Source organism: Silene latifolia, chromosome 1 (genome assembly GCF_048544455.1).
Source record: "Silene latifolia isolate original U9 population chromosome 1, ASM4854445v1, whole genome shotgun sequence".
Taxonomy (NCBI): Eukaryota; Viridiplantae; Streptophyta; class Magnoliopsida; order Caryophyllales; family Caryophyllaceae; genus Silene; species Silene latifolia.
In genome coordinates this window covers 170,752,945-170,825,033 of record NC_133526.1, presented here as the reverse complement: position 1 = coordinate 170,825,033, position 72,089 = coordinate 170,752,945, and the positions used below count along the sequence as shown (strand labels likewise).

At 40.0% G+C, this 72,089-nt stretch overlaps 2 protein-coding genes across 3 annotated transcripts; one reads left to right on the top strand and one right to left on the bottom strand.

Moving 5' to 3' along the window:
- Positions 1–30,404: 30,404 nt before the first annotated feature.
- Positions 30,405–32,363, bottom strand: LOC141587405 (uncharacterized). The gene is made up of 3 exons (XM_074408892.1): positions 31,986–32,363; positions 30,729–31,739; positions 30,405–30,645 (listed from the first exon to the last, which is right to left on the bottom strand). The coding sequence occupies exons 1-3, from the start codon at positions 32,361–32,363 to the stop codon at positions 30,424–30,426; spliced, it is 1,611 nt and encodes a 536-aa protein (XP_074264993.1). The 3' UTR covers positions 30,405–30,423.
- A 17,351-nt stretch (positions 32,364–49,714) lies between these two features.
- Positions 49,715–61,583, top strand: LOC141611550 (uncharacterized). 2 transcript variants are annotated; one of them, XM_074430123.1, is made up of 12 exons: positions 49,715–50,121; positions 50,985–51,448; positions 52,239–52,687; positions 52,861–57,142; positions 57,424–57,481; positions 57,583–57,665; positions 57,754–57,819; positions 58,472–58,561; positions 59,153–59,329; positions 59,798–60,203; positions 60,311–60,413; positions 61,346–61,583. In XM_074430123.1, exons 4-10 carry the CDS (start codon positions 53,765–53,767, stop codon positions 59,831–59,833), a joined length of 3,888 nt encoding a protein of 1,295 aa, XP_074286224.1. In that variant the 5' UTR covers positions 49,715–50,121; positions 50,985–51,448; positions 52,239–52,687; positions 52,861–53,764; the 3' UTR covers positions 59,834–60,203; positions 60,311–60,413; positions 61,346–61,583. The 2 variants fall into 2 exon arrangements, with proteins under 2 accessions (XP_074286224.1, XP_074286232.1); XM_074430131.1 differs by having other exon boundaries at positions 49,730–50,121; positions 61,283–61,583.
- Positions 61,584–72,089: the final 10,506 nt, after the last annotated feature.

Sequence of the window (72,089 nt, the reverse complement as noted above, 5' to 3'; positions counted from 1 at the left end):
TTGAAGTATTTAAATGGAAGATTTCTATTTTGAAGAGTCTCCTCAAAACTAATCAGGCACGGACAGTGATCAAACAACCCTTCAGGGAGGAAGTTTGCATAACTGCCTGGAAAAGTATTCAACCACTCTTCATTAGTGAACACCCTATCAATCCTGCTATACACTTTTCCCCCAACCTCATGCTTGTTTGTCCAAGTGTAAAAGGACCCACAACCCTTAAGCTCATACAACTCACAGTCCTACACCAGCTGTTTTAGGGGTTTGATATCAGTCAGTGTAACTGGAACACCTCCAATTCTCTCATCCACAGCCAGCAAAGCATTAAAATCCCCACAAGTAATCCAGGGCCCCCTAATGCTCTTATGATACTTCCTAAACCTATGCCATAAACTCTCCCTTTCAGCAGGTTTATTCAGGTCATAGATCATAGTTAACCAAAAAGACATATTCCTTCCCCTATCAAGGATCTGAGCATGAATACATTGATTAGTAATCTCCTAAATAGACACCATAAACATGCCAGGATCCCAAATCAGCCATACTCTACCTCCTTTGTGACAACTAGAATTAGTGCAAACAGACCAGTCCTCACATAAACTACTCCTAACTTTATTCCGATTCATAGACTTAACCTTAGTTTCTAACAAACCAAATAAACCTACTTTATTGTGGTTGAGAAACCATTTTATTTCATTCTGCTTACTAGCCTTATTCATACCTCGAACATTCCAAAACCCCAAACTACCCATTATCAGTATGATTATGACTAGATTCTCCTTTATTAGACAGAACTCTTTCCATCAGCCCTACTTTAGACTTTTGAAGGGATAAGGTCAGAGATTCCATAAAAGATAACCCCCCTGGGGTAAAAATCCTCCTTTCACCATTATCTCCCCTCATCAATCTAGTTAAAATTTTCCTGGGCATAGATGGTTCAGTTACAGGACCCTTAGACAACACCACAGGAGGAGCCCTCTGTATCACAGGAGTAACCACTGGAGTGGTGACATTTGGTGTCACAGGCTTTGGTGGAGTTTGTCTCTGTGGCACAGTCTGGTTCTTCTGAGGCTGTGTGTCCTTTCTCTTTTTAGTCACCACCTGTAGCTGTTTCTGCTGAGTAGGTGCCTTAGGTTTCTACACCCTGCGAGTTCCAGCAGCCACTTCCCCCTTCCTGCAAATGTCAGTTGTATGTCCCATTCCTTGACAAGTAGTGCAAGTGGTGGGAAGCCAATCATAGACCAGCCTGGCTTTCTGAACCCTACCCACTTCATCAATAAAAGACAGATCAGAGGGGAACTGTTGACCAATTTGTATTTCTATCATAACCCTAGCGTACCCCAGGAAGGCCCTGGTAGCAGTAGCATCATCACATTTAACACACTGTCCCACAGCTCCACTCAATTTCTTCAAACAGTCAACACCCCAAAACTTTATATCTAAGCCATAAATTTTCATCCATATTGGAACCCTAGATACATCGTGTTTGAGTAACTCTGCATCAGGGGTCCATTCCTTGATAATGACAGGCTTATTATCAAAGATGAGGTGACCATTTTTCAAAACAGCTTGTTGTTGCTCCTTCGTCTTAAATCGGACTAAGAAAATCCCATTAGGAAGGAAACAAACTCTATCTACCCCATTAGACTGCCACACCCTCTTTACAAAACTTTGGTTTACATTTGAAAAGGATTTATTTTACAAAATTTTGTCACGGTTATGTTTAAAAAATGGTGATCACATATGATACAAGCATTCAAACAGGCATTATAACGGTATGCTGAGTACATTTAAAAGGGTTTTGGTTTAAAGGGTGGGTTGCCATACCGAACAATCAAACCCGGGGTCTGTGGAGAGGCTCGTACCAAACAGGAGTAAGGTCGATTCCTAGTCCATTCCCTCGAGTAGTGAAAGCCCTTGATACAAACAGGAGTAAGCATCACGGTATGGTTGACGTCAATCGCTATCCATCCTTAGGCCCAGATAAGAATTTGGACCGTCCAGATGGGACGATTGGTCGAATGGGTTGGGTTGGGCCTAGGAAGGCCGAATAAAACGATCTAAGAAGATCGAGTAATGAAAACCGACAACTGTCTCATATAAACTATTCCCTAACCTTGTTCAAGTTTCACCCTTGGCAACACGTAAGTGTATTACTCCCCAGCGGAGTCGTCAAACTGTGGACACGGGGGGCCCACAGGGTCGCTTGGGAAAACAAGCGTCTGTATTTGTGGAGTCGCCACCAATTTATTGTGGAAAAATGGAAATCGTTCGAATAATTCGCGTCATGTCAAGACACAAAGTAGTGACATGAACACTAAGAACTCGTTACCCTTAGCATTCTATGTCTAGAATGACTCTCGTGGATGCCAATGAACACGGATGTTCACGGAGATCTGGAGTAAGGGGTGAGGGTACGTATTAGGAAGTTCTTTTACTGAACACCTAATCCCGCCCGCCTCGATAGCGGCCTCTACTAATGATTAGGGAAATTATTCATACTTGATATGTTGTCGATTATATGCATGCAATGCAACAAACAATAAATTAATCCTAGCATGTGAAGATTGACTATGTCGGTGAACATGTAATTAGCACTCAATTAATGTCGAATTAGGGTTTAGATTAATTACATGTGAAAACAAAGTAGATAAATCATCCATACAATAAATACAATAATAAATAAATTGGGATAATAAAATTACAATGATTAATTGATTTACGTCAAAAATACATTTAAGACGGATAATTTGAGAAAAAGGAGAAAAAATAAATTAGGTTAGAAAACGGATAGATTAAGAGTAATAATACGGATAATAGTTGATTAATACGTATACTAACGAATTAGGTCAAAGCAAGAACGGAAGTTCAGAGACAGAACTCAATCCGGAACAGGCGCAACAATGCTGCGTCTCTTGGAAGAGGCGCAGTGGTTACTCGTCTGCTCCTGAGGTGAGTTCTGGCTGTGAAGCCGGAACTGCGGTTTGTTAATGTTTATTGGTGATTTTGATGGTTGATTATCGATATTTGACTCGGATGAAAGTGACTTAAACAGATTATTTACATATGAATTTGTCATAAAAGCGATAAAACACAAGTTAAAACATATTATAACTAATTAAAACGAATTAGGTTAAATTAATAAGATGGAAACGACGTGATAAACAATGAAAAAAATATACAAAAGTGAATTCCAGAGACTTGATATGAACAAATCGAATCTCTAAAACCCGGATTTGATTTTAATGACGAAAACTCGCAAATATTGATTATTAGGGATTTAAGTCGGATTTTAATGATAAATTATTAAGAACTATTGAAATAAAACTATGTATTAAAATTATTATACAAACGAAATAAGAAGAAAAGAGAGAAAGACGAAACAAAAAGGACGAATTAACAGAGAACAAAGGAAGAAGAAGAAAAGCAAGAACAGCGGCAGCCTCAGGAAAAGGCGCATCAGATACTGCGACCCTTCGAAGAGGCGCAGCAGTTGCTGCGGTTCTTCTCGACGTCTGTCTTCCATTAATCCGTAAAATAGTTTAACAAAAGGGTTTTTAAAAATCGGTTTTAAACATATTTTGACGTAAATCTTACAATAATTAGTACAAAATAAAATACAATAATAAAAGTGGGATTTACACCCTCAGACTTACATGTTAGCGTCGCGAGATTTAACTAAATCGGCTTTTAGTGGTAACTCGACTCGATCTATGCAAATATGAAAGTGCCCTTGAAAAAGGAATTAAAAACAAATTGATTGATTGATTGTGTAGTGGTCAAATTGGTCGGTCATGCAAAACGAGACTGGTACTCAGAAAGATCTGAGCTTACGCGGTCGAAAGTTCAAGCACGTAGACGCCAATAAGCAAGAGCGTGGTCTTAGAATGCAAAGGGAGAAGAGAAGGGCGGACACTCGCGTGAGAAATATGTGAGGCCAAAGGTCTCTATTTATACTAATCACAGAATTAGGGTTTAGGAAAGGAGAGAAAGATCCGGAAACAACCGACTTAGGTTAAACACGGAAACTTGGACAAAAAGAAAGTTTGGAGAAAAGGCGCAGCAGATGCTGCGTTCCTTGGAAGAGGCGCAGCACTTACTGCGTCCTTTCCCCAGCGGTTTCCTCCTACGCGTAGAAAACGCGTTTGACAGCCTGTCGTATTTTAGGCATAACTTTCTCTACAAGACTCGAAATAACGTTATTTTGGTGGCGTTGGAAAGCTAAGAGAAAGATCTAGAACTTTCTGTGAAATAGGCCTGACCCAAAAAAGTCGTTATGACCTCGTAAAACGGGCCTAAAGGTCGCGTTGTCATTTTAACTAAATGAAATGCACATTTTGTAATGTAAACTTTAAGTTTAGCCTAAAGAAGTGACATGGGACTCAAAATGAGTTATACCCATAAAATTTTATGGCATCCTAACCTTAGGTAGACAAGCATATTGCTTTGACTCGGGATTTGACGGTTTTAGGAAATGAAGACGGTTTTTGACCCGGACTCCAAATGAACTCTAATTACTGCCAAAACGACCGTAATGACACCTAGATGACAACAAAGGGGTAGACACAAGTGTATGAGTTAACTTTTATTAACCGATTTACGAAACGTCATAAAATCGCGACATATGCTAAACATGCGGCCCAATCATCACTGGGTGTTTGGCGGGAGGTGCAGAAACGAGGTGTCTACAGAGCCCCCACTTTGACTGAGGCTTGGACAAGGTGGAAGTCAAAGTATAGCCATCAGGTCAATCAAAGATTACAACCTGACGACTATGGCGGCGCGAGGCGGTTCAAGGGGTCTGAACCAAGGACCTGTCGTCGGGAACATTTTAGAGTCTGTCGACTATCGTGGAGGGTCGTTTAAAGTTCATTAGACTACGTAAGGAAGCTCACCAACCATAAGAAGAAATCATACCTGAGACTTCTTCCTCGAGACGTTTCCGGAGTTATGTAGCTAAGGTTAAGACCTAAAAGATATATAAGGATTGTGCTAGGGTGTGGGAACCTAAAGGAAAACATCAACGGGAAGGAGGCCAAATATAAGTTCAACCTAAGGGGTAACCAAAGTTTGGGTGTAGGAACTCTAAGAAAAAGTGACCCTAAAGGATTATGATCCTAAAGAGGAAAGGTGATCCTAAAGGAATGTGATCCTAAAGGGAAAAGGTGATCCTAAAGGGAAAAGGTGATCCTAAAGGAATATGATCCTAAGGGTAGAAGTGTATGAACTCTAGGGAGTTTGGGAACCTAAAGAGCTAGGTGTATGAACCTGGGTATACGAACCTAAAAAAGACGGCTGGTATGGGAACTTCTGGAGAACGACACCTTTGCCGAACTCCGTGAGGAAACAAAAGTATTGAGGGTAGCAGGACGTCGGTAGAAACTGCTGGGTGGAATCTGCTCGCGTCGGTCTCAAGCGAACTCCGGCAAAAATATTGAACTCCATGTCTCGATAAGTGCAATCGGCTGTCATGAACTCTCGCTGGGAAAATAATTGAGGTGTGTCGAAACACCGTCGAAGAAAACCTGCTCGTTATTGCAAGCGAAGTCTTAGTAAAGTACTGCGACAATTCACAGTCTGCTCGAAGGTAAAGTACTGCTTCTGATACTTACCTGCATGGTTAGTGGCCACACAAGAATGCAATCTAATAGTAAAAAAAATAACGCATTCGCAGCAGGAAACTCATAGGTTTTGCAAAAGTTGTTTCTTTGTAAGAGTTGTTTCTTGCTCAAATAAATTCGTCGTTTGTAATGTGTTATGCATATTCAATGGGCTTTAGACATAGGACTTGACATGACATAGACCTACTAGGACGCAAAATGTAGACTTAGGTTTGACTGACGCGACACCAACTTAGATTTGACGCGACACAAGGATGACCTTGACAGAATTTGCTTAAGCATGCGCAACCCCAGCCAAGTACGGGTGACCACGCGTATCAGTTCCAAAGGTAGAAGAATTGCAAGAATGATGGGGGATATATAAAGGCATGAGCCGTGGATCAGCTGTCTATTTGGACACCTTTTGCTGCCGTTTGCTGTAAAAGAGACCCCTCTTGAGGCACGATGACTTGGAGAATCGATCTAAGACCGTTGTCATTGTCCGGACCAAGCACTAGCTTGACTCAAATGAGAGAGGAATAAAGAAAGGGCGGCATCTCGGAAGAGAAGCCCCCAGGATGAGAAGATAACTCTAGACTTTGGTAAAAAGAAGACTGGGCGACAAGAAGGAGCCCCCAGTAAAGAGGCATAAATGGAAATTGTGGTGAGGATGGTTGAAATTGCGGTTGAAAGTTGATAATTGAGGTTGAAAGTTCGTGGCTGGGATGGTTTTGTCCATGAGGACTGCCTACGTATCCACGTGAAGTGAAATCAAACCAGATCGTAGTTCTGAGGTTTGGTTAATTGTGTTTGGGTGTTGTGGTTGTATCCTTCTTGTGTAAGAAAGGATTGCCTATGTATCCACCTGAAGAGGTGAAATCAAACCATGCTCGTAGTTCAAGTGTGTGCCTAAGCTTGTGTTGTCAGGACCTTAAAGTGCATGGGCCAGGAGAGTATTTTCCTTTAGCGACTCCAAGAATCGGTTTGAGATAACTCCCTCTGATCATAGAACAAAGAGGTTTAATTAATTTTGTAAAAATTTCCTTGTCGTGTGAGCGCACTCGAAAGTGGACCCTAAGGATGAATTGGGTATGTCCCGTTCTGGGTATCAAAGTATTCGAAGACTCCGTGTCTGGGTTAAGGTGAAACTGGATTGGATATTTGGAATGTGGAGCTCGGAAATAAGAGGCTTTGATGAAGAAATCTCTGGAGCCTTATTTTGTGGAGTTGAGGCTTTACGGAGTTATGGCTTGTAATATGGCTTTGAAATGGAGTCTCCTGGCTTGATGTAGCCCGAGCACATAAAGGTAGGTTAATTGATGCGGGATCAAGTTTCCATGTCTTGGCCCTAAAGGATGGGTATATTTGACGAGCTTGAGAGGATTCTCAAAATTCCTAACTATCTCCCCGTAACGGTTTCGAGAAGGACTTAGGGTGTGTGATATGTGAAAGGCTAAGTGAGGGTGCTAGCTGACCATCTTCATCAATGTCTTGATTCTATATGTATTTCAACAGTATTTCGTACTTGATTTCAGGCTTATCCTTGATTCAGACTCGGATTCTCGGTCTAGAATATATCTCGGCTTTTTGCTCAGATTCTTGATTCAGGTTTTTGAAGATAATGTTATCTATGGATATAGACATAGGCTTGCTTGATTGAGCCTTCTTCTTTTAACTCTTTTATCTTGGATATTGATCTTGGTCATTTCTCTTGAATGAGCCTTTGTCTTTGATCATGGCTCGTATCGTCTTGGATTTGCTTACTACCATCGATTTGGGTCAGACTAGCACCTTTGGTGTGAAACGGGTTGGTCTATAGTAACACGGGTTGTTTATTGTGGGGAATGGGTTTGCCTTCCGTCATGGATCGTTAACAAGGAGATGGTCTGGATTTTTCCTAGAATCTCTTGAGATAGGCTCGTCCTAAACTGGGGTATAGCGAGGTTTCTGTTGCCAGACATGGAATAGGTAAGGAAAATGAACACGGAGTTTCAGGTCCTCTACAACATAGAACGGAACATTATTTAAGGGCTGGTGTCCTCTACAGTTAGTGCAATGACATATAAATCTCTAAAAGGATCAAAGGGTATACTTTTGTATTATTATCAGTTGGTCCACGTTTATCAATAACGGTTGGCTTGCTAGATAAGTTTGACGTTATTGTCATACTGATGGCGGTGATCAACTGGTCCCTAAAAGTCACACCTATAGGATACGATTGAGAGATGTAACAGTATGAAAATACAGTCATGTTGATGCCTAATATGACTAAGCAGTTAGTCGGAGTTATTGACTAGTAATTAGTCAAACGCGATGTTGAGATAATTATTTAATACGGATTAAATAATAATGGCTAAGGTGAATTAAGCAGATAATTCATAAATTGAATATAAACGATTATATTTAATGAATGTATATTGAATTAATTAATTATACAATATTGTCATTGTCGGACAAGTATTAATATATCGACTGAGTCATGTTATTAGTTGATATTTTAATAACCGATAACCGATGACGATTTATAATAAAAATCCCGTCATATACATTGTAGCATTTTGAGTCGGACCACGAGTTAAAAATAAGGAGAAAGTGGAAGCCCACTCCCTCCCTTGTGATCTCACGGTGGACCGAATGAACAAAAGGAGAGGGTCTCTCTCCTTTTGACCTAATTCATTCATTTACACAAACAAATTAGGTTTTGGAGGCATTCTCTCTGAAACCTAGATCTCACATCGAAAACCTCACAAAAAACTCTCTCAATAATGCAAGGCAATTAGAGAGTACTTTCTAGCACAAGGGGCATAGTCTCAGACGGTCTTGGGTGCAACGATTAGGAGGAAATCTATATTGATTTCTGTTCTTAGGCCGTATTCACAAAGGACCCGAGGTTGATTCTTATATCTTTATCGTTTCTCTTGTATTTATCGTTTATGACAATAATCACATGTTAAAGATACGTTATAGTCCTAAAATTTAAGGGAATTTTACGGATATTTCCCTACAAGTGGTATCAGAGTGAGGCCACGTATATTTTTCATTGTGATTTTCTTTAAACGATTTGAATCGATAATTTTTTTTTTTGCATAGAAAACCGTGAGGCCGATTGTTTTACACGGCTGCTTCATTTTTTTTTAGCATTGAAAATCGTTACCTGCATAGCTCTCGGCTGTTTTAATTTTTTTTTTGCATTGGAAGCCGTGCCACACGGCTTTATGCTGATCAGACGATAGTCTCGTTTTGCTTTCGTTTTGTCTTTGCATATTGTTTTTGTAATCGATTTTCATTGCAATATGTTAATGTTTTATCAATTGTAGATTCATTTCTATACGGATTAGGTTTGATTTGCAATTGGTTTTATCAAATCGATTTTGTTTGGTTTGTTGATGCTCACGGTTTGAGCTGTTAAAATAAAAAAAATAAAAAATTCAGCTCTCGGTGTGTCCGTGAAAGAAAAAAAAAATTCGTTTTAATTTTTTTTTTCGGCCATATCATGTGCATAATACGGATTTTGTGCATTCGCTTGATAGTGAAACGGTTCACTCACGTACCATTTAGTTATTTTAAAGCGATTTAAAGCAACGGATTATCATGAATTAAAATTAAGTTGATAGAAGCGGTTTTGTCACATAATTTTAATTGTTAAAAGGTGGTTTGGGTAAATTTAACATAATTACGGAATTATGTCACGAATAAATTTTGTTTTAGTTGATGCATTTTAATTTATCGTTATTTTTGAATGCATTGAATGTTTTATTACGTATTTAATTTTACAAACGGTTGTAACTTAGTGTGGCCTTAGTAGAACGTGTTACCGTAATGATGGAACACGGTCTTGGTTGTATTTTGAGATCTCATATCTCCGTTTTGTTTTTTTCTTGTAATTACAGTTTTAATTTAGAATGTAAATAGGTTTATATTTTGTAAATTTTAAATTGTAATTTTGAGAAGACCTAAGATGGAGATCGGATGCTCACTCCCGCTGCATGGACAAAGATGGAACATCAAGACAAGCTTCTCGGGTCCAACGGTGGATTCCAAAGTTGTTTTATGTTCTTTTTACTAGGATAGGCCACACTAGGACTTTTATTTACGTTTTGCATTTATTTTTATGTTTTCATCGTAACGATAGTTTGCATCATATTCCGCCTAAAACCAAACCACCTAATAATTGCATGAAAACTGGCTCATATAGAGGTCACGCGTTAGTTTTCTATGATATACAGATATCACACGTTTTTATAAGCCATCACCTAAATTAATTCATTCACGCAATGCTAGTTTTTCGTTCACTTAAAATGAATTAAAACTAAGTTGATGGGATCTTCCTCGTATAAACAAAAATTGAGAATAGTCTTTATAGGTCAAACTCCAATGAATCCCTTCTTCGTCGGTAGGCATAATATGACCCCTTCTACGTCAGGTAAGTTGGAACTGATTGACCTATTTTATCTCAACACTATGGTCACTCGTACGATCCTGTGATTATGGTGGACTATAGATAGGATTTACGGAAATCTATCGACCAAGAGTTCTGACGGTAGAACTAGCTAAACAGTTGGCTTATCAATTTACGGAAATTGAGTCTTGGGATCATTTGTATAATTCTTGAGGTAGATCGATTATACAAGTGCAATGAGTCTACACGTTAAAAATGAATTTTAAATAGACTTAAATCACCACGATGAGTTGCTTATTTCGTTTTGTTTTTCCCTTTCTTTTTCAGTGTAGATCACGATCACTTAAACTGCTAATAACAAAATGGTTGGCCGTGCTGACGACCCAATGCCAAGTGCCACATTGGACCGTGAGTCCTGGCTTCAGATCTTCATGAATCGGATGAATCGTCTACTCGATCAAGAATGATGGATCAAACTTCGCGGACTGGGAGGCGGCATTACGGAATGCTGCCATTGCCGACGGGAAGCTCAAATATCCGGTTGAGCCCATCCCGTCAAACCCGTGGCCCCACGGCCGGAGCTAACGAGATCGCCACGTATAGCGATTTCGTCATGGAAGCGGGTGCGATTAAAAACGTACTCATTTTTGCAATGGAATCCAATTTGCAGAAACGCTTCATAGCCCAAGGTGCGAACAAGATTTTCACCACGCTCACTAAGAAATTCTCGAAAGCACCGAGAATCGTGACCTATGAGCATACCTGTCGCTTCTTTGAGGCGAAACTCCAGAAGGGCCAACCGGTTAGCCCACACATTCTCAGCATGATTGAGAATGTCGAGAAACTGGAGGCACTTGATTGTAAGATCAGTGAGAACATCGTGATAGACCGCATGCTTCATTCACTCCACGATGGTTTTGCGCTCTTTAGAGCCAATTACTATATGAATGATTTGAAGAAAAGTCCTCATGCACTACACTCCCTTCTCGTACAGACCGAGAAGGACATGAAGTTTAGTGGGAGCCTGAAACAGGATGTTCTCGTTGTGTCAAACAAGGGCAAGGGTAAGGGCAAAGCTCAAGCAGACCTAGCGAGGGTAAACCGAAGTTTAAGAAGTCGGGATCAGGTAAGAGTGGGCCTGGTGAGTCAAGAACCTCATCAGGCGCGACAAAGAGCAAGACTGGTAACATGGAATGCCATCATTGCCACAAGACTGGGCATTGGAGGCGTACATGTCCTGTATACCATGAGGACATAAAAGCAGGTCGCGTTAATCCTGTTGGTATGTCTTCTTCTTCTTCTTCTTCTTTTATTCATATGATTGAGATTAACCACGCAAGTTACGGAACTTGGGTACTAGATACTGGTTGTGGTTCTCATTTGTGCAATCATGTGCAGGGCCTCCGAAACATCGAACCCCTCGTAAAGGGTGAGGTGGACCTGCGTGTCGGGAATGGAGCGCGAGTGGCTGCCGTCTCGAGGGGAACATATGTGATCCAGCTTCCTAGCGGATTTGAGTTATTTTTATATAACTGCTATTATGTACCCAGTCTTTCTAAAAACATTATTTCAGTTTCTGCACTTGACAAACTTGGTTTTTCATTTGTAATAGAGAATAATAGTTGCATTTTCTCATTACACGATATGATTTATGGCAAGGCAGTCTCCATGAACGGAATTTATGTTTTAGATCAGACCACCGAAATATTGCACGTAATGAATAAGAAGTTAAAGGTTGGTGACAAAGATCAAACATATCTATGGCACTGCCGTATGGGACACATTAATGAGAAACGCGTTAAACAGCTCATACAGAATGGAGCTATCTCGGCCTTTGATTTTCAATCATTTGGCACGTGTGAATCATGTCTCATTGGTAAGATGACTCGAATTTCCTTCAAAGGTGTTGGAATGCGCGCTGCTGACCTATTAGGACTCATACATACGGATGTGTGTGGACCTATGTCAATCACCGCACGAGAAGGCTATAGGTACTTCATCACTTTCACGGACGATTTAAGTAGATATGGCTATGTCTACTTAATGAAGCACAAAAGTGAATCTTTTGAGAAATTCAAAGAATACCAGAATCGGGTGCAGAACCAATCGGGTAGAAAGATTAAAACACTACGATCAGACCGTGGTGGCGAGTATCTTTCTCACGAGTTTGATCAACACCTTAAGGACTGTGGGATTGCCTTACAGTTAACTCCACCTGGAACACCTCAGTTGAATGGTGTGTCCGAACGGAGAAATCGAACACTACTTGATATGGTTCGATCCATGATGAGTCACACCGTGTTGCCTGATTCATTGTGGGGTTATGCTCTTCTGTCAGCTGCTCTAATACTTAACCAAGTCCGTCTAAAGTCATGACAAGACTCCATATGAACTATGGAAAGGAACGGTCCCTAACTTGTCCTTTATACGGGTTTGGGGCTGCGAGGCTTATGTCAAGTGGAGACACGAGGATAATCTCGGCCCGCGATCGGTCAAGACATACTTTATAGGTTATCCTAAAGGAACACTTGGTCATTACTTCTATTCGCCAACCGAACAAAGTGTATTTGTTGCGGCTAGTGCGACATTCTTAGAGAAGGAATTTCTCGAGAATGCGAAGAGTAATAGAACCTTCGAGCTGTCGGAGATTCCAGAACCAAATACCGAGCAACCATTGGAGGAACCAGCCTCCTTCAATCCCTACTGCGCGTGAATATTCCTGAGGAACCTAGGAGGTCGGGTAGAGTCTCTATTCCTCCGGACAGATACATTGGTATGGTCGAGGAACATGACATAGATGACATTCTGCTCTTAACGAGTAGTGAACCCGCAACCTATAAAGGTGCCATGACTAGTTCCGACTCAAAGCTATGGCTTGAGGCCATGCAATCCAAATGGACTCCATGTATGAGAACAACGTATGGGATCTTGTTGACTTACCTGCTAAGGTTCGTCCCCTTCAATGCAAATGGCTTTACAAGATAAAGCATTCTGTGGAAGGTCAACAAGATATCTATAAAGCACGACTAGTTTCTAAAGGTTTCACCCAAGTGCCAGGTTTGCACTACGATGAAATTTTTGCACCCGTAGTCATGCTGCGTTCCATTCGGATTATCTTAGCGATTGCCGCTTTTCATGACTATGAAATTTGGCAGATGGATGTGAAAACCGCCTTCTTAAACGGTTATTTGGAGGAAGAGTTGTACATGGTACAACCCGAAGGTTTCATCGATCCAGAACATCCTAAGAAAGTGTGCAAGCTTAAGCGTTCCATTTATGGACTTAAGCAAGCTTCTCGGAGTTGGAATCATCGTTTCGACCAAGTGATAAAAGAAAATGGATTTACTCGATCGGTCGAGGAACCATGTCTGTATATCAAGTCGAGTGGGAGCAAGATTGTCTTCCTAATATTGTATGTCGATGACATACTCCTGGAAGGGAATGACATACCTCTCTTAACTTCGGTAAAAGTATGGTTGAAGAACCATTTCCAGATGAAATATCTGGGTGAGGCACAAAGAATTTTGGGCATCCGTATCTATCGAGATAGATCACGTCGGATGTTATCTCTCAATCAGGAGTCTTATATAGACAAGATACTAGAGATATTCAGCATGACTAACTCCAAAAAGGGGTTTCTTCCTATGGCTCCAGGGGTGCATTTGAGCAAGTCTCAGGCACCAGAGACACCGGAAGAGAAAGAGCGCATGACATGGATTCCTTATGCCTCGGCCATAGGATCAATCATGTATGCCATGATATGCACACGTCCGGACGTGGCATATGCATTGAGTATGACAAGTCGATTCCAACAACATCCAGGTGAATCACATTAGATGGCTGTCAAGAACATTCTTAAGTACCTACGGAGGACTAAAGATTGGGCATTGACTTATGGAGGCGAACAAAAGCTTTGCGCAACCGGTTACGCAGATGCTAGCTTCCAAACGGATCGAGATGACTCGAAATCTCAGTCTGGATTCGTTTTTACTCTTAATGGCGCTGCATCACCGGAAGAGTTCCAAACAAAGTGTTACAAAGAGATTCTACGACGAGTCCGAGTACTATGCCGCGTCGAAGGCGCAAAGGAAGCGATATGGATGCGTCAGTTCTTACAAGGACTATCTGTAGTGCCTAGTTCGAATGACCCGATCACCATCTATTGCGACAATAGAGGTGCCATCTTCCAGGCTAAGAAGCCTAAGTCTAGCAACAAGTCTAGACATGTACAACGGAAAGCTCATCTAATCCGAGATTACGTAGAGCAAAAGGAGGTAGTGATAGAAAAGATTGCTACAGATGATAATATAGCAGATCCTCTCACTAAACCATTACGACAAGATAAGCATGAAGGGCATGTTAATTCCATGGGAATTAAACGTGTTCCTGAGTTGTAGTACTCTTTTATGGATTAGATTCATTTTCTTGTGTACTCTATACGACATCATCGTTTTGATATTTATATATTTTGTTTTTCATGTGGATTTGTACGACAATTTTGAACACCACAAAGTGAACTGAACAAACATTATATTTTTGGTCCTTAATTGCCCACGTGAGCTGATAACTCTGGCAATTATTTTGTGACGTTGGTTGATGGTGGGTTCAACGAGCCATAAGTCAAACGGTTGACTGACCAATCACATAGGCGAGTTGTACGGATATCTCGTAGGACACAATTGTGACAACGACGTGGAGTCCTAAATGTTTTATAACATTCAGTGCCAGGTCGTGGATAGGACCTCCATGGTGATCCTAAGAGTCGATTCTTTTGACTATCGACTGTCTCTTGAGACTAAGGCAGATTTTGGGTGACTTTGGTTTCTTTCTCACGGTCATCCGTAACAGGGGCCAAGTATATTGTTTCGGGTCATTTCATGCTTTGTGCTTAGATCGGCAGAGTCGAGTTGAAGGAAATATTCAGCCTTTATCGTGTACTCGATATTTCTCGGGGCCACTCGAGAGTCAGAATCGAAATGCATGGCCATGCTCGAATACGAATTCGTTTTATCAGTTAAGTTACTCTCTAGTCGGGGAAACCACTCTAGATACAGATCGATTGTAAAATACGACCTTTGCGGATCCGGATCTGCAAATTGTTTTACATTGAGTGGGAGAAATTTTAAATGAATATGAGAATCGGTTATCGCACATACACTTGTACGGACAAGTGGGAGTTTGTTGGAGCCGGTGTCCTCCAGTTAGTGCGGATAACGTTATTGCACGTACACTTGCGGACAAGTGGGAGCTTGTTGGGGCTGGTGTCCTCTCTGTTTAGTGCAATGACATATAAATCTCTAAAAGGATCAAAGGGTATACTTTTGTATTATCAGTTGGTCCACGTTTATCAATAACGGTTGGCTTGCTAGATAAGTTTGACGTTATTGTCATACTGATGGCGGTGATCAACTGGTCCCTAAAAGTCACACCTATAGGATACGATTGAGAGATGTAACAGTATGAAAATACAGTCATGTTGATGCCTAATATGACTAAGCAGTTAGTCGGAGTTATTGACTAGTAATTAGTCAAACGCGATGTTGAGATAATTATTTAATACGGATTAAATAATAATGGCTAAGGTGAATTAAGCAGATAATTCATAAATTGAATATAAACGATTATATTTAATGAATGTATATTGAATTAATTAATTATACAATATTGTCATTGTCGGACAAGTATTAATATATCGACTGAGTCATGTTATTAGTTGATATTTTAATAACCGATAACCGATGACGATTTATAATAAATATCCCGTCATATACATTTTAGCATTTTGAGTCGGACCACGAGTTAAAAATAAGGAGAAAGTGGAAGCCCACTCCCTCCCTTGTGATCTCACGGTGGACCGAATGAACAAAAGGAGAGGGTCTCTCTCCTTTTGACCTAATTCATTCATTTACACAAAAAAATTAGGTTTTGGAGGCATTCTCTCTGAAACCTAGATCTCACATCGAAAACCTCACAAAAAACTCTCTCAATATTGCAAGGCAATTAGAGAGTACTTTCTAGCACAAGGGGCATAGTCTCAGACGGTCTTGGGTGCAACGATTAGGAGGAAATCTATATTGATTTATGTTCTTAGGCCGTATTCACAAAGGACCCGAGGTTGATTCTTATATCTTTATCGTTTCTCTTGTATTTATCGTTTATGACAATAATCACATGTTAAAGATACGTTATAGTCCTAAAATTTAAGGGAATTTTACGGATATTTCCCTACAGAAACGGGTTGGTCTATAGTAACACGGGTTGTTTATTGTGGGGAATGGGTTTGCCTTCCGTCATGGATCGTTAACAAGGAGATGGTCTGGATTTTTCCTAGAATCTCTTGAGATAGGCTCGTCCTAAACTGGGGTATAGCGAGGTTTCTGTTGCCAGACATGGAATAGGTAAGGAAAATGAACACGGAGTTTCAGGTCCTCTACAACATAGAACGGAACATTATTTAAGTGTACTCACATCGGCTCACCATGCGTTGTGGTTCGTTATAAAATGTCTCAAACCAATTCTTCTTATCACAAGAAAAGGGGAAATGAAGAGATATGATAGAATATGTGGATTGAAAGTGTACTTTTATTAAAATGAATAATGAATGTATTTAACATAGACTCGAGGAGACACGTGACTCGTGGGACAGCCCCCAGGTTGTCACTAGAAATGGAAATATACGTAAAGAAAGACGCTAGAACAAAATTATGAGATAGAAAGCCTAGGATTCGGACTCTGACTCGATCTTAGATCCAACCTCCTAATCATCGGCCCATGCTTGAACATCTACTCTTCCAGCAACTGGCTTCGGCATCTAGCTTTGAGAATTCACCCATTTGAGCACCTCGTCCTCAGCATTGGGAACACTGGAAGGATAATAGTCAAGAAGAATTTCTTGATAGGTGGTATATCCATAAGGATTGCTTAAGTTGCCTTGTGGGCTAAAGGTTGAGTGGGACAATTTCCCGCTTTCTATCATATCTTGCATCACGTGCTTGAACTTATGGCACACCTCAGTATCATGTCCCCTACCCTTGTGATATTGGCAATAGGCATTCTCATCCCAGAACCTAGACTTCTTTTCTGGATCTGGTGTAGGACCGATTGGTTTCAACATTCGTCGTTCCATGAGTCTATGAAGGGCATCCGTGTATGTAATTCCAATGTTGGTAAATTTCCTTTTGTTGTCGAAAGCCTTTGTGAATGACCTTGGAGAGTTTTTAGGTTTCTTTGACGAAGGCTCCATGAGGTTGCCTTTGTTGATTTTGATTCTTAGATGAGAAGAACTAGGAATGGATTACCCACTTATTGTTTTCTCCTTGGGACTGTCAAGTTGAGGGTTTGTCTGGACATTTTCCATCTTGAGAGGTTGGGCATCAAGCTTCTTACCCATTTCAGCAAACTGGTTCTCCATATTGGAAAGTCGAGAGTTTAGATTATCAATGGCTCCTTCTATTTTTGAAAATTTATTGTTGAAGGCTATGGAAAGCATGAGCATTCCATTTTGGATATCGTCGTCTTCGAGGACATTGATCTTTTTGTCGTTACGAGGGTCGAGGAGAAGATAACAGTCTAGGGATGGTTCATGGTCATGTTTAATGATACTAAACCCAAGAGGGTTGATTTTCTCGAATTGCTCAACAGAAAGTGACACTGGAAGCTTGCCCCCTTCGATCATACTAGAGGTTTCTCTAGGTGGCGTGTTCTTTTCCACCATCCTACTCTCAAGGGTGAGGACGCGAACGCTCAAATTTTCCATTGTAGCTTGAACTCGCAGGACTATGGCATAAATGTCTTGGAGAGACACGGTGATTGTGGCTTGATCTGCTTCGTGACTTTGCTGACTGACATAACTTGCTGGATTCCTACTCGACGGAAATGACGCGCGTTACAACCCGATTAGACATGGGATCACGCATACCAAAGCAACAAACAAGGAGCGCAGGAAGGGACAAGTAACCACGAGGGTAAGACGAGACAGGATGACTAGACTCTTGATTTGTAAAATCATGAAATGTCGTGAGTGACTTCTCGTGTTTGAATTCACGGTGCTTGACTTTAATTTTAGACTCGAGTGTTGACTTTGACGAAGTGATCCTTATATGATTGACTTTATTGACGGGATTGATTACACGTGTTGATTCTAAGGCGTGTGTTTAAGACAGACTTGACTCGAGGTTCGGGTATGTGTGTCCCGAACGTGTCATTAGGGGAATTTGAGAGACGGATTTTGGAATGACTCGATGTGTTAGCCTCGAGTGCGTGAGTCGAGGTGTGGAAATGTTTAGATCCTAACTGAATTGGGGTAGGGGGTCCAAAATGAAGGCGTGATGCCTTAGGACTTGACTTGAATTTTGAAAAGACGCAAAATGTAAAGGAAGACGGGTTTATGACTCGACGGAGTTCCGACTAGGACATAGTCGGTTTGAAATTTGACTCTAACTTAGCCCAATTGAATTTATATATTTACATTTACATGGTTGGAAAATATTTTGGTTTTTTTTTTCTTTTTTTTCGGGCTTTTTTTTTCGGTTTTTTTTTTAACGTTTTTTTTTTTGTATTTGGTTTTGAAATGGGTTTTAGGCCCGAAGTTTGACTCGACATTTAGACAGAGTTTCGGCTTATTTTGCGCTATTTTAAAAATGTTTACATTTTGAAAAGGATTTATTTTACAAAATTTCGTCATGGTTATGTTTAAAAAATGGTGATCACATATGATACAAGCATTCAAACAGGCATTATAACGGTATGCTGAGTGCATTTAAAAGGGTTTTGGTTTAAAGGGTTGGTTGCCATACCGAACAATCAAACCCGGGGTCTGTGGAGAGGCTCGTACCAAACAGGAGTAAGGTCGATTCCTAGTCCATTCCCTCGAGTAGTGAAAGCCCTTGATACAAACAGGAGTAAGAATCACGGTATGGTTGACGTCAATCGCTATCCATCCTCAGGCCCAGATAAGAATTTGGACCGTCCAGACGGGACGATTGGTCGAATGGGTTGGGTTGGGCCTAGGAAGGCCGAATAAAATGATCTAAGAAGATCGAGTAATGAAAACCGACAACTGTCTCATATAAACTATTCCCTAACCTTGTTCAAGTTTCACCCTTGGCAACACGTAAGTGTATTACTCCCCAGCGGAGTCGCCAAACTGTGGACACGGGGGGCCCACGGGGTCGCTTGGGAAAACAAGCGTCTGCATTTGTGGAGTCGCCGCCAATTTATTGTGGAAAATTGGAAACCGTTCGAATACTTCGCGTCATATCAAGACACAAAGTAGTGACATGAACACTAAGAACTCGTTACCCTTAGCATTCTATGTCTAGAATGACTCTCGTGGATGCCAATGAACACGGATGTTCACAGAGATCTGGAGTAAGGGGTGAGGGTACGTATTAGGAAGTTCTTTTACTAAACACCTAATCACACCCGCCTCGATAACGGCATCTACTAATGATTAGGGAAATTATTCATACTTGATATGTTGTCGATTATATGCATGCAATGCAACAAACATTAGATTAATCCTAGCATGTGAAGATTGACTATGTCGGTGAACATGTAATTAGCACTCAATTAATGTCGAATTAGGGTTTAGATTAATTACATGTGAAAACAAAGTAGATAAATCATCCATACAATAGATACAATAATAAATAAATTGCGATAAATAAAATTACAATGATTAATTAATTTACGTCAAAAATACATTTAAGACGGATAATTTGAGAAAAAGGAGAAAAAATAAATTAGGTTAGAAAACGGATAGATTAAGAGTGATGATACGGATAATAGTTGATTAATACGTATACTAACGAATTAGGTCAAAGCAAAAACGGAAGTTCAGAGACAGAACTCAACCCGGAACAGGCGCAGCAATGCTGCGTCTCTTGGAAGAGGGCCAAGAGGCGCAGTGGTTACTGCGTCTGTTCCTGAGGTGAGTTCTGGCTGTGAAGCCGGAACTGCGGTTTGTTAATGTTTATTGGTGATTTTGATGGTTGATTATCGATAATTGACTCGGATGAAAGTGATTTAAACAGATTATTTACATATGAATTTGTCATAAAAGCGATAAAACACAAGTTAAAACGGATTATAACTAATTAAAACGAATTAGGTTAAATTAATAAGATGGAAACGACGTGATAAACAATGAAAAAAATATACAAAAGTGAATTCCAGAGACTTGATATGAACAAATCGAATCTCTAAAACCCGGATTTGATTTTAATGACGAAAACCAGCAAATATTGATTATTAGGGATTTAAGTCGGATTTTAATGATAAATTATTAAGAACTAATGAAATAAAACTATGTATTAAAATTATTATACAAACGAAATAAGAAGAAAAGAGAGAAAGACGAAACAAAAAGGACGAATTAACAGAGAACAAAGGAAGAAGAAGAAAAGCAGGAACTGCGGAAGACTCAGGAAAAGGCGCAGCAGATACTGCGACCCTTCGAAGAGGCGCAGCAGTTGCTGCGGTTCTTCTCGACGTCTGTCTTCCATTAATCCGTAAAATAGTTTAACAAAAGGGTTTTTAGAAATCGGTTTTAAACATATTTTGACGTAAATCTTACAATAATTAGTATAAAATAAAATACAATAATAAAAGTGGGATTTACACCCTTAGACTTACATGTTAGCGTCGCGAGATTTAACTAAATCGGCTTTTAGTGGTAACTCGACTCGATCTATGCAAATATGAAAGTGCCCTTGAAAAAGGAATTAAAAACAAATTGATTGATTGATTGTGTAGTGGTCAAATTGGTCGGTCATGCAAAACGAGACTGGTACTCAGAAAGATCCGAGCTTACGCGGTCAAAAGTTCAAGCACGTAGACGCCAATAAGCAAGAGCGTGGTCTTAGAATGCAAAGGGAGAAGAGAAGGGCGGACACTCGCGTGAGAAATATGTGAGGCCAAAGGTCTCTATTTATATTAATCACGGAATTAGGGTTTTGGAAAGGAGAGAAAGATCCGGAAACAACCGACTTAGGTTAAACACGGAAACTTGGACAAAAAGAAAGCCTGGAGAAAAGGCGCAGCAGGTGCTGCGTTCCTTGGAAGAGGCGCAGCACTTGCTGCGTCCTTTCCTTAGCGGGTTCCTCATGCGCGTAGAAAACGCGTTTGACAACCTGTCGTATTTTAGGCATAAATTTCTCTACAAGACTCGAAATAACGTGATTTCGGTGGCATTGGAAAGCTAAGAGAAAGATCTAGAGCTTTATGTGAAATAGGCCTGACCCAAAAAAGTCGTTATGACCTCACCCATAACATTTTATGGCATGCTAACCTTAGGTAGACAAGCATATTGCTTTGGCTCGGGATTTGACGGTTTTAGGAAATAAAGACGGTTTTTGACCCGGACTCCAAATGAACTCTAATTACTGCCAAAACGACCGTAATGACACCTAGATGACAACAAAGGGGTAGACACAAGTGTATGAGTTAACTTTTATTAACCGATTTACAAAACGTCATAAAATCGCGACATATGCTAAACATGCGGCCCAATCATCACTGGGTGTTTGGCGGGAGGTGCACAAACGAGGTGTCTACAGAGCCCGCATTTTGACTAAGGCTTGGACAACGTGAAAGTCAAAGTATAGCCATCAGGTCAATCGAAGATTACAACTTGACGACTATGGTGGCGCGAGGCGGTTCAAGGGGTCTGAACCAAGGACCTGTCGTCGGGAACATTTTAGAGTCTGTCGACTATCGTGGAGGGTCCGTTTAAAGTTCATTAGACTACGTAAGGAAGCTCGCGACATATGCTAAACATGCGGCCTAATCATCAGTGGGTTTTTGGCGGGAGGTGCAGAAACGAGGTGTCTACAATCTCAAGCACCCCTCCTATGATCACCTTCGCGTTTTCGGATGCGCTTGTTACCCTAACATCACCGCCACTCGTCCACATAAACTTGCTCCTCGTTGTCTCAAATGTGTCTTCATTGGGTACCCTCCCAATCAACGTGGGTACCGTTGTCTTGATATGTCCTCTGGTCGTGTCTTTAACTCCCGTCACGTCACTTTTGCAGAAGATGTCTTTCCGTTTGCGGACGTCCCAAACCCAACCCCTCATTCATACAAATTCCTTGACCCAACATCTGACAACCTCAACCCACTCCTCTTCCCTGACCTCATACAATTAGGCCCAACTACTACCCCAGCCCAACCCGCCAACCAGAACCCTGACCAACTAAACCGGGCCAATACCCCACCCGCAACCCATGAACCCGACCCATCCACTCCCAACCCAACTCGTTCACCCACTGTTCAAAATGAACAGACCCCCTCTTCCCCACCAACACCATCTTCACCTCCAACCTCCACCTCACCACCTTCCGCCACTCCTCCCCCACCACCACCACCTCCACCACCCCCGCGACAACGACCCGTTATACCCACCCATACCATGTCGACCCGCGCCATGCATGGGATTTTTAAACCCAAAGCCCTCACTGCCACACACTCCATTTCACCTATACCCAAATCACCAAAGGCTGCCCTAGACGACCCTAACTGGAAACGTGCTATGACCGACAAATTTACCGCATTAAAGGACAATCATACATGGGACTTGGTCCCCAAACCCACTGATGCATCTGTTATTCGTTGTCTTTGGTTGTATCGTCATAAATTTCATGCAGATGGCACATTACAACACTACAAAGCGCGCCTCGTTGTTAATGGTAAGACACAACAGGTCGGAATTGATTGTGATGAAACTTTTAGCCCGGTTGTCAAACCAACAACGATTCGCACTGTTCTCAGTTTAGCTATATCCAGGTCATGGCCAATTAATCAACTTGACGTTAAAAATACTTTTTTACATGGTGACTTGGAAGAAACAGTGTATATGCATCAACCACCCGGTTTCGTTGATCCATCTGCCCCTCATTTTGTGTGTCAGCTTTGCAAATCTTTATACGGTCTAAAACAGGCACCAAGGGCATGGTATCATCGTTTTGCCACGTTCATTTTATCTCAAGGCTTTATTAGTAGTCGGTGTGATCCGTCCCTCTTTATCTACAAAACTGCTACTGCTACTGCCTATTTACTTCTTTACGTGGATGACATTATTCTCACTGCTTCTAGCAATGCTCTCATTCAGTCCATTATCAACTTGTTGTCTAGAGAATTTGCAATGACTGATCTTGGTACCCTTCATCACTTTCTTGGCATTAAAGTCACTCGCTCCACAGACAGTCTTTTTCTCTCTCAAGAACACTATGCTCGTGATATTATTAGTCGAGCTAAAATGAGCTCATCTAAACCAAGCACTACACCAGTGGATCCCGGTTCGAAACTTAGTGCGGACTCCGGTCCTCCTATTGATGATCCGTCCTTATATCGAAGCTTAGCAGGTGCTCTTCAATATCTTACTTTTACTAGGCCCGATATTTCTTATGCCGTCCAACAAGTGTGCCTCTTTATGCATAATCCGCGTGCCTCGCACTTTCATTTTCTTAAGAAGATACTTCGATACCTGCAAGGTACGGCAAGCCACGACATTACTATTCGCCCATCTCAGTCCCTAAACCTCACGACCTATTCCGATGCTGACTGGGGTGGATGTCCCGACTCTCGTCATTCTACATCCGGATATTGTGTCTTTATGGGTGACAATCTTATTTCTTGGTCGTCAAAGCGACAAGCAACAATTTCCCGATCAAGTGGTGAAGCTGAATACAGGGGCGTTTCCGAGACTAGTTGGATTCGAAATTTGCTTCTTGAGCTTCATGTGCCACTCCAACGGTCCACCATTGTATTTTGTGATAACATCTCTGCGGTTTATTTATCCGGCAACCCAGTTCAGCACCAACGAACTAAACACGTCGAATTGAATATTCATTTTGTTCGGGATAAAGTAAAAATTGGGGAAGTCCGTGTTCTTCATGTGCCAGCCGAGTACCAATACGCTGATATTTTCACGAAAGGTCTACCCCGGCATCTTTTTCAACGGTTTTGCTCCAGTTTGAGTGTTCGGTCCCCTACCGCTCCAACTGCGGGGGCGTGTTAGCTAGTAAATATTGTGTAAATATTTTAGCCATTATTCTCTCCTAAATTAGTGTGATTGTATTTACTAACTTAGGTAAACATATCCCATAATTGTAGCCATAATTGGTTGTACCTCATATTATATATTTGTGAATAATATCATACCCTAATCAAGGGATTGAATCATTAACACCGGCTAAAACCCGCCGCCATGTGATCCAGGCCTGATGACTTTTCCAATGATATCTTCGTCATCCATAGGTTTTTTAATGTGGCCTGTGGGAGAGTTCATCAATAGTAGCCCTAATGACTTGCATATAATCACTTATGGTTTAAGTATATCTGGTAATAGAGTTGAGACGGTCTTTTACGTGTAAAATATGACCATGCGAGTGATTGATGTTCGTATTAGCAAGAACAGTTCATAGACTATACATCAAATGTAGTATAGATTTGGTAGTTCACAGAATACATCAGATGTAGTACAACTGATTGTCTTTCATTTCCTGAGTTTTATATTAAATTTTTTTGTCTTGTTTTAAATAGTATGAATTTTGTTATAAAGTTTTTGAGCACATTTACTTAAGTATTAAACTAAAAAAATACACTATTGCTCAATAACTATACTTATAAATTCAAGTATGCTCAGAAAAAATGTATGTATGCTCAATAATTAAAAGGGTTTGAGGTAATACATCAGATGGTAATCCTTTTTTCCTAGCACGTATCGGCCAAAACTTCGCGAGAAGTTTTGGCACGGTGGATGAAGGGAGACACAGTGGTGTCAAGGGTACAAACAAGCCCCCTCGGAGGGCCATGTCTTGCCGAATCCATGTGAAGCAAGCAAGATTAGTAGAGCTGGCAAGTCTGACCCGGTCACCCGGCCCGAACCCGAGCAAAACCCGATCCAATAGACCGTCCCGTAACTCGATACGACCCGATAATTAGTGACCCGAACTCGATCCAGACCCGAACCGATTTTGACCTGATCCGATATTGACTCGATTAAATTGATGACCGATAATTATTAAGCTTAGTATTAATCAAAATGAAAGTGATTCGGTGTTTAGATTGATATGTTTGACCTAATAACGAAGTAACTAAATAAAATAATTGTTAAAAACTAAATTTAATGGTAAAAAAATGAGATAATGCGATAAAGTAACCGGACTCGATAATGACCCGACCCAAACTCGACCCGACCCGATAACGACCCCACCCGAACACGACTCGACTCGAAGGGGTAGGTTGACCCGATCTGACTCGAACCCGATATGACCCGATCCGATTTGATCTGACCCAAACCCAACCCGACTGACCCAATTGCCGCCTAATGGTAATTTGGAGTCTTGAGTGAGAGTAGATGATGGTGTAGGGAAGGTAACAAATAATAAATGTCAAGGGTATGGTCCAGTCCATTACATTATTAAAGCACGTCAATTCACCTAGATTATGGTCCAGTGCATTTAGTGCAATGACTGAATGCTTCTCATTCCGAAAAATTGAATGGGTCTAAAATGTTTGAAACTCTAGCACCCATAAATATGGGTCCTGCTATACGTCGTCGACAAATTACTAAATATCGTCGACAATTAACGTAAATTTCCAAGTTTGCCCTCCATATCATAACTCCATATCCGTCTCACCAAAATGCAATTTCCGTCTCAAAACAGAAATGCAATTTCCGTCTCACTAAAACACAAGTCACCGTCTCACTAAAATATTTCAAAAAAAAAAGTCGGGTTTTGTAATTAACAACATGAACGGGAACGATTTTAACAACGATTCCAACAATGAAGCTAGTAACGAGATTAGTTTACGATTTAGTTTTGTTAAAAATTTATGTTTTATTATCGTTTGAATCCCGAATTAGGATAGATGCCATGAATGTAGACGGAATTATGATAGAATTTGTGACGGATTTATTTGAAAATGCAATTGAAAAAAATAAAAATAAAATAAAAAATAAACGAATTGGGCCTGGACGAAGAACTTTTTCGTCCAGACCTGGTTTTGGACGAAAAAACCCTTCGTCCATAATGGGCCTTGGACGAAGGATTTTTTCGTCCAAAACCAGGCCTGGACGAAAAAATCCTTCGTCCAAGGCCCATTATGGACGAAGGGTTTTTTCCGCCTGGTTTTGGACGAAATAATCCTTCGTCCAAGGCCCACCCGTGTTTTTTTTTTTTTTTTTTTTTTGTTTCCACTTCGTTTTGTATAAAACATTTAAAATAATTTATTTCCTCTTTTTTGTATAAAACATTTAAAATAATTAAATACCGTCTTTATATTATAAAACAATTTATCTTTAATATTTCCGACTTGTTTTGTATAAAATAACTAATTACCGTCTTTGTATTATTTTTATATTATTTTTTATTTACTCCGACTCGTTCCGTAGCTAATAATTAATTAATAACTAAATTATCGAAATGCGTGCGCAGGTGATTAACGATGGAGACGGTATTGATTACTCAGATCATTTTAAGACTACCTTGTTCTTTGCATCCAGTATTCAAGCGTTTAATTGGGCATATGAGATCGGGCTCCGACTCGGGTTTGGTATAAAAAGAAGCAAGCAACAAGAAAGTTGGTCGTAACACGAATTTGAGACAACGTTATTTTGTTTGTCGGATGGGTGGAAAAGGTCCCGTAAATAAGGATGCCGATTCTTTAATGAGGGGTAACACGGCTACCGCGTGGTGCAATTGCAAATTTTCAATGAAAGTTGTTGAATTAGAAGAGAATAAGTGGCAGCTTGTGATGAGATCCGGGTTTCATAATCATGGTTTAACGTTGTATTGTGACGGCGACAGATACTTTGCAAAGTTTGATGACGAGGAGTTGGCTTATATCGATGCCCAAGTTAGAGCTCACGTTAGACCGGCAATTATTAGTGCGGGTTTGCATCAGCGGAATCCGGAAAAGTCAAGACCTAATCGGCGACAAATCTACAATCGTTCTCAGAAAGTAAGGGCCGAGGAAAGAGATGGGAGAAACCCGGCACAACAGATGTTAGCACTTGCGGTTCAGCATAAGTACGTTCATTATTGGGTCACTGATCAGGAGACCGATGAGCTAACCCACGTGTTCATGGCTCATCCAGAAGCCGTTAAGATGTTTCGATCATACTATTATGTGGTACAGATCGATTCCACGTACAAGACAAATGAATACCGTCTTCCGCTTGTTGAGATGGTTGGAGTCACACCCGTCGGGAAGAGCTTTGTCATCGCGTATGCTCTTGTGACGCATGAGTCCGAGGAGAAATATCTGTGGGTCCTACGGAAACTGAAGGCCCTGCTCAATGATGTCGTTCAACCTAATGCTATTGTTACTGATTGCGAGGGTGGTTTGTTGAACGTGATTCCCATTGTTTTTCCGGATTCGTCTCACTTGCTATGTCTTTGGCATATATATTCTAACGTGGAGACGAAAGCACTTGATATCACGAAACAGGATAATTGGGCTAAGCACGTAACTTTTAACTTGTTTACTGCGGTTGTCGAGGCGGAGACCGAAGATAAGTTTAATGTTGCGTGGGGCAAATTGGCAAGGGAATGGGCGGGAGTGGCGGCTTATATTGAGAGGCAATGGTTCCCGCACTTGGAAAAATGGGCCAAGTATAGAACGAACAAGATAACTCATTTTGGGAATACTTCTACATCCCGGGTTGAGTCGGCTCATGCGAATTTGAAGAGATGGTCAATAGCGCGGCCGTAGTTGATAGCATCTGGATTCGGTTTCATTCTTTGATGGAAACGCAACATGTTGAGATCCGACACTCGTTGGAGTTATCTAGATCGAGGCGGTTGACGGGGATTCAGCGATTATTTTCCAGACTTTCTTTAAAAATATCAAAGAATGCCATCGAATGAATGCGTGAAGAATTCGAAAGAGGTGCCAAGATGACGGAAGATGCCTTGACGATCGATTACGGTTGTGTAAAGGCTACTACACTTGGTTTGTTATGTGCTTGTTCACTTCATCGCATTTCTAGAAACGGATCTCGGGTCCCTGTTGATGTGTTACATGCATTTTGGAGGAAGTTGGAGTACGATGGTTCGGAGGCAATGCCGACTTGTGACGATGATCGATTGGAAGAGTTATTCGATGAAATTCGGAATGCAGATCTGAGTATGAGATCATCCATGTTCGATGCCCTTTACTCTCAGATACATCCGGAACAGGAGGATGTAAACGAGCCTCGGGTCAAGAGAACCCTAGAGGACGTCCGAGTAGGGGAACTCGTAGAGATCCGTCCGCCGTTGAGCATGCACGAGTTCGCGAGTTGATCTTAGCTTTTATTTGTCCGATTATTGTACCTTTTATTTTATATATCCGAATATTGTACCTTATATTTTATTTTATTTATCCGATTATTGTAGTTTATTATCCTCTGCATCCGATTAAATGACTTAAAACGTAATTTAATTAAAACAATCCTTAAAACATAATTTGACATATTTTAATTAAAACATTCCTTAAAACACGTTTTGACATAATTAAAACATAAACCAATAAAAACATAATTAAAACATACCATACCCCAAATACCAAACCCTAAACCCTAAACCCTAAACCCCAAACCCCAAACCCATACCATAAACGATTATTACTTAAAACATAACATAATTAAATAACTACCGAACTTAATTATCTTCCGATGATGAAGATGACGATTCCTTATCTTCTTCATGATCTTGAATCTCAATTTCTTCAGGTTGGGTAGACATATATTGAGTCAACAAATCATTCAAGTACAGATAAAGAATTCCTTGGCCCGGCACTCTACCAGCACATAAGTCTGATAGTCTTGGGTAATCGATCACGGTGAGAATGCGCTCAAAATATGTAAAGATGTCACTTTTTAACCTACGAAACTCCCACATCTTCTCGTTTAGTACTTCATCAGAAACAACCTCATCTCTAACTGCTGGAGTTAGAACATGATCCGGGTTTCCTTGTAAAATTATACAAAGGGTACCAATTGGAGGCTCTTCAAGCATGTGCCATACAGTGTCACTGGGAACCACTGATTCAAGACGCTCAATTAGAATTGGTAAATTTTGAACAATTAAATCGATTCTTATTTGATAAATTCTGATTTTTTGAGCATTTGTGAGAACCATTTTAGGATTGGATGTTGTGAGTGAATAATTAGTATTGTAGTGAATGAATATGATTGGATGTTGTGATTGAAATTGACATAGAATGGCCTATTTATAAGCTATTAATTGTAACGGTAACATTTGAATTATAACGGTAACATTTGAATTATAACGGTTATTTTGAATTATAACGGTAACATTTGAATTATAACGGTTATTTTGAATTATAACGGTAACATTTGAATTATAACGGTAACATTTGAATTATAACGGTTATTTTGAATTATAACGGTAACATTTGAATTATAACGGTTATTTTGAATTATAACGGTAACATTTGAATTATAACGGTAACATTTGAATTATAACGGTTATTTTGAATTATAACGGTAACATTTGAATTATAACGGTAACATTTGAATTATAACGGTTATTTTGAATTATAACGGTAACATTTGAATTATAACGGTAACATTTGAATTATAACGGTAACATTTGAATTGTAACGGTTATTTTTGAATTGTAACGGTTATTTTGAATTATAACGGTAACATTTGAATTATAACGGTAACATTTGAATTATAACGGTAACATTTGAATTGTAACGGTTATTTTGAATTACAACGGTAACATTTTTCCCTATATAAACATCTACATAATGTTGTAATTTTGCACTCATCTTCAACCTTTTCTATTTTCCAATCATCTTCATCTTCTTCCATTTTCTTCTTCAAATCTTTACTTATGTCAACATCATCCTCAATGTGGGGAACCCACCCAATTGAAGGCCTTGATTTTAAGAATCAAATTTGCAATCGTTGTCAAAGAAACGCTATCATCAAGATTTCCGGGTCAGTTGCTAATCCGAATAAAGCGTTTTTTTAAGTGCGTACCTTGCGATCATTTTGTGTCGTGGTTGACTGAAGATCATTTAACAATAACAAAAAAGTTGAATATAGCATCTCAAGATGAAAGTGATGATGCATCAAGTGGAAATGTCATGAAAGAGCAAGTTATAGGTATAAAAAAGGAGATTTCGGAAATGGCAAGGATGATGAAGTTTTATTTCAAGTGTATCTTGTATTTGTTTGTTTTCATTATGTTGGCCATTGTCATGAAGTAGTGAGTATTTCCAGAAATGTATGAATTTGCAGCAGTTGCTATGTATTCAAGAAATTTAAGAAATTTCAGAATTTAAAACCGTCATGTTTTTTTAATTAAACAAGGTTCAAATAGTTAACTAACATAATAATCCAACATAAAAAATGTCTTCAAAAACGTACAACATAAATGAAATAAAAAAAAACTAGTCTCCCGACTACTGATCATCCTCTTCCTCGCTATCAGTGTACACACCATCTGATCTACGCTGAACACGATCACCGGGTGTTTGACGAGGTCCTCTATTACGTATAATCTCCCTAGCCCTCTGAACAAATGGATCGAAGTTCTTTATCATATTGCGGAAATAGGCAAGTTGTTTCTTATCATCGCCAATCTTTCCGGCTTCGGCCAACTGAAACATTACAGCACGTGCAGTCTGCAAATTGACATTATAAACATTATCGACGAACAGAAAGAAAGTTAAACAATTATTACAACAACTGTAAGTAAAATTATTACCTCAGCAGGAATATCAAAATCATCCTGTGGCGCGGGGGCATCATGGTGGTCGGGATCAATGATCAACGGGTGAGAATTCCCATTATACCAAGCCTCATAATCTGGCGCCGTCTCACCCGGGAAACTAACTAGTCTCGATCTACGAGAAATCTGAACCACATGATCCTGCCAGCAATCCCAAAGATGATCAGTCTCCGCAACCCCAACCCTAACCTCGTACCCTATCCCCGAAGCAGGACGATGCGCTACCAATCTCATAATGGGATTGGGTATGATCTGCACATACCCAAACTGTCGTAAACACCGATCAGGCTGGTACGGCTCGGCTATGTCCATGAAACGAACACAACCGGCATACAGAGTACGAGGATGATACTCCTCCTGACGCGGCCCGTACGGATCCCACCTAATGGAAGCACAAGTAAGCCCATCTAACAACCTCCGATACTCCAACAATTTCTCCACATTTTGAGCGAAGGGACCAACGGATCTCCAAGAACACGACCGAGGCTGAGTAGGGTCAATTGCCGAAGGTGGACCGGGTCTGAACATAGGAAAATACTCATAGATCCACGATTGCAACAAAGTCAAGCAACCACCAATAGTCTTCACACCAGCACGTGAAGCCACCCCCAACTGTCGGTACATGAAGGCTAGTACACCGGCTCCCCAAGCGTAATGGTGTACTTCATCAGCATCATACACTAAAGGAAACAACTGAGGACGTAACCTATCACCTGATTTGTCGACAAAAAGTGTCGACCCCAACACCGCAGCCAAAAACCCCTGAGCAAAAACAACATCGCAATTAGCTCTCGCCGTTTCACAAACTGCATCTACCAATATACCCTCACTCTTGTAAATAGGGACCTTCTTAGTAGAGTTTAACGGCAACCTCAACTGGTCTGATGAAATCCCAAAGAAGCCACAAACATACATAAGGGGATTCGCCAACGTCCCGTCATTACTCTCCACCTTACAACAGTTACCATCAACCCGAACACCTAAGATCTGCGCAACATCGTGAAGGAGTATGGACATCTCCCCAAAAGGCATGTGAAAACTGTTGGTGTCGGGTTGCCATCTCTCAACAAAAGCAGAAATAAGGGGCATGTTATAATTCTCGGCCATGGAATCTAATAGGTGAGAAAGACCAGTACCGTCATAAATAGTCTTAACGGCCGGAGGGAGTTGCCAACAACTCAAAAACCTCGTCTTACCAAACCGGTGGTAACCCGTCAAAACTGGTCGACCGACCTCATTAGGAGTCGGCCATAAGGTGTTGGCAATGTGGCCCCCAAAGCTAGGAATCACGTGGGGAAACATCGGACCGCCAGGAACACGATGATCGATCAACCAAGAGACATCCTTACCCGACTTCTTCTTCGGAGCCACCACACTACTAGAACTACCATCCGACCTCCGCTGGAAACGCCCCTCCTCATTCCGTCTATGTGGCACCCTACGCACTCGCTCAATACCCGCCTCCTCCTCACCTATCAAATCACCAGACCGAACCAGCTCCTCCTCCACCCGCTCATCAGTCCACGAATCGGTACTACCATCTCCAACCTCAGACTCAAACTGGAGCCCCTTTCGAGCTCGAACGTGACGGTCATTTCCACCACCGGCCATCTATTCAAAAAATAAAACAAAGAATTTATAAATATAAGTTTAAGTAAATTAAAAATTAAAAAAAAAACAAAATAACCCGGAACGAGGTTTATTAATAATAATTAATTAATATTTTACGTAAACAAAACGAGACGCAACAAAAATATATTTACAACAACTTGATTACTTAAATTAATAAAACAAAGAATTTATAAATATAAGTTTATGTAAATTAAAAATTAAATAAAAAAAATATCCCCAAAAAGGGTTTATTAGTAATAATTAATTAATATTTCACGTCGACAAAACGAGACGGAAATAATATATATTTACAACGACTTCGGCACGGACGAGAATTATTATTAATAATTTATTACTTTATAACGATAACAAAACAAGACGGAAAAAAATTTATTTTCAAAAAAAAAAAAAAAAAAAAAAAAAAAAGTATCGAGAAATTCTAAAACAAAAAAAAAAAAAAAAAAAAAAAAAAGTATCGAGAAATTCTAAAACAAAAACAAAAAAAAAAAAAAAAAAAAAAAAAGCGTGAAATCTGGGCCAGACGAAGGATTTCTTCGTCCATCACCAAGCCCAGACGAAAGAAACCTTCGTCCAAAGCCCATAACAGACGAGAGAATCCTTCGTCTGGGCCTGGTCTTGGACGAAGAACTCCCTCGTCCCAGCCCAGATTTCACGTTTTACTTTTTTTTTTCGATTAATTGATACGATAATTGCGTTTGATTTTCGCTAAACACGACTAAATCCGATTGAAATCATAGCACCTATCCTAATTCCGTCACTAATTTGGCATCTATCCTAATTCCGTCACAAATATACAACCTTAACAAAATACTACAAAAAAAATTTTAATAGTAATCACATACCTTGTTGAATGTTTGAATTCGTGACGGAAATTATGCGGTCGATACGTTTTTTTGTTGAAATTTGAGTCGGTTTTTTTTTTCAAAATTTCGAATGTGAAAGGTTATTATTGAATAAAAAGGAAAATATAAGGGAGAGTGTGAGGGAGGGGCAAATTTGGAAGTTCATTAAAATTGTCGACGATATTTAGTAATTTGTCGACGACCTTTAACAGCCAGGATAAATATATGTACCGATCTTGGACTTAGGCAAATGAACTATTGGATAACCAAAACCCGACCCGCCGAAAACCCGAGCCGATAGAACCCGAATATTGAGTGAACCGAAACCGACCCGATCCGACTATATGCTAAACCGATAATCGGTAGGAGCCTTATTTTTTTCCAACCCGAATCCCACCTGAACCGATCCGACCCGACCCGTGACCTGATAATGACTCAACCCAATGGATGACCCGATAACGTTTTAGCTTAATAATGGTGTAAATAAGACCAAATTGACATTCATCTTAATTCTTTTCACTTAAAACTACAATTAATACACCTACACAATGTTTAAATATAGATTGATTAAGGAGATGAAGATGTTGAGTGATATTTTTGTTTCTCATTAAAATGAAAGAGTTAAAGAAGAAAGGTAACCGGTTTTACATGTATCCTTTCCAAGAAATCAGTGTAAGTTAAATGACGTCAAAAATGGGATTTTTCTCAATTAAACATTAGGATGGATTAATATGAGAAGAGGGGGCTTAGATTGGATTATTCCCATGAAATAACCTTAATATTAATGATCGCCGAATATAATTAACTAATGTTCTTATGCTATTTTCAGGGTGATACGCCCACACCGTACAAGTTGTTTGAGAAGACCAAGAAAACTAAAAAGGGTGAGTGGGTTGATCCTCGAGCTGCACAGAAAGACATAAATTTTTTTAATTGATTTAATGTTTAATTTCCTTATAAAGAATGGTAATATTTATTATATTAGTCAACCAACGCCTACTGGAGAGGCACCAGACGAGTTCTGAGCGTACTACAAGGCTGCCGAGGGTTTTGACAGGACGTTGAGACTGTTGGGGACTGAAGAGATTGTAATATCCCATAATTTCTAAGGCTGCACTCTGCCGAGTACACCGAGTACTCGACCGAGTGGTTGCTGGTCTTTTACACCAGCTCCTCTTTTAAGTCACTCGGCCGAGTGGCTGGTGCACTCGACCGAGTGCCATGTCGCTGTCCAACTTTACACGTGAAGAGCGGTAGGTGGTCTTATCATCTTTAAACACTCTTTTTCAATCCCCCCCCCCCCCCTTTCCCCAAATTTCCTCACCAAACCTTATCCTAACATCTCTCAAAATCCCACAAAACACTCCCAAATCATATCCTCAAGATTTTCGCCATACTTCTGAAGATTTCATCCCAAATTCTTGTTCTTGTTCATTGTTTGCATTTGTAAGTACATTCTTACTCTTTTCTCCTATTCTTAATTAGTAAACCCTAGTTTAATTAGTATGTTGTCTTATGGGATTTAATTAGGGCTTTGATTAATTAAGTGGGTTAATTAAGGGGTTAATTAGTATTATTGTTGTTGTAGTATGTTGTTGTGATAGTGTAACACCCCCTTCTTATCCGGCCAAGGTAATGGGAGGATGTTACCATATCGGTTTCCCGAGGCGGTGAATCGGAGTTGTAATTAAGAAATATTTAATATAAATAAGTATTTAATGAATTACATAACCATGAATGAATAATAAAGAATACAAGTCATACTAATACGACTCTCTAAAGAACATTATGTCAACTATCTCATGGCAACTCGACTCCGCGTCTGAAGCTCGTCCCGTCTCCCGCGTGATACCAAATCAACGTGTACTCAACCTGCTCTCCATATGATCGAAAATATCATATGGATCGACACAGGCCACCCCGGAAATAGGTGACAATTTACACACAACCTAAACACGTCAGTTTCAATAAATAAACATAGAACACGCACTACAAAAAAAAAGTATCATAGCGACGGACACACTGCGACGGATACAAAAGCCGTAGCAAACAAAACCTTGCGACGAAGGTTGCGACGGCTCCCTCAAACTCACCTAATGAGTTGAAAAAACACCTTGCAATATATGGATGAAATGGTAATTTCTCTACTTGCTTTTTTAATTTATTAACTTCTTTTTACTTTATTTATAAGTTAGTAATTATATTTAACAAGTATCAAAATTGTAGGTCGATAAAGATGGTACCGGAGAAATTTCGTTCGCTTTGCAGTTGATGGAGAAGACAAAGAAGCATACACAAAAAGATGGTTAACCAAAACAGGTAGTCAACTCTTTGTAAGTTACTATAATTATTTAATTTAACTCAGTTTTTCAATCATGATTATTTAGTAGATGGTATCTAATCTTTCGCTTTTTTAATGATGTAGGGTAAGATCATCTCAAAGAAATCTCAGCTTCAAAGTCAAGGGGTCGAGAACATCGACGATGATGAGATTTATTTCGAGGAACATGGAGGATTTGATGAGAAAGGTAGAGTATATGGCACGGGACCAGCAGCACCACACATTTGGGAGAACCATTGCCACTCGACTGGTACCGCCACTTCTACTCCTCATACTCCGGGTTTTGTTGGTAGAGTCGCAAAAGAGAATGTCTGACTTAAGCAAGTCGAGGCCGAACAATCTCAAAGGATTGCGGCAATAGAGGCGTTCTTGAGCCAACAAGGTTTTACTACTCGAACTTATAACCCCGGAGGTGTATTTCAAGGTCGAAATGACTTTGATGATGATGGTGGTGACAATACTAGGCATACTTCTACTCTTTTCACCTTATTCACTTCCGTGCATTGATGAGTAACTACTAGTTGGTTTATGGACTTATTTAGCTTTGTTGAACACTTATTTAGTTTAAGTTTGTTGTGTACTGAACTTATGTAAACCTTTTATTTTAAGGTAATATGAGAAAATGTTGTTTGGAAATCTCGTCTTGTACGAGTTGTAAATTTATGGAATGCTGTAATTGGTATGTTTGCAGGAACCGTAACTTGATTTAGAAGTTTTTGGGGGAGCTGAAACTGTTGTAAACCCCGTGGTTGATTTAATCCTGCGACGAAATTTGTGACGGAAAATTCGTCGCAAGTGTTGACTTTTGTTTAACCTGGAACAACACGTGACCTCTATGTACAGTGTTTTGCGACGGAAATTCCGTCGCAAATGTTGACTTTTTGTTTGACCAGCAACAGGATGTGGGCCCCATGCAAAGTGCTTTGCGACAGACATTCCGTCGCAGGATTCAAGTTTGTGATGGAATTTTGCTACGGCTTGTTCCGTCGCAGGATTTTATTTGATACGGAAATTTCGTCGCAGGATATGATTTTGCGACGATTATTTGCGACGGTCGAAATCCGTCGCAAGACCGTCGCAAATGCTATATCTGTATTTGCGATGGATTCCGCCGTAGCTATGGATCCTTTTTTTTTGTAGTGACGATGCAATATGTAAGTATGCAATATGACAATGAAATGCATAACCCATGACTATACAATACCACACCAGTACCGGGACACGCCCAGCCGTACGCACAATTACACCGGTGTCAGGGACACGCCCACGACACCACACCTCATAAATAGGTACTCGGGACACGCCCGTGGTACCGGGTCCGGAAGCCAACCGGGTCCTCTGCCAGACGTCGTGCCTCAACCACACGAGTCCATACAAACTCAAGTCATTAATGTGCACATCCCTCTTGGAGTGGGAAGTTCCAAGAGGCAGTTCTAGAGTAAGACGATCTCCCAACCGCCTTACGTCTCCTCATCAACCAAGTATCATCACCACAATTCTACCAACAACCACATATATCACAATATGCATCACAATGAATATATAGTGTAACTCTTTCACATTAGCATGATTCACCAACATGACTCGAATACATGTACTCATAACCATACCGACTCTTCAAGTCGCCTTACTTCATTATCATGCCAAGATGCAACCTCCACATATTATGAGTCTAACAACGAATGTCAACTATCATGTTATCGTGCAACTACAATGTTCATATGAGACCAACACTACTACTCAATACCATGTCACAAAGAACACCCAACAACATTATGAAGCCAACACTCATAATCCACAAAATCATGTTATAATGCAACAACAATACAATAATGACACATGCAACCATTTATACTTATTGAAACCGAGTAGGATTAATCTACCTTTTAACAATCTTCATAAGCTACCTGAATCGACCCGATCCCGTCTCATGAAACCGTCTCATCCTATACAAATCACATAATATTATCACAATATATCCTACACTATTATACAATACAAAACCCGTTATTATTATCCATTAATTACCCATAATACTAATTACCAGCGCACTAATTAACATTACCCATGAAACCCCTAAATTATAGGTTTTGGGTCAACATAAAAATGAAAGGAAAAGGGTGAGTGATAACTTACTAGTGAAAAGGAATGAGAAAGATTCAAACTTAGTGAACAATTCCTCCAAATCTAGGTTGGTCTTCTTGCTAGTGTGTATGGGGAAGATTCTAGAGATATTTGAGAGGGTTTTTAGAGTGTAGATGATAAGGTAGGAGTAAAATAAGGGAGAGGAAATCTGAAAAATGATGTTTAAATATGATAAGGCCACTTACCACTTTTCACGCATAATAAGAGGTAGCGACATGTCACTCGGTCGAGTGAGGCTCCACTCAGTCGAGTGAACCATCCACTCGGTCGAGTGATACACAACAGGAGCTCTAGGTTGTTGCCCAGAGGGCACTCGGTCGAGTGAAGTGCCACTCGATCGGCACTCGGTCGAGTGTCACCTCCACTAGGTCGAGCGCCACTTCCACTAGGTCAGCTACAGAAATCCGGGTTATTACAGATAGTTAGTTATAATATGTGTAGGAGGAGACTTCATTAAGGAGCCATTTTAGTTTGCTTGCTTGAAGTGCTTGGAGATTAGTAAGAGGTAGGGTTTCCCTTGATGATATGAGTGTTTATTTGTGCATTAGTTATCATGAATTACATAATCCATGTGGTAGTTGCATGGTAACATGAGTACTTGGTAATTAGGGTTCAATGGCATACTAATGTGGAGTGTATTCATGTATTGTGGTTGTGTAAGTGGATTTGTTATCATGGTATCATCTTATTGCATTATAACATGAATTAGGAGGCTTATTAATTCATTAGTTGGCTTATTGGTAAACATATGAAGTTCTTGTCATAAGATGGTTTATTCTTATGTGGTAAGTCTCATATATTTGGTTTGTGCATACTTGTTTATTGTGGATGTTGGAGGTGGTGAATATAGGATATTGGATTGTGATATGTGGTTGTTGAGGAGGCGTAAGACGGTTGGGAGATCGTCTTACGCTTAGGTCGCCTCTTGGTGGTTCCCACTCCAAGAGGGACGTGCACGTTAATGATTCGAGTTTGGAGGACTTGTGTGGTTGAGACACGACGTCTAGCAGGGATTCCGGTTAGCGTCTGGGTCCGGTACCACGGGTGTGTCCCGTGTACCTTTGTTACGGACTGCGGTCCAACGGTTTGATGTCGGTGTTGCGATGACGTCGCCGGGTTTGTGGTGGTGGAATTGTGTAACTTGGTAAATTGCATGGTGCATCATTCATCATTTCGTTGTATAATCATCTTAGTCTTTTGCATTCATATGTTAGTAATGAACATTTGTATTATTGGAGCTAGCCAAAGTGTTTTCAAAATGTCTGTGGTGAACCATATGATGATTTTTGCTCATATGGGGAGCACTGGCTTGACAGGTTAGCATGTGCATATTGCTTGGAGGCTTCATAGCGGTTTTCACCGTAGTTGTCGCCACTTTTGTTGTCTAGCTTTTTGACTCTTCATTAGACTCCACTTTCATTTCGATTTGGTTGTACTATTGGGATTGCTTTTGAATCCCTTAACTTGTAGCCTAATTAATTAACTACAACTTATCTATGCTAAACCGCTTTATTTCGTTTGTTCGCACTACAAACTTGGGAAACCAAGTCACGTGACATTCTCGGGGGTTAGGATGGTCTAAGGGAAGGCGTCCCGACTTATGGGGATGTTACAAAGACGGTGACCCGAGAGTGGTATGAACCTCCTGGTAACAAGAATAGTCGTCGATCTTTCTCCTCTTACTCACCTAGCATGATTGCTCAGTTCGCAACTGCCAGTTCTCAACTCAAAAGTAATTGGGCAAAATAGAGATGGATCGAGAAGCTGAGCGTGAGCCGCACAACAAGCTCAAGAAGAAGAACTTCATCGCACTCAAGAACAAGTTCGTCGCCACAGCGAACAATTCGAAGCCATGCAAGCGGTCTGGGCTCAGATAGAGAATCAAACATTTGATAATAGTCCGTACCAATTTTGTCCACAGGTTAACGTCAACTCGTCAAGTGTTAAAAAACTCAAAAATTGGTGATGCAACAAGAAATCGGTAGAGAATCTGCAACGCGTAGACAAAAGAGGAAGAGACGAAGTGCGAAACAAAGAGGCAGAAGCAGTGGTCTCCACTCTAACGCCATAGCGTAAGCGTACCGATATACATGTGATGTACCTTGTCGCTACATGCTTTTGCTACACAATTATTCCCGACTTTGGTTTTATTTATTCACTTATAAATATTAATTACTCCAACTCACCAAGTTAATTCATAAATTACATATTCAAATCCGAAATAATTTATAAAAAAATTATGTCTGAGGCAAAATCTATTATTATTATTATTATTATAGTAAATGAGTGGCTGATTCAATATGCCTAATTTGTATATCATCGTACGTTCATATTTCCTACATCCCTATTATTTGTTTACCTATTTCTCTTTGGATGTGTCAGTCAATTGTTTTAGCTTTTTATTTTAGAAATTCTTTCATGGACAATTTGAACTTTCACATTCAATTTGATCTACTTGTCAAATGTAAATAATTGGACCCCTACTCTTTTATTTCTTGGTCTTTGTGTAAGAAATAAAGGTAAATAAATGACCGAAATGGAGGGAATATATATTTAGTTAAGCTAAATAAGCATAACACTTTTATGGATTTGTTGTGCGGAGGCGTCGATATTGTCCGCTTTGGATCAAGCCCTCACTCATTTACTATTATGTATTATGGACACTTAGATAACCTTTCAAATTTGCACTACCGATATAAGATATGAATGTACACCCAAGCAGGAGTTACTTGTTATCTTAAAAAACAAATAATTTTTCCATGATATAATTTTTTTTTTATATAAAATAAGAGCAAAATCTTATTTAATCACACAAGTTAAGTCGGTCGCGAACCTTTCAAGAATTCGAGTTGAGCAAAAGTTCACTCAATTTGATTCATTAAGCTCTCAAATCAAGCCTTATCCCGAATCAAACTTGGACCAAGCTGAGCACGAATTGCACGCGAGTAGTCTCATCTCATTATAACACCTAAGTATATTTATGAATCTCTGTCTCTTTGAGGATTAACGTACGTTAAAGATAGATATTAGTGCATGCAGCTCCGATCTTAATTTAGATAAAGAGCAAAGGAAGCTAAACATGAGGGACCTGCCGCAGTGCCGTGTAATACTCCGTATATCTTTGCTTTGAGTAAGTCTTGCTTAAAACGGGTCGGATTTTAAGACGGGTAGTTGTGTGAGAGGAAATGGGTAGAGGGGACAAAGGTGGGACCCTCCATGTGCTTCTCCACTCACCCTAAATGGGTATTTTGTGAGAGAATATGGTATCCGTCTTATTAATAAGACGAATACCCTTGGTCTGAAATAAGAATTGGGGCTTTGCTTTTGATTAGTGACTATCATTATGGGTTTAAAGTTTAAACAGCCATATTACTATTTACTACCTTTTTGGTTGTCTTCAACTCTTTTTTGGCCAATTTATTGGACAAGTATCTTGAATCTTGCTTTTTGGCCCAAATATTTAATCATATTTGTACTCTTAAATCGAGGCTTCCTATTATATTGCCTTTTTTTTCCATTTTATTCTCTAAATCCATCATTATCATTTTCTCTTTTGATGTCAATCATGCTTAGCTTTAATATGATTATTACTCCCTCGGTCTCGGTCATTTGTTATCTATTCTTTTTGGCACAAAGACCAAGAAAATGAGAAAAAGTAGAAAAAAATAATACTCCCTCCCTCCCTAAAGTGGGTTCATGTTACCATTGGTGTGATATGGAGGGAGTAATAAACTAAGGGGGTGTTTGGTTGGGGGGTATGGAATGGATTGGAATGGATATCACCAATTCAAGTGTTTGGTTGACCACTTTTGGAATGGATTTAGAAACCCAAGGATTTCTCAATCCACCTCAATCCATTGGAATCCCATACTCTACTCCTCCCCCAAGTTTCTAAATCCAATCCTCCTGGATACAAAACCTAAAATTAAGAAAGAAAAAAAAAACCCAAATTGCTGTTGTTCTACTCTACGTAAGTCTTCATCTTTTACTTTCATAATATTTTTTTTTGCTTTTATAAAAAATTTGCTTGTGATTGTTCATAGGTATACATGATTCGTTGCAATAATACATGTGTCTATTGCTTTAAACAATATTTACGGGTTGTATGACGACTCGTATGACAATTGCCTTAAAAAATTGTGTTGTTGTATAAGTAATATTGAAATATGCACATGATTGAATTATTTTCGCAGGATTGAATAGTAGAGTTCATTGTCTATGACCAGTTACATTCCGTCTGTTGATTGAATTATAATCCATTACAAAATTGAACCAAACAATTGTTAAAAGGTGTGAGGTTCTAACTCCATTCCACCCTGGATTCTCATCCCAGTCCATTCCATTCCCACACTTTGAACCAAACAACCCCTAAGTTGTTCTCTCACATCACACACTCATCAGACCAAAAACAGCCGCCAACGAAACGGATTACGGAGAGTATCTCAGTTAATAACGTCTAGGGTTTCCTAGGGCTCCGTCTTGTGTTCCTAGGGATCCGTCTCATTTTTGTTGATTTCTCCTTCGATTTCGAGGCTCCTCTCACGTCCTTTTCGTGGGATTGCTTCTTCTTTTTGTTCTCTCTTTGTTTTCTTTGTTCTTTTTGCGGTTTTTGTTTCTTTGTTGTTTCGTTTTTTTTGCACAGGTGCTAATGAGCAGTCAATCAAGGGGCCAACACCGGGAAGGGAAGGAGCCCCAGGGGCTGGAGGGAGATACTTTTGTCTGGGATGACGATGGAGGAGCGGTTGAGGGTAAGAATTCGCGCATTTTGATTGGGAAATTATGGTCGTCTAGGGCAATAAATGTGAAAGCTGCTGTAACTACAATGATTAATTTGTGGAACCCTTCGAAATCGATTATGGGAAACGTAGTGGATGCGAAGGATAAGATTTTTATCTTCCGCTTTGATTCTGATCGAGACAAGGCTAGGGTTTTGGAGGGCCAACCTTGGCATTTTGACAAGTTTCTCTGGTGCTTCAATGAACCGAATCATGCCGGAAAACTGACGGATGTATCCCTGACCCATTGCCCTATTTGGGCGAGAGTCTATGATCTGCCGTTGGCGGGTCGAACAAGCCCTGCAAATGCTAAACACCTTGGGGATATGCTGGGGTCTTATGTTGATGTTGAATTTGGTCCAAATGTGGAACTAGATAGGGCTATTCGTCTCAGAATACTCCATGATGTTCGCAAACCGTTAAAAACTGGCGTGCCTATTCGTATGAAGGGAGGAAGAGTTATAAACTTTGAAGTTAAATATGAGCGACTTCCAACTTATTGTTACGGATGTGGTCTTATCGGGCATGGAGAAAAGGACTGTGACGATGGTCCATATGAGGAGGAGGAACTAAGATATGGGGAATGGTTGCGTGCGTCGCCGTGGAAGGTCGTCAAGACTGTCAAGGAGGGTCATGGGAAAGCGGCAAGGGATTTGAGGGCGAGCTTTGATGCGTCGAAACTGCAAGACTCTGAGGATGCTGTAAATAATATGATTACTAAACTTCAATCCATTGCTATAGATTTCCGCAAGAAGAAGGTGGAGACTGCTGGGGCTAGCATGGCCACGGGTGGGGAGGAGATGGTGGAAGGGAATGAGAGCTTAGTGGAGCAGGAGGAGGTAGGGAGAGAGATTGATATGGTGGGTCAGGGGAAGGGGGAGGAGGAAGGAGACAAAGGAGGGCAGGGGGGCCAGAAGGATGTGACAGGGGGCACAAGTAGGGAGTTATCGAGGAGAATTGAGGGTGGCTGTTATGGGGAAGCTGGGGAGTGTTTTGGGAGTAGGGCCAATACGGGGTTGACTCCGGAAGTTACTGGAGGAGGTGATGGGAAGGGGGGAGTGGGGCAGGGCCGAAAGTGGAAGAAGCAGGCTCGCAATGAAGGGGCAGGAGGAGAGGGTGCGGGTGACCAGAGAGTGGTTTTGAATGCGGAGGGGAAACGATACAGGGAGGATAACGAGGATGAAGAGTTGTCCAAACGATCGAAACTTATGCTAGACGGGGGCGTCTTAATACCTGAGGCGGAGGTTGACGGGGTGTCAACCCCGCCGGGGCCCAATGAATATTCTAAGTATCAATTGTCGGGGCTTGGGCAACCCCGACTCTCGAAGTGCTCTCCGTGATCTTGTGCGGAGGGAGGCCCCGGCCATGCTTTTCCTTTCTGAAACAAAATTGTGTGGTCGTGAAATGAGGAAGGTGCGTGAGAGTTTGGATGGTTTCTTTGGGATTGAGGTTGACAGTATGGGGCGTTCGGGGGGCTTGGCTTTCTTATGGAGAAAGGAGGTGGATTGTACCTTTATATCTTCGTCTGTCCATCATATTGATTTTCACGTTAGGGGGGAAGAAGGGGAGTGGAGGATCACGGGATTTTACGGTTGGCCGGCTGTGAATGACCGTCATCTTTCATGGGAATTGTTACGCTTGCTTGCTCGACAATCCACGCTGCCGTGGATATGCCTAGGGGATTTCAATGAAATTTTATTCTCCACTGAAATGAAGGGAGGGAGCAGACCTCAGAGGCAGATGAATAATTTTCGAGCTGCAGTGGATGAGTGTGGTTTGCGGGATGTGCCGTGGGAAGGGTATAATTTCTCGTATGACAATGGACAAGCTGGGGAGGCGAATCGACAGTGTATGCTTGATAGAGCGCTTTGTACGGGGTCTTGGTCAGACCTCTTTCCTTATGCTAAGCTGCTATATCGCAATCGGGAATGGTCGGATCATGCTCCTATCAAATTGGTACTCAATCATAAATTTTACGAGGAGACAAAGGCGAGACCGTTTCGCTTTGAGCAAATATGGGTGGGGTCCGAAGGGTGTGAAGATGCGGTGATAAGGGGGGTTGAAAAGGGGAGGGGAAATCTTGTGACGGTGTTACGGGAATGCACAAGGGAGCTGAAAGCTTGGAAGAATACGAGCATCAAACAAATTGGACGGAATATTGACAGGAAACGGAGGCAGCTGGAACAGCTCAATGAAGGAATTAGGGATGAGGAGAGTGTGGCAAGAAGGAGGAAATTGGTTGCGGAGATATCCGATCTGAGGAGGCAAGAGGAACAATATTGGAGACACCGGTCTAGAGCGCTTTGGCTGCGAGACGGAGATAGAAATACGAAATTCTTCCACACTAGAGCGGGGGAGCGGAAAAGGAAAAATTATATCGCGAAGCTCATTGATGATGATGGGGTTGTTCGTGTGGGGGAAGAGGAAGTTGGGAAGGTTGCTGTTAATTACTTCGAAGAGTTGTTTCGCTCGTCGAATCCGAGCAATTTTGATGATATTTTTGACGGGTTTGATCGAAGAGTGACGGGCCCTATGAACCAGATTCTACAGCGAGACTATAGTGATGAAGAGGTTGTTGATGCGCTCAATCAAATGCACCCTCTTAAGGCTCCGGGTCCAGACGGTATGAATGTACTTTTCTATCAAACTTATTGGGATACCATTGGACCGGCTGTGCTTGATTCGGTTTTGGCAATTTTACGTGGTGAACGGTCTCCGAAAGAGTTTAATAAAACTAATATTGTGCTAATTCCAAAAAAGAAAGCCCCGGATAAAATTCGGGATTTCCGGCCTATTAGTCTTTGCAACGTTGTGTATAAACTGGTTTCGAAGGTCCTAGCAAATCGGCTCAAACAGTTTTTGGGAGAGATTGTCTCGGTGAACCAAAGCGCGTTTACCCCGGGAAGAGCCATAACTGATAATATAATGATAGCTTTTGAGATGTTTCACTATATGAAGGGGTTGAGAAATACGGATGGGTTCATGGCGATTAAACTCGATATGGCTAAGGCGTATGACCGTGTGGAATGGGCTTTTTTGGAACGGGTTTTGCACTCGCTGGGATTTGACAGGAGCTGGTCCGCGAGGGTTATGGACTGTGTGAAGACCGTTTCTTTTTCTGTTCTAATTAACGGGAGCCCGTCACGCGAATTTCGTCCAGCAAGAGGCCTTAGACAAGGCGACCCGCTTTCTCCGTATTTGTTCATTTTGTGCGCTGAAGTCCTTTCATTTCAAATGCGAAAAGCGGCTGAGACTGGGTCGATACACGGCATACGAATCAGCATGAATGCACCGGCTATCTCTCATCTTCTTTTCGCTGATGACAGCCTTTTCTTTGTTAAAGCCACCGAGGATGAAGCAGATGCGGTGTCGGCTGTCTTAAGAAGGTATGAAACGGCGTCGGGACAGCTAGTTAGTCTGGAGAAGACCACCGTCTCTTTTAGTAAGGGTGTACCGAGGGGTAGGAGAGGTACCATTGCAGATAGGTTGGGTATTGTGGAGGTCGAAGAGCAACATCGCTACTTGGGACTTCCAACGGTTGTGGGTCGTTCTAAAAAGGTTCTCACGGACATTCTCCGTGATAAACTTAGTAAACGGCTGCAAGGATGGCGCGGGAAAATCTTGTCTAGGGCAGGTAAGGAGGTTCTTTTAAAGGCTGTGGCCAATTCACTCCCTACCTATGTTATGAGTGTGTTCAAAATTCCCGTCAACTTCTGCAATGAGCTTCGATCTCTGATGTCTCGGTTTTGGTGGAATCACGAGGAGGGGAAAAGGGGTATTAGTTGGGTGGCCTGGAAGAAGTTATGTCAGCCGAAAGGAGTGGGGGGCATGGGGTTTCGGGATTTCCAGCAGTTTAATCTTGCGTTGCTTGGAAAACAAGCGTGGCGACTTGTAACGGAGACGGACAATTTATGGGAACAGGTTATGAGAGCCAAATATTATCCTGATGGCGAGTTCATGGAAGCGCAGCTAGGGGCAAACCCGAGCTATACATGGAGAGGATTGATGGAAGCAAGGGGCGTGTTGGAGATGGGGATGAGGCGGAGGATTGGGGATGGGAAGCTGACGAGGGTGTGGCGTGATGCGTGGTTGCCTGAGACCCATACGGGTCGGGTTATATCGCCATGTGCAGCTGGGAACGAGAACATGAGAGTGTGCGAGCTGTTCTCCGAGCAAGGTAGCTGGAATGTGGAACGTGTTTCGAGCTTATTTTTGCCTTTTGAGTCGGAACGTATTCTTAATATCCGAGTAAGCGATCTGCGGCCCATGGATATTTGGTATTGGAGGGCGGAGAAGGACGGGATGTACTCTGTTAAATCGGCCTATCGACAACTAGCGGGAGGGGATGGTATGGAAGTGAGTGGGTCCTCGGATAGAGTTAGGGAGATGTGGCTGTGGAAGAGGCTCTGGAACGTCCCGGTGTGGCCCCGAGTGAAGCTGTTCTTTTGGCAACTGTGCAGTGAAGCGCTAGCAACAAGAGCGAATATCGCATCCCGGATTCGAGGTGATATCTCTTTTTGTTCTTTATGTAATTCTTCCTATGAAACAAGTCTTCATTTGTTTAACAATTGTGGGGTTGCGCAAAAGGTGTGGGAGGGGCTCGGGATAGGAGGTGAGGATGGAGCGAGGGAGTGCGAGATAAGAGATTGGGTGGAAGGGAGATGGAGGGAGCTCGGAGGGAGGGAACACAAGCTTTTCATGTTGGGTTGTTGGGCGATTTGGGAGCATCGAAACAAAGTTATATTCGACGCTAAGGAGGTTGACCCTTGGGTGATTATTAGACGGGTGGGAGATGTCGTAGCAGAGCTAGAAGGATCGGAACAGGAGGTGAAATGTGGAAGGAGGAGGAGGAAAGACGGGATGAGGGATGAGGAGGGAGGCGGCTGGCAACCGGCACCGTCGGGGTGTGTTAAAATTAACGTGGACGCGGGGGTGAAGGAAGGGGAAGGAGTGAGCCTGGGCATTGTGTGTCGGGATGATAGGGGGGTGGTTTTGTGGGGAGTTTCTGTCGTGCAGGATCACATTTGGGAGCCGCATGTGGCGGAAGCTGTAGCTGTGTTGGAAGGTGTCAAGGAAGCGAAGAGGCAAGGACACCGGGATATCGTGGTGGAGAGTGACTGTGCACAAGTAATTGAAGCGCTCAACAAGAAGCTCACTGGCCGTAGTTCTTTTATGCTAGTTTTAGATGACATTTTAGATGTTAGCGTGTTTTTTAATTCTGTTGTTTGGTTGTTTTCTAGTCGGGTGAACAATTCCGTAGCCCACGCTTTAGCTCATGTTTATCCTAGGATTTCTGGTAGAACGGAGTGGTCGAGTGTCTTACCACCGACTGCGAACGATGCTGTTATGTTTGATCTTTCGTTATTAAAGTAAGCCTTCGGGTTTTCCCCTCAAAAAAAAAAAAAAAAAAGTGAAAATAGATAATAAATGAGTGATACACCCAGAAATGGAAATAGATAACAATTGACCGGGACGAATGGAGTAATTATCATACTCCATATTCTATACTTTCTTGAGTGTCTATAGTCTATATCTTGTTCAATTGTGTAGTGAAATGAATTGGGGGTGAAAATTGATGGTACTCTATGCGAGAAAACTGTTTTAATCAAATCTTAAAGTGATGGCTGATGTTTAATTAATGAACTCTGGATCTTTTAATCAACTTGGCTTTGTGCTTATGTGAGAAGCTTGTTTTAGCCAAAACTTTAAGGTAATAGTTAAGTCCTCGTCAATGATCTTATACCTAAACACGAGAAATTAAGCATAAAACGAATATTGTTGATCGAATCATTCGAAAATCAATAGAGTGATTTCTACTTTATACATCATAAGCTCCTCGCTGCCAAAAAAAAACATCATAAGCTCCTCCAATAAAAAGACTTGTGTATGCAATATTGTAATACGAGTAACAAACTATCTTCACCAGTTACCCTAACAACTCCTCATCTTGATTGTCCTCGGTGATTAAACCATTTCTACGGTGATTAAACCATTTCTACGATCCCACCTTGATCGAACCTACACGCCACATCACCATGCCCTTTGAATAGCATCAACACATTCCATCCACGACCAAACACCTTTAACCACCATACATTTGTGAATGACCACTCATAACAAATACACAACCTTATGTTTCACCCCAAAACCAACTACAAAATAGCAACCTGCCCATACGAGACACAACCCATCCACTGGCGGAGCCAGGAATCGACCCCGATAGGGGTGAAAAATCTCAGGGAGTACGAATAGGTAATAGTTTAAAGGAAACTCAAAAAAATTATAAAATTTTAACTAAGAACATTAAAATTTCCAGCCACCAGTGAGAGCGAGCCCCTACTAGCTCCCTAAAGCCACCACTAAGCCCACCTCGAAGCTCAAAGCCACACTACAACTCCATCTTCTTTGAAGTCCGATGTTTTGTTTAAATTTTAGATTTCTTATGGCATAAAGAAAAACCAAACTTCAAATCATGACCATGAATTGACAATAATCTGCTTGACCATCCACACAATTAATAACACATCATCAAATTACGTCACTATTACCACAAAAATAAAATACTTCGTGTCATATAAAGTTACATGATAAAACCTAATATGTGAAATTTCCTTTCTCGCTAGCGCTTGGATAAATGGGAGAAGATAAATGTTTTTTTTGCTAATTTGTAAACTTCATGCTTTTATAGTTTTATCCAATCTAACGTAAAAAATTTCTAAAGTACACCGTATGTACAAGATTATCGTAAACCCTAACCGATGAGAATTCTATGTACAAGATTATCGTAAATTCTAACCAATGAGAATTCTTAATTTTTATTTTCCTTAGATTATGTTTCATTATATATGGAGAAATTGATAAACCCTAATATTCTCATTGGGTAAATGTACTATGACAATGAATCATGAGGTATACACAGTTGTTTTTTTTTTCTTTTTTTCTTGAAGTTATTTGAGCGTTTTTAAATTTAAAACAGATATAAATACTTCGTATTATAATGCGATTAAGTGCGCATTTTATTTGACCAACAATTTTACATTGTTTGCCTAAATTGATTTCTTAACAATCCCATAATGAAGAACTTTGGACTACAAAATTATGAAAGTTGACCCTAACTTATTACACACACAAAAGAAATAATAATTGAGTTGACTGGTCCTAAGAAACCTCATACTGTATCACACAAGTAGGTGTGAAATAACAAAACAAAGAACAAACAACGGTTACAAAATCAAAATCAATAACAACAAAATACGTCATATTAATTACTAAAAAAAACCAATTAATGTCAGGAATTTTACTCGGTGACACACTGCAAACAAAAAAAGTTGAAACAATTAATTACTCCCAACATTTCTGTGTATTTTCATGGCTTCTTCTTCAATGCACTGAAAGCGAGTGTTTTTGCTTACTCATTTCCACCATTTTTCTGACTCTTTAATCTCCCAATCATACTATATATTCTTATTTCCTTGTTTATTGTGCCACCGACGTTTTAACCCGTTTTCATCCAATCACAACCGTTCATTTATTTCATCAATTAACCACAAACATTCCTCAACCACAGGTTACATTCATTGGAAGAGATCTTTACTTCAATTAATCATATCTCTGGTCCTTTCTGGGTTTTTTAGGTATGTTTAATTATTAATGGGTTTTTCTGGGTTTTTGATTTTTGTATGTATTTGATTATATTTATGGGTTTTTATTTTTAGCTTGTTAAGTGGAAATTTACGAATTTTTGACTGTTGCAAGAATGTTTTCTGGGTTTTTTTCTCTTGGTTTTGATTTTTACTGTTGTTGTGGAGCTTTTTGGGCGTTACAGCATCTGGTTCTTATGTAATAAATTATCGGAGTTTTGGGTCATTCGGAAATAGCCTCTCTCTTGTTAATTGTTGATTATTACTTCTTGTAGTTTATTAATAATCCAAAATTACCGTAATACTCCGTAACATATATGAATTTGATCAGATGCTCCTGATATTTTGGGTCATTTGGAAATAGCCTCTCTTTTGTCAACACAAGGGTATGGTTGCCTACATCTGACACCCTTACCTCACAATTTGCGGTAGCCCGAGACACCGGGGTAATGTTGTTGTTGTTGTTGTTGTTGTTGTTGTTGTTGTTGTGGTTGTGATTGCTGTGTGATCAGATAATCGTGAGTCGTAATATGTTATGGGCAGTTTTGATTTAGTATCAGAACATCCTACATTCTTCATCATGGTATTTCACTACAGTTTAGTGATGAACTTAGGCTGGTGTTTGATGACACCGAGGTAATGTTGTTGTTGTTGTGGTTGCTGTGTGATCGGATAATCGTGAGTCGTGAAATATTTGTGGCTGTTTTGATTTTGTATCAGAACATCCTACATTCTTCATCATTGTATTTCACTACAGTTTAATGATCAAGATAGGTTGATGTTCGATTTTTTTGAGGGAAATATCTGTGATTTTGTTTTGTTGGTACATGTTTTGATGATGATGTAATTTGGTGTAGAGTTTACAGAAGGGCGATAAGGGAAATATAATGGCCGAAGTAAAGAGAAGAAACGGGATACCTTCAATGCCTATGAAGAACCCACCTAGCTTCAACCACTCCTCTACTTCATATAAGCATATATATGACGACGTTTTTGCCTCGCCACTTCAAAGTAGGCAGCAATCCACAGCTTTTATTGATGATGACTATGCTGAAATGTTTGGCTCCACAAGATCAAACAATGGCACTTGGAGCATCTCTTATTCGTCAATTCCCGTGCTTGATCTCCCACCGCCAACAGAGATGAGAGTTCGTGGTGTGTCCGGAGTGACTACTGTTTCTGGTGATAGAGGAGAAGGGAATCTTGATTATAGTGGGGTTTTTGGTGGGTTTGAAGATGGGAATTTCGGTTTACCGAATGGTGAGGAATTGTTTGATCATTTGAAGAAGAAAACTAAGACATCATCAAATGTTGAACCAAGGTATGCAGCGTGCTCTCTCTTTTGTGGTGAATAACCAATTACTTTATTTACCCGTCGTTCAGTTACAAGGCTAATGGGTTGGTCTCACATCAGTCACATGTAAGACAATCTCATGAGTTTTTTGCGTTTTTTAGTAATGATGAAACGGTTGCATTAACATTTACATTTTCAGGGTAACTCAAATGCTTATCTTGTGATGGATAGAAGTTCTTTTTACGGTTTTTCTTTGGTAGTGCCAGACTGCCAGTATTAACTTGCTATAGAATATATTTGTTTTTGTGGAAGTTGCCTGGATAGTTGTAGGAGGATTAGTATAGGGCCCTTGTGTACTATCTTTTCAATAATATAATCGTCGTATCGGAATAGAAAATTAGAGATAAGTGCCTAGTGATAGAAGGAGGTAAGTTTGATGATGTACTTGCTAACTTCAAGCCATTGAGAGTTTTAAGTCTCACTCTGATATGTGGGATTTTCTAGAACATTGTCAGAGTTAAATTCGGTAATGACAAAAGAGTTAGTCATGTCTTCTGGGTTTGACGTAAGCCATGCTCCCCCATGTGTCTCCCTGATGGCAAAGGTGTATGGAATGGAGAGATATCTCTTCAATTAGAAGATACATCCTCAAAGAAAGGTGTTTCGGCTGTAATTGTTAGTCTGTTACAATTTGTTCGCTTTCCAAGGTCTAAGGTCGACCCGTGTGTAACTTCAACTTGTAGTGGGCTGTCATAGACTTTAACCCTATGAATTTCTGATGGCTAACTATGATTGTTGATTTGTTGTACTAATATAGGGGTAAAGTGCAAACAGTGGAAGCCACTAGACCAGAGATGTTTAGACAATCTGAAACCCAACCAATAGATAACTTGCAAGATTTTAAGCGGAATAAAAAAGAGGATGTGATGAAGAAGTCTGGTGAGATAAAAAGAGCTGCTCGTGCTCGTGATTTTCCTGGAACTACTAACAAAGTAGAAGAAGCGGTTCCTGCTCAGACTACTGTGCCTGAAAAAATACCTGTGATAAAAGATGATGACACACAGCTAGGCAAGGATGTTAATCTTGCAGTGAAACAGGGAAAGCATGATAGACATATTAGCATGGATCTTGGTGCTGATGTAAAGAAGAATGATTCCGTTTTTCATAAAGAATCAGGGTTAAGTGCATCAAATCCAACGGATAATGCTCATGACACCTCGCAATCCGCTATAGGATCAACAAATACATTCTCTCAGCCATCTGGTGGTATGAAGCGTTTTGATCATTTAATATTTTTTTTTTTGAACTTTCTTATTTTTTTAACAAACAAATGATGATTCATGTTAGCTTACTCAAACTCAGTTTGGATTACAGCTCTCTTATTGTTATTGTTGAACAAATACGTTATACATCTCAACACATTTGTAAATCTGCTTCAGGACCCTCAAATTCAGTCTCTGAAACATCTGACGGTACAAAGCATTTTGATCATATGAAAAACGAAATGCACAATACTGGGACTAGTGAGCCAATATGTGCAGCTGAAGTCCAAGCAATTCCTGAATCTACATCGACATCTACATTACATGAAACTGAACCTACTCAGTTGTCCGGTGAAACATCCGTTATTGAAGATAATATAGAAACCAAAATGAATGTTAATATGTCAGAAAAGCAGGGAAAGCATTCAATAAGCACTTGCTCAGAACCCAAAGCGAGCCTAAATAACGGTGAGCCATTTTCACTTGATACATCTCAAGATACACCTCAAGTTACTATGGAAGCAGGGCCGTCTAAGCAAGCCAATGATGACATCAACATTAGTTTTGACGTAAGAAGGAAAGGGAGACATTCCAGGATAACAAGCTTAGATCTTGGAGATCGTAAACATTCACGTGAACAAGATGGGCAATCTCAGAGAAAGCCTCGTTTTGGTGGGTCATATTCATTTGATGCCTCAAATGATTCACATGCTGCACGTGTTAAAGTACAGCCCTCAATGATGGCTCCTTCCTCAAGTGTTCCTCAGTTTTTTCCTGTTGAGAGCCGTTATAAAATATCAGAAAACTCCACCTGGAGAAATTTTCGATCTGATGTGTACAGAGATGGTTCAGTCTCACCTCCATCTTTGGACGAGCAGTTAGATATGAATTCAGCTGCTGCCATGTCTGCAGTTGCCTTGCAGAGAGCGATAGAGGAGGCTTCAATGATATTTCAGATGGCAAAAGAATATCTAGAGCGAGAGAGTCAAGGATCTAGCAAGGTGAGATTTAAAGATACCCTCAAGGTCAAAGTAGCAAAGGATGAACAGTTTGCAGATGAGATGGACGAGTTCCAACACATATGACGTATGAAAGTTGCCCTCCAATAGACACTGTCAAACCAAAGCTTTCGTTTGTCAAGGATACCCTGAAGGTGAAAGTATCAAAGGATAATCAACTCGAAGATGAGATGAACAGATCCCAACAAACCATGATACACGAAATTTGCCCACCTAGAGAGTGTGAAAAGGAAAGACTTTTGGTTTCAGAAAGGCCGAGTGTTATGGAAAAAGGTCGATCATCCCAAGTAGAAGATCTGAAGAAGTTTTCCAATGATGTGCCAACTGTTCAAGATCAAAATAACAAGGCTGAGAGACATGAGGAAGATACTATCATACACGATAATAGCCTACCGGTAGGCAGTGGAAAGGAACGACTCTCACTTTCAGAAAGCACTAGTGTGTTGGAAAATGGTCTACCCTCCCAAATTTTGGAAGACCCAAAGAAGCTTGTCAAGGATGATCATCAAGATGGAAAGAAGTTTGTCCAGGATGAGGGATGTATGGAAGGAAGGAATCTCGATATGTCCAAATATACCGATGAAAGGGATAGGCAAGAAGGTGGGGCCGGGGGAGAGTGGGAAGCAGCAAAGCACTTCAATCAACTTTTTTGTGGAGTTAAGAATAAAATAGCTAGCTTTATGGCTTGGCAAACTGACACTGAAAAGAAAGAGGATTTAATGGACACAGATGCATGTAGAAGATCTCAGCTGCAATCTGAAGGTGGACCTGATTTGGTAGATATAGAGCATGCTGAGATGAAAACAAAGTTAACTAATCAAGTTCATGCTGGCTGTCCTGGGGAACATGTGGAAATGGAAATAGGATTTCTCTCAGAGATTGTTGACCCTTGTGAAGATGAATCAGTCTGGAGTAATACTGCAGGACCAGAAAAGGCTGAAAGCAGTGTGAGTTTGAACCCAGTTGTTGCATCGTCTTCCCCGGAAAGTTTAATTTTCTTTCCTTTTAGGAACGAGGAAATACATGATCTTATGGATACTAACGTAGAACAGAACATAGGATCTGAAGAAAGCTCGGGGATTGAGTTTATGAATGTACGAGAGGAAGTGCTGAGTGAGATGAAGTATGAGCAGTTGCAGGACAAGTGTGAAGAGAATAATCATAAAGCGTTAGATGACGCTTGTATTACTCAAAATCGTGAAGTATTAGATGATGATTTTATGAATCAGAATCCTGAAGCATTAGATGATTCTTGTACTACTCAAAATCACGAAGCATTAGATGATTCTAACATTGAAGAAATTAATAAAATAGTGGAGGAGCCTTGTCTTCTGGCTGGAAAGGAAAGAAATGAATCCACAGAAGAGGACCCAAAGAGAAGCCTAAATGAGGAAAGTGGAGATGATCCTATGCATGATTCTCATTACTCGGAAAGTACTACAGAAAGAATTGATGAAAATGGTAACTGTGGAGAGGACCCAAAGAGAAACCTAGATGAGGAATGCAGAGAGGATCCTCTGCACGATTCTCATTTCCCTGAAATTACTACAGAAAGTACTGATGAAGAGTATGATGAGACAAAGGAAAGTGAAAAAGGGCAGCATGATGCACAGATTCTGGAAGAGACTGATCTAGAGGGAGATTTAAGGACGGGCATACAAGCCACTGAGGAAACACACGAATGCCAAGAAATTGCGAGGGATCAGAGTCAAACTAGTCATATTGAAGAAGCTGCTGGCCAAATGCATGGATGTAATGAATTTATGACAGATGACACCCTAGATGATCGTAGTGAGGAACTTGAAGTGACTGAGAAAGAAAGTTTCAGTAGTGAAGATGCTTGTATGAAAAGTGAATCTAGTTGCATTGAGGTGATTACGGAGGAAATTACTGAGGAAGCGAGTTTTGTAACAGAAGTTGTAGATGAACTAACAGAGACTAAAAATGAGCCAATTGAGGATACGGCCGAGCAAGTAGCTTGCTTTGGAACAGTTGACGATGACTCCCAAAAGGCAGAAGATGTATGTTTAAGTGAATCTGAAGGGCCCTTCACAAACGATCACGGGAGTGGCAGGGTCGAGGAAGTGGTGTCTTCTGATGATAAGCATGACAGTACTATGGAGATACTGAAATCTGCTTCAGAGGCCAAATTGAAAAAGGAAGAGACGGTGGAATTTTATGATAGCTTTGTGGAATTGGATGGGATTACCGAGGATGAGGATGATGAGGATGACGATGATGAGACCCTTCAAGTTGAAAATCTGCATAGCAGTCAAAGTGATGTGTATCCAGGGAAAGGCGAAATTGATGCGAACGTCATGGAAACTGAATCTCGGGACATTTTGGAAAATCAAACCGAGCATGTGCAGGATTCTGAAGAGAGCTTGGACATGGGGGTGACTAATACTATTAGTGGCCAGGAAGTGGAGAAGTGTGGAGTTGATGCTGTCCAGAAAAGAAGAAGATGGTTTGATAATGGAGTCAAAGTTGGACTTGCAGAGCGACCTAGTATTCTTGAAGGGGATATAACGGAAGTAGAGACAGATCAAGAGGCCTTGGATGAATCTATCCTCGCTGGAAGTGTAGAAATCCACAGTGATGAGCTAGGTAGTGGCAGACAAGGGGTCAACCAGGAGAGTGTTAGTGTCAACTCTGAGTCAACTCCTAAAAGAAGAAGATGGTCTGTGAAGATAGGAGAAGAGGGATTACCTGTGCCACCACCTCTTTTCCAAGGTATCAATGTGGAGGAGCCACAAAACATTGTGAATGAAACGTTGCCGCATAGCAAATCTGAAAGTAGTCTTGGCAAATTAAATGCTAAATCTGGAGAAACTCTAAATGCAACAGAGGCTGATGTTTCTGTTAATTGGCAGAAAGACAAAAGTAGTGTTGAAGTGGCCCCCAGAAGGAAAAGATGGTTTGCAAGTGACGATAACGTAGGACCCATCTCACAACCAAGAAGTAGCGACGATGCTATAGATCAGGACTTTGAAGTAATGGGGGACAGAGAAAATCAAAAATGTGAGAATAGTTCCATCGCAGAGGAGACAGAAGTTGAATCTTGTAAAATGGAAGAGGTGAATGACAGGCATGTTGATGAGATGAATAGAAAAGAAAAAGAGAGAATGGTTGTTGAAAGGGCAATTAGGGAAGCTCGAGAAAGGGCATTTGCGGAAGCGCGGGACAGGGCAAGGAGAGATACATCTGAGAGACCAAATGTGGAGGTACGTCAGAAAGTAGGTGCTGGAGCTCAGGAAAGGGTTGGGAAGGTTCCTGCTGAGGCCCGTGGGCCCTCTGATAAGGCATCCATGGATGCGAAACTTAGAGCTGAGCGAGCTGCTGTCGAACGAGCAACCTCGGAGGCTAGGGAGCGTGCTTTGCAGAAGGCATTGTCGGAAAAAGGATCTCATAGGTCAAGAGAACAGAAGAATACATCATCGGTAAGCATTCTCCATACGTCTTAAATTCATTCTGTTTAGCCTAAGGCCGTACAATAACAATAGCGCTCAAGGGCTTCCGCAATTGGCGGGTTTTCCGAATTAGGCAGGGTAAGGGGGTAGGACGTACTCAGACTTGGTCTGTGTTAAGAGGGAATGATCTAGATGATCCATAGAGTTTCTTGCTTCGATAATTGCATCGAGGGACTAGTACTTCATCCCGAGTAGCCTCTGGCCGACTGGCCTTGAAAATTTGGTAAACTGATATATTAAACCTGTCACAGGATCCAAACTTTCAGAGCTCAAGTTCATTTTCAAGAGCGGATTTGTCAAATAAGGGTGGTAAGTATTCTGTTATGGTAGCTTTCTGTTATGCCCAAATTGTGGTGTGTCATGCTTTTTGAAATTTGTACCTTTATTTCATGGGGCCGTCCATACTACAGAAAAATATGACGGGTTCGATAGCGAATCAGCTCAAAGGCGTAAAACTCGAACGGAAAGGCAGAGTCGAACTACGGAACAAGCAGTATGTTTTTTTTTGCTCGTATTCTAATTTTACTTATTACATAGCTGCTCTGATGTATGTTACAATAATAAATCTTTTCTTCTATCAGGCTACTGCTCTTGAAGAGAAGAACCGGCGTGATCTTCTAGTTCAGAAAGAGCAAGCTGCCAAAAATGTAAGTTACATCTTGGGTTGGGCGATTTTCAGCTCCGGGTATTGTTAGGCAAACTTCCTTTTTGTGATTATATTAGTAGGCATAGTTAATTGAAGAGGTCTTAGCCTAGTGTTTAAGATGGAGGTATCCTGACACAGGTTCGAATCTCCCTCCCCCATATATTGTGCTGGCCTTGCACTTCATTTGACACCAAAAAAACCAAAGTGGGCTAAAGCAGTAGTTTAGCTGATTGCCTTATAAAAAAACGTTAGAACCCTTTATCATGTATAAACTTTCTTGCTTCATTTTTGGATGCATATGAATAAATTTCCCATTTGGAATTTTTCCTTTTATCCATGTGTAGTCATTATGACTTGCGACTCCTTCCTCATCTTTCATCAACTTGTATTTTCATCCATATCTTGCCATGTTCTTTTATATATGTGCAAAATAAACCATGAAGTTTATCCATAGACGGGGAGAATAACTTATAACTGCAATACCGCTCTTTTCTATGCTGAGACACGAATATTCTGCATCTTATGCTGTCGGAGGCAAGAGCCCTCCCTTGTACAGGCACCGAGATTCTTTGTAAAGTGCATTAATTGAGGACTTGGCTACTTTTGTTTATTTCAATTCTATAATATATAACCATGAGCCATTTCAATTGCAGATGATGGCAGATTCTCTTGATGCGGAGTTGAAGAGATGGTCTGCTGGAAAGGAAGGAAATTTGCGGTTGCTGCTTTCGACGCTTCAATATGTGCGTAAATTCTTACAGTTTGTTCTTCAACTGTGTCTTCTATGTAGATTTTCAACCTGTATGTCACAAATTATTTTATGTGTACCTTATTTGGGTTATCAATATATTTGGTCAATTAAAATTCTGGAATCTGGATGGCTGGTTACACGGTTCACTATAAAAGGGTGGTTAAGGGCACAATATTTGGTCCGAATAAAACGGGCAGCCTTTGATGTTCCTGGCCTACCTGGAAAAAAATTTCATGTTGGCCTGACGCCCCGGCCAACCAGAAAATGATTGCCTCTAGTTTAGTTAGGCATTGAGTATGCTGATTTGCTGACAGTAGAGACTAGTGATTAGGAGGCAGTGGTTACCTACTCTCAATAGAAGCAAACATGTCGTGGCTCCTACTTTGGCCTTAACGTCAGGTGGATTTCCTAGATTTTAAGTTCTTAATGTTCTCTAACTCTCTTTGATGGTACTCATGGGAGTATCTATTTTCCCTTTTTTCCATCTGTTTCCTTTGGATAGCTGTAAGAATTTCTTCACTAGTTTATGAATTTTATAGGTCACATCTCAGAAGTGTGTGAATGAAATTTGCTTGACTTGCAGATTCTGGGTCCTGAAAGTGGGTGGCAGGCAGTCTCGCTCACTGATTTGATGGCAGCGACTGCTGTTAGAAAAGCGTATAAGAAAGCCACTCTATGTGTTCATCCTGACAAGTTGCAACAAAGAGGCGCAACCATCCAGCAGAAGTATATATGTGAAAGGGTTTTTGATCTTCTGAAGGTTCGTCATGATTGTTTTATGACTTTATCTGCTTTGTTCAGCAACATTTTTAATATCATCGTAAAAGAGACTGGTAAATTTGTCCCATTCATCTCTTTGCTTCATTCTAGGCCATCTCTATAAGCACAAATTTTTGGCAATAACGGATGCTGAGTATCAATTATGACTCTTCAGTAATCGTGATGTTGGACTATAATGGAATGAAAAAGGAAACCGCTCACTAACTTGGTTTCGCTTCTTTTATTATGTAGTAGTTATTCAATGTAATTCTCGACACGATTTTCATTATCATTCATCTAGAAACAGTTTCTCTATTCCGTAACGCAGGAGTAAAGTTGCGTACATCTAATCCCCTCCTTACCCTCGCTATTTGCAGTAGCCCTTGAGGCACTGAGGTTATGTTGTTGACTTCTTGTTGCTCTTGAACTATCATACCATGTTAGCTAAAGATTGTTATGATACTTGCAGGATGCCTGGAGTAAGCTCAATCCCAATGAGCGTTAATAATAAAGCCTGGCTAAAATTTGGTCTCCATTACCGACTTGGGTCAGAAGGGAATAAGTTCACATTTGTTCCTTGACAGCGGTGACTTATTTTCATACACCGTGAGAAGTATTCAGAGATTAATTCTAAATTAAGCAATGCTCCAACTCTCTGGTTTCGGGTTTCTATATTTGCCAAGGGATGAAGATGTTGTAAGGGGGGAAACAAAACCAGGAAGGATAAGGTTGGAGTGTATATAGTCCTTCAAGTTTCTCAAGCACGCCTCGCTCCTCAAGACTTTGTTACCATCCCTCCTCATCTTAAATCAGCATTGTCATGCTATTGGATTTATGCATGTAGCCTGCGTGTAGGATCTCAAATGTTGGTGATGGTGAGCTTTTTGTTTCCACATGTCATCTTCTATACCAGCTTTTTTTTCTTCTTTTTCTCTTGAAGTACCTTTTTTTTTCTAATTTGAACCAGTCGTTTGTATTGAAGATCGGTGAGATCGACATTGGAAGATGAACCTGCCTCTACGACCTGCATGTACACCACTATGAAGATGTATCTTTTCGTCAAACGTGTCTGCCTCAACCTTCGGGTACGTTGATTTTCCTTCCTGAACTTTCTTTTTCTTTTAAGAACTCCTGGGATGAGAATCTACAGCCTGGTCACTTTATTATAGAATTTCGGATAATTTTAGGGTTCAGCAGGATGCGTCACTCGCACTTGTTTCATACTTTCCATGAGATTTGTTTTTGTTTTCTAGGTTCTTTAATCTTGATTCTTGGTTATCAGTGTGTTCAATGCTATGAAAATCCAAATCGTCTCTTAATGAAATCATGCAACATAAACTAATTATTCTCTCCTTTTTGCACATCGGATTTTCCCCAGCACTTAATTGAGTTCTTTATTTGTTTTGAAGAAACCGTATGCTGAGCTTCAACTTTCTCTGTTTTCTTGGATTTTGCAATTGTATTTTCCTGGAAAGAGAATCTCTTGTGTCTAATGTCAATTATCATTTTGTTCACCTTGGCCTATCAGAATAGAAACATAACGCTAAGTCGCTAATTCATTGAATTGATCCTGCCATTGATTTTTCACAGTTTTATGTATATGTCTGCTCTCTTAGTGAGGAAAACTATTGTGTAACAACTCATCATATGAGTATCGAAACCCCTCCGAATCATCTTGAATCATTTTGACATGGGCTAATGAGCGTAATATAAAAACAACGCTAATCTCGTTGATTTGAGTCTGGCGTTAAATTTTCACAGTTTTTTTTATAGATGTCAGCTAGCTTAGTGAGAAAAACCATTGTGTAGTTTCTCATGTTATGAGTTTGAAACTCGTCTGTCCGAATAATCTTGACATGGGCTAAACAGCATAATCTAGCATGTCGTCTTCTTTTTTTCTTTTGGTTTTTAAGCGCGTTGTTTGAGTTTTGATCTTGCAATCTTTACTTAACAGAGTATCATCAGTACTTCATGCTTGGTGGATGATATTGATGTGATCGAATTGTTGGTTATGTAGCTTCAGTTGAAGATCGAGTAATGATCCAACCACAGATGGTCTCAGGCTAAACAACTGTGGAGCATGGAGCGTTGGTTTATTCTTTGACATGCGCATCATCATTATAACACTGGTCTTATTTTATATAACATGGTTCTCACATTTTTTATGTTTCTATAATAGTCATTTTTCGGGGAAATTGTTTCCAATACCAAACTAGTCTTGTAAATCTATACGTTGATAAAAATACTTTTCGTAAGACTTGTGTATGTATATGCAACTCTGCTAAAAGTCGAAGTTTCACCCTCTACCAGCTACCACACAGTAGCGAAAAAAAGGAAAGTAAATTATAGCTGGGGAAACCAGAGAGAGAACACTCCATAATTGGTTATCTTGTACTCCGTAGGTATGTGGAACTCCTTTCCGACCACCCATAAACTCCAATTTCTTCCACGACCTGTCTTAATTGTGGTCGTGAACAGGTGGATGAGGTGAATTGGAGGAGAAAAAGGATTGTACATCACATGTACTGCATCATAGTTAATGACTTTTTGAGTTTTTGTGTATTTTTTTCGAGTACTATAGAGTATAAATTACATTTTAGTTTTATGATGTCATAAATCAACATTTTAGTTTTTGTGTATTTTTTTCGAGTACTATAAAGTTTATAAAAACATTATATAATTTTTTTGAGTTATTATGTAGGGAGAGGACGCGGTGGGTAGGGGCAAAGGTGTGGTGAATAAGGCTGGCAAAATGGGCCTCTCAACCCTTCGTTTTCTTCTATGTCGGCGCCAATAGGGAGAGTAGGGGAGCAGGCCAGGGTTGCCGGCGTGTTACGGTGGTGGGAGGCTAGGTGAGTAAGGTGGGGCCGCTTGGTGGCCAAAGGAATATGGTGGTAAGGGTGGTTGCAAGTTTGTGATGGGTGTACTGTCTGATTCATTTTTTTTTCTCCATATAGTACAATGAGAGAAGAGAGAGGTTGGAAAATGAGAAGGGTAAAATGGTTAAAGGCGTACTTTAAGGGCTTGCTTGGATTGAGGGTAAAAGGAGGGGAATGAATATGGGAGTAATAATTAAGGTGCATTTTCCATGTTTGGCATGAGAGTAATTATTCACCTCCTGAATCTATTACCCTCATGGAAGGGTAATACATTATCAACCCTCCCCTCTGAGTAATGATTAAGGGAATAAAACATACTCTAAGTAATTATTACCCTTATGCCAAATCTATCATCAATGAACTCATTACCCAAGTAATTAACTTCTCCGGTAATTATCACCCAATTAAATGTTACCCCCGAATTATCCCATGGATTTCAGGCAAACCCTAATGAGTAAAGTGTGTACTGCGAAAATAAATACCTTTTTTTATTTGTATAATAATAGTAAAGGAAAAGAAAGAATAGAAAAACGACTGAACAGACGCATCAGAATCGCACAATAATACACCCTGCCAACCAGTCCAACCACCACTCCTGTCCATCTCACCACCAAGTTCAACCACCAGGCACCACTACTAGCCGTCATAGGCGCTAGCCATCCGGACGACCGCCATCGACAATCCCCTTTGCCAGCTAACAACCCTTGTTGTCTCTCTATCATCTTCCCAAAGTCGCGTCATCCGATGTTGACAACGACCGACAAAGCTTTTTGTCCCCTTCGACAATGGTCTTTCTAAATTAATCACTTGAATTACTAAATAACTCAACTATATTTAACAACGATGGTAGTGCAATGAATGTTTAGTGATTCTGATTTAGTAATTTAATGTCGACATCGGCATTTTGGTAATACATAGGCTGAGACGAAGGTGGGGAGGTGGTGTAGGACGTTGATTTACGACAACGGTGCTTTATGGCGATGATATAAGGTTACGATTGGCGGCGATGGCATATGGCAGTGGTTAACTGCGGTGGTAGATCGGAAAAGAAATAAGAGGAGATTATAATTAAGATGAGAGGGAAATGAGATGGAGAAATGTGAAGGGTAGAATTGTCATAAGTGTACTATGATGAGTAAAATACTTACTGCGAAAATCAACTCCCCAAAAGAATTAGGAACATCACATACTAAGGAATTACCAATTTCGTCGATCAAACGGATGAAATTAAGGGTGTTTGGTTGGAGCTTTTGGAATGTATTGGAATGGATTCAAGCCATTCCAATGTTTGGTTAGAGCATTTTGGAACGTAGTTGCTCTTTCATGTACACGTTTTACTTGTTTCATGGGCATTTTTCATAAAATTTCCGTATTTTACCCTTCCCTTCAACCAAGTAATTTAATTTTTCTCTCTTTTTCCCCTACAACCTAACCCAATTTCTCACACATACTTCAACTATTGATCTAAATCCTCCTATCCCACAAGTAATTACTTTGTCTAATCGATAGATTGCATTTATTTTGAGTGGATTAAATTAAGTTAATTGTTTTTGTTTTTAATTACGGTTAAAAGAAATATCAATTAGAATTTTAAACAGTGAAAGAGTGGTGACGCAATACCAGGGAATGCTCGAAATTCGAAACTAGTATACCAATCTAAATCTAGTGTAGTTCAAAAGCTTCAAGTGGAAGAGCACTTTGATGAATGACATCACCAATACTTCGTTCATCATTAATATTAGATACTAGTTCTAATGAACAAACGATGGATTTAATTATGGAATTTTAACAAGATGGTAAATTTAGTGATTGCAACAGGCGTCGTGATTGGAAGGTGATAGCAAGGGTGGTTGTTGAGTGTTGATGATCAGGTGGCCGGTGTTTGCGAGATGAGGGAAAGAAGTTGAGAAGGGAGAAACTTGAAAAATAGCAGTTGAAGTAAGAAGGGTAAAATGGAAAAGCATGTCCATGATTAAGTAAATCATGTACATGAAAGAGCATAATCCTTGTGGAATGGAGTTAGATACCTGATGGATTCTAACTCCATTCCAAAAAAGAGGTTGTGAGAGGTCTTAATTAAGACGGTTTAAATCAGGACCAACTCATTAAGCACAAATTCTCATTGAAGACGGACACTATCCGTCATAAGCTGAAGACGGATAGTGTCTCTCTCACAATATGCAAGTGCCAAATCAAGTGGAAATTAAGTGGATCACCCCATTTGCCCTCCCACTTGTGATATTATGAGATGAACACTATCTCTTTTCAGCTTATAGCGGATAGTACCGTTTTCAATAAGAGAAGCTGTAATTTAAGTTATTTATGCCCTGGACAATCCTATCAATCATACTTCCTCCATTCAACTCTACTCTACCTATTTCATTTTTGTACACTATTCACAATTGTGTATTTAATTTCGATTTTCTCTCAATACGTAAGTGAAAATATATTCATGTGGGATCTTATTTTATTCGTCTTTACGAATACATTAAAAATATCTAACTTTTATAATTTTTGAAAATACGTAGCTAACGATATTTAGCGCGTAAAATACGCGTTGGCAAACGTGAAAAAAGAAAGTGGTAGAGTGGAGTTGAATGGAGGAAGTATGACCTACCATCATTTTAAACGCTCCTGTTTCGTCCCACAGTGAGATTCCACTCTTTGCCGACCTTGTAACAACACGTTGGAAAACCAAATGCAGAGTAACGTCATTATCCAGTTATCTCCGGCCTCAAACGTTTACAAATCACTACTCCATCCATTCAACTCCACTTTACAAGTTTTTATTTTGTACAGTATTCACAAGCGGACATTCAACTTCAATTTTCTCTCGATATATAAGTGAAAATATATTCACGTGGGCTCTTATTTGATTCGCCTTTAAGAGTACATTAAAAATATCTAACTTTTATAATTTTTGCAAATACGCAGCTAATGATATTTATCGTGTAAAAGCTGCGTTGGCAAACGTGATAAAAGAAACTTGCAAAGTGGTGTTGAATGGAGGGAGTAGTATTTTAAAGAACTAACAATCCTCCTAATTAGAATTGTCCTAAATCAAAATGACATTTACAATTTAGTTGTAAAAGGTTATTAACTTAAAACGGTTTTATATAAGACCTACTGAAAGAATAATTATACCAACCCTTTTATTAACTAGACGAATATATTCGTCTCATGGTTAAAACGGATTAATTAAATATATTAAATGAGACAAAAGCAAATGCCTATTGAATGACAGGGTGTTTGTCCTAACTTTTATCTATAAATATGAGTTATTATTTGAACTGTCTAATTTATCAATAAGTAATTTCTCTCTCTAAGAAAAGTTATCTGAGAGAAACCGAAAAACCTAAAAAACTAAAAACCTCTTGATCCGCCGCCGCCTCCTTCCACCCTTTATTCCCCCCCTCCCCCCCTTCTATCACCCTTTCGCCGGAGATGGGTCCATTCCTTGGCCCATCACGTGTGATCGATCATCTCCTCTAGTCTTTTGTTCACTTATACTATTTGAATCCGTGCTTTTCCGGTTCCCATTGACTGCGTACCTAATCGCGGTTAAATGCTTGGTGGTCCTCCGTCCTGGACAGTTTCCCGTCTCGCTGTTTCTTTTTGGTCTTGCATGCAGCTCCGGGGTGTGATCCCCGACCCCTAGCCATTTCCGCCACCCCGATAAGGCGTTTTCCCCAGGTCTGTTCTGTTTTTCGTCGGTCTATAGGATGGGTTTAACTCATCTTGTGTCTTGGTGGCTTATGTTTGTTGGTCTTTGGGTTAATATGATGTTCCCCTCCCCTGTAACACCCCCATATCTAGAGGAGCCTTGACTAGGCCTTCCTTAGCATATAAGGGCATTACCATCTCGGTTGCCCGAGGATAGTAATAATCAAATGTCGATAAAAGAACGATTATGTTATATTACCACTGATTTAAAACCAACTGATGATACAAACGATACAACTCAAAGACTACTCGCTATAACTATCAAATCTCGTGAAGACTCATCCCTGCCCGGACTCCAGCTATCAACGACATCAACACCTGCTAAGACAGACTGCTCACCATAAGGGATCACGGCAGACACATAAAACAAGAAGACAACCACACAAGGTCAGTACTGAGATAAAACACAACAAAGCCAACAACAACTAATAACTCAATGTAACACAATCAGCCACACACAAGCACACCCACACCGATCAACCTCCGTCACCGACTGTCCACTGGACCAGCCCTGCCAGTGGGGGACCGCAGCCGTACCCACCAAATCCCCGCTCATCATACCGAGCGATAACCCTGTCCCATTAATGTGCACATCCCCTTCCGTGGCGGGTTCCACGAAGGGCGAAACTAGGGCGTGAAGCCACTCCCGCAAGTGACTCCACTCAGCCGAGAACGCATCTCGAGAACCAGAGACAAACAGTCACAATCACAATACAACAGCAACAACCGTCTGAATGAATCAACAACCATATACACGCTGCCACACAACCATTACAACAGAGACACAACGATCGACACACTAAACTATCTACAGAAACTGAGTAGGCGAACCTACCTTTAAGAAACTGCAACCAATCCATGCCAACATATGACATATCCAGCAATCAAGCAAAGCCTATAAGCACAACACAATCACCTATTACTATCAAGCAAACCCTAACTGTAAAGACAAAGGTACGGATGATGATGCCAACATACCTACAAGGAGAAACCCGGCAAAAGACCGCTACCTGACTCGAACTATGCTCTCCTAAGGCACAAGGACCTTCAAAGGGCTTCCATGGAGGTTTTATGGTGAAGGGAAGGGAAAGAGGCGACTGAAGGATAGGAGGAATGAGGCGGAAATGATTTGTGGATTTAACAAAACGCGATTAAAAACCCTCGCTGAAAACTCGATACTCGATCGAGTACCACACACACTCGATCGAGTAACCCCCTACTCGATCGAGTAACCACGCTACTCGATCGAGTAGCCTCTACTCTATCGAGTACCACTGATAACTCGTAACCCAAGACGGCTTTGGCACGCACTTCTAAGAACTATTCCCGCTCCCAAGGTCAGTCAACGCTGGTCAAAGGGTCCCTAAAAGGGCAGGCATTACATCCCCCTCGTCCCTTCCCCCCACCTATCGTGTCCTTGGGATGGACATAATCCATCTTTGTTGTCTTTATCTGGTGTTGCAGCTTGGAGTGATATGGTGTTCCCCTTCCCCTCGCCCTTTCTGCTACTTATCGGCTCCATTTTGTGTGTTTTAAAGTTCCGGCTGGGGTTATCTTTTCTTAGTGTGGTTGCATATAGAATTCTTTGAGTTGTTGTTGGGATTTCGTCTCGGTGTCGTCGGTTGTCGCCGATGACGGTCGCGTCCTTTTATTTAGGCGGGTTCTTTTCTTGCCTTGGTTAGTTTGGTGGAGACGCCATGGTTCTTGAATGTAATGAGTCAGTCTTGGTGTAACACCCCCGCACACCAGGATGCCTTACCAAGGACCATTCTAGTGTAAGACGGTGTTACCATCTCGGTTTCCCGAGGGAGTAGATCAAATTAGACAACTAAAGAACAATCATTCATTATTAACATGTCTTATAAAATACAGCTTACTACAACGTCTTTATAATAAAGGTACAACCATGACACTAATGACATTGCCTCTCTAGAACGGTAGCGTGATGACCCGATCCCTCCAATCCTAGCTGCCACAATCAACAAAACCTGTTAAGCCAACTGCTCACCATCCCCGAATGGATCACCGCAGGTTTCACAAAACAACAACAACGGGTCGATCGACTAATCAAAAGTAAGACGGAATAACAATATAAATAGCCGATCATCCTCTATCCCGGTCTCACAACCACGCACAATAACCGACTACGCCCGAAGGGTGTAGCCCTGCCAGATTACCCATCGCAACAGGTAATCCTCGCCGCCAGTGGGTGACCGCAGCCCATCCCACCTAGTCCAGCTCATCAACGAGCGACTAATAATCCCTGTCCCTTAATGTGCACATTGTTGGGAAATGTGTCCTCAACAATAGTGCGATCACATGATTTAAATATCATTATTAAATCTCATTTTAAAGAATACAATTGGGAAGTAATTTTTGTTACTGTCAACTGGTCAACATATATCGGTAATGATTGGCTGACTAGAGTTTGACATTACCGTCGTGTGATGGTGGTGATCGGTGGTGATTGACCCCCAGGTCATACCTATAGGGCAACACTCTTAATTGATTATTTAATTAATCGTATAACGTTACGAGTTAATTAAATTACTTGAAAAATTGACGGACGATTTTGGAAGTGAAATTTACGTATCAAATTGAAATGTGATTAAATGAGATACGGTCTGAGTAATCGAATTGTATCATTACTCGGATGAAATTATTGTTTAAAGAAACGATTGGATTTGAATGAATTATTATAAATACAATCTGTTGTGATTTATAAATGGTAAAATATTTTGGCACAAGTAATTATGAAATTACTAAGTCAATTTTTGTATGTGACGTATTTTTATTAATACGTTGATTTTTAATATGTTAAAAATACATAACAAATTTATGTCACACATGACATGTGACATATTGACAATTGACAAAATAATATGGAATCCATATTATGTAAAAGTGCCGAAATAATGGAGGAGCATTAGACTAAAATTATGTTTATATTTAAAATAGAAAACATAATGATTAAAAAGCTATAGTAGCCATGCAACCCTATTCATCTTGTGAAGACAAATATGGACATGCATTGGCTCCCCAAAAAGCTCCTCCCCACCGGTTTTCCTAGGGGATATTAGAGAGTTTTTCTCCTCTAATTTTATTCATTCATTCACATTTTTATTTCTAGTGTAAGAAACAAAAATTTCCTCTCTACCTTCAATGATAAATTAGAGAGATTATATACTCCAAAATTCCTTCTCCTCTACACGGTTTTAGGAGCTAAAAAAAACAAAATAATTTTGGTTCAATTTTTCACTAGATTAATATTATACTAGTATTTGTAATATTAATTTAATTAAGAGAAGCCTTGGGTATAAAGCTTAGGGAGAGATCTTATACTTAGATCTTGTTCATCCATTGGAAAAGCTCAAGATCAAAAGAGAAAGGTGATCTCTTTTGTGCCCTTATATCCGAAATCAACAATGTAAGGACATTATTTCTCTTCTTTTATATTATTGTTTGCATGCATAAAATCCGTTTTAATTTTATGACAAATTAGTTTAGCATATATGAGTATGTTAGTATGTATATGAATCTACATTTCCTTCAATCGGTATCAAGAGCCACGGTTGTTTGCATGCAAATTGGTTAAAAGTTTTTCCAAGTTATATGAATAACAAATAAAACTTGTAAAATTTGTGTTATTATGATATATCACGAAATTATTACATGCATGTTAATATTTCTGGTCCTAAAGTGTTTTAGGATATTTTGGTTAATTTTTCGGATTTTTATTGTTCATAATTTACAATAATGGCATTTAAATGTGATTTTATGAGTAAAAATGTCATTTTTGGTCTAAAATTAGCTTTACTTCGAATTTTCACTTGGTTTTTGGATATGTTGTCACATATATTATTTTGAGATAACCTGTAAATTTTCATAATTTTTGGACTTGTTATGCTCGAAAAATGAATTTTTCATTATTAAATTCGGATTTAAGTGAAAAATAGGTTAATATGAGTTAAATTTCGAATCTGGTCATAGAAAATTAATATGTTGTCACATGCAATTTTACAAGATGTGTGTAAAATTATTGGCTATAAAGAAGTCTTTTTGCATGATTTATGAATTTTTGAAGAAAAATAGCATAAATAGTGACATTATTAGTGGAAAATTAATAAAACATAATCTATGACTTAGGAAAAACGTCTAATGTTGCATTTTATTATATTTTTCAGATCTAAAATTGAAAAGTTAATAAAAATAATTTTTCCATGTTTTTATGATTATTTTATTAAAAATCGATAAACCGCAACATTGTTTTTCCGGAAAAATTTCGAAATTTTTAACCTAAGATTTTGAACATTATGAGTGTCATGGAATTTTTCCAGAATGTTCATGAGTTTAAATTTCAAATTTTGAATTTATTTGGAATTTTTGGATTTATTTGAAGTTTAATAGCTTATTTTGTATTTTTTGGTCCATTTATGAACAATTTTGTAAATAAAAGTTAATTATGGTCAAATTATTAGTGAAGACTATATTTTGAGTCCTAAGAGGTTAGGGTAATTAACTTATGCATAAATATGAGTTTATGTATTTTTGTGATTGTAAAATGTTGAAATCACGCAAATCCGTAAAAACCGAGTAATATACGATATTGGCTAATTAAAAGGCGATTTAGCATAAAATTGAGCATGTTCATACATATTATAATGCTGCATTTTCTTTATGATTGTCATAATTTTAATTTATGTAATTTTGAATTATGTAATTTTACTTAGTATGGCCTTAGATTTTAATTGGTATTTCCCGAAATGTATGGGAATATCGATTCGGTTGTAATTTTTATTGTGATCTCGTATCACCGTTTTGTAATTTAATAGATTTACTTTATTTTAGTTACAAATGTATAATAGGAAATTATGTAATTTGTTATGTAATTTTATTCATTCCGGAGTTCCAAAAGACGGATTTCTTCAAGAATGGCGATACAAAAAGACGGTGTTACCTCGAGATGCGTGTCACAACCAAGTTCAAGGGACCAATGGAGTTGGTTTCCGAATATGTAATAGTTAAATAGTTTTTCTATTTTAGGAAAGGTCATACTAGGATTTATTTATCTTTATGCTTGCATTTTATTTTATGTCACATGCATCGCTAAATCGCCATAACTAAACATGCATTGTTTTATCGAGTTTATCGACCGTGTCAATTAGAATTATCGTAGTTCACCGCTTTGGTTCACTTAAAACGTGATAGATAATAAATTGACATGACCTCTCGCTAAAACAATTAATTGAGACATAGCCTTACCAAATAGTAGAAACCATGAAAACCTATTTCGCGAGGGAGTGCACTCGGCCCTACCGGGGTACAAACCTTGTTACGTAGGGGAAGTGGGTGATGAATGTTAATCCACCGAGTTCATATTAATAAGGGTTTCATCGGCCATACCGTGCCCAAGTTGATGTGGACTTGGATCATGGACACATTTATTCGAAATTTGGATTGAGCTCAACGGAAGTATTCGCGACCGTAGTTGCATGTGTTCCGGGCTATAGATAAATATTAGAGTAATTTTATCGACCAAGAGTTCTAAAAGTAGAATCGATTAAAACGTTAATCCACCGAGTTATATTGATAAGGGTTTCATCGGCCATACCGTGCCTAAGTTGATATGAATTTGGGTCTTGGAATCATTTATTATAGTTGGGTAGAGGTCACTATATAAATGTTCATATCTTGTTAATTTGCAAGTATGATTTAAAAAGACAAATGTTAATATTTCCTTTCCTCCATATTTGTAGTGCATTACAATGAATCCATCAAATGCTACCGCACCAATTACTATTGAGTCATATCACCATGTTCTTGACGACGTATGCTCCAACAATAATTTCGATACAACTAGAGAACTTCATTTCGGGATAGGTTCGGATGGAAACCTTAACTTCATCACCTCTTCTAAACCACCCACTTCTACTAGACCTCGTGTGAGTCCATCTCAGGAAGACTACCTCATACGGTCTATAGGGTCTTTTTCTCTGGAAGATAAAGATGCCAAAGCTAGTGGGAGCTCTAGCAATCAAGTTCTTGCTTCAAAGGGCAAGAGGTTTAAGAAGAAAGGAAAGAAAATCAAAAACTTCAAGCAAGTTAATGATGAGTGCCATTATTGCTATGGCATGGGACATTGGCTTAGGAATTGCCCTA

Bases quoted from the DNA above. Each gene is read 5' to 3' on its own strand.
- LOC141611550 (XM_074430123.1), top strand. From the start codon at position 53,765: ATGACGTATGAAAGTTGCCCTCCAATAGACACTGTCAAACCAAAGCTT. The intron at 57,666-57,753 runs GTATGTTTTTTT...TTCTTCTATCAG, and splicing joins GTCGAACTACGGAACAAGCA to GCTACTGCTCTTGAAGAGAA. The intron at 58,562-59,152 runs GTGCGTAAATTC...CTTGACTTGCAG, and splicing joins TGCTTTCGACGCTTCAATAT to ATTCTGGGTCCTGAAAGTGG.
- LOC141587405 (XM_074408892.1), bottom strand. From the start codon at position 32,363: ATGGCCGGTGGTGGAAATGACCGTCACGTTCGAGCTCGAAAGGGGCTC. The intron at 31,740-31,985 runs GTCGGTCGACCA...GATGTTGCGCAG, and splicing joins TATGGCCGACTCCTAATGAG to ATCTTAGGTGTTCGGGTTGA. The intron at 30,646-30,728 runs GTAATAATTTTA...GTCAATTTGCAG, and splicing joins ATTTTGATATTCCTGCTGAG to ACTGCACGTGCTGTAATGTT.